Source organism: Plectropomus leopardus, chromosome 13, assembly GCF_008729295.1.
Source record: "Plectropomus leopardus isolate mb chromosome 13, YSFRI_Pleo_2.0, whole genome shotgun sequence".
NCBI lineage: Eukaryota > Metazoa > Chordata > Actinopteri > Perciformes > Serranidae > Plectropomus > Plectropomus leopardus.
Genome location: NC_056475.1, coordinates 14,643,117 through 14,704,064, shown reverse-complemented (window position 1 = coordinate 14,704,064; position 60,948 = coordinate 14,643,117). Strand labels below are relative to the sequence as shown.

The following is a 60,948-nucleotide window of genomic DNA, read 5'->3' as shown; positions in this document are numbered from 1 at the left end:
ACCTTTCCTCTGGCCAAGTGAGTTGGACTTGTGCACAAAAAAAGAGGGGGGGATAGTGAGGGCAAGAGAGACACACATAGATTTATAGAAAGAGACAACACAGACAAAAAGACACATCAGCTGTCTTTTTGATGTCAGAGGACTCTGTAAAGGACCCTGTGCAGTTTTGTGTATTTGTGTTTAGATAATGCTTCACATGTTTGGGGGAAAAAGTTACGTATATTTATATGTAAGAGTATTTAGTTGGGTTTTTGCAACAGACGACAGCAACCAACCAAATATTGCAACACCTCCCCCTGCTGGCTCCACTGCAGTGAGATGAGCAGATGAATAATGGAGGCACGCTCTCTGTCTCTCCCCCATCATATTCTTTCTGTCTCTTACTTCCTTAACATAAGCTATCTCTCTCTTCTCTTAGTCAAACATGTCTCTGTTTTTTCACTAAGGATTTGACTATTCTATCTTTCTATCCATCTATCCATCCATCTATCTATCTATCTATCTATCTATCTATCTATCCATCCATCTATCCATCTATCCATCCATCTATCTCCATGTTGTTGTTTACACAGTGGTTGGGGGTCAGAATGCGGAATGACACAATAAGGGGTGGATGAAGAGGGAAAAAAGCATTGCCTGGGGGTGGAACAAATGTCAACATTAACAAATTATATCAGCATTAGCAGTGCGTGTGCGTGCGTGCGTGCGTGCGTGCGTGTGTGTGTGTGTGTGTGTGTGTGTGTGTGTGTGTGTGTACTTGTATGTTTGTGCGTGTTAGAGTGGAACAAGTGTTCCTTAAGGATTTGGAAATGTGTGGCAGCGTTTAAGGTAATCAAAAACACAATTATATACTGGATCAAATTATAATTTATATTGGATTTATTTGTCCATGAGGTGTGTGTGTGCACATGCGTATGCATGCGTGTGTGTGTGTGCATGTGTGTGTGTGTGTGTGAAGCCTGCACATATGGCATCATGGCAGAGAAAAAAAACACATTTATTTTGAATCATACAAATGTTTCATGTATGAGAGGGAAATCTGTGAGAGAGAGCCTTAGGCGCACCCTCATGTAATATGAAATTGTTTCCCAAAAACAACAGTAGTACATCTGTATTTTATAACCGAATGACATGTTTTTCCAATCTGTCCCCCATTGTATCTTGAAATCTCTGAAGAACTTCAAACAGAGCAGTCGCTCAGGAGAGATGATAGAAGCTCAAATAAATGATGCAATGACATTGCTCCATACTGAAAACAAACAAACAAAGTCTTGGTGCTCTTTTGTAAGCTGGGTTACAGTTACGGACATGAATATTGTACATTATTGGATTCACACATTACTAAACTGATTCCTGACATTTGCATAAAAAAAAAATAATTAAAGTAATCGGTTTTACTATGGATAGAGCAGCTGTTTCCTGGTTTTAGGTGCCAGTCTCAAATTAAGTACAGTCACTGAATCCCAAATTGCTTCCAGTGGTTTGTGAGGTTTTTTCACATGCCCCCATGGAATATACAACATATTGATTTGTTGATAGGTTGGGGACCACATTAACAACAGGAAAACTATTCAAAAAATGTCCATTTAAAAACTCTCATAAAACTTGAGCAGTATAACCTTAGTGTCTTTTATCTAGTCATATGCTCCCTATTTTGCAAACACATGCATTTTCAATTTAGTAGTGGAGTCTGCTTTGAAGAGAACATAGACAAGTTTACCTTTCAGTTCATTTCCTTAAAAGTCAGGTTTTAGCAAAAATGCAAAAATACGGCTGGATATCCAAAACTTGGAGTGTATTGCACAAAGTCTGTTAAACATTGTTGGCAAATATTTTAGTATAGTGTTGCTGTTGGTCCCCAATAAATCATTAAATCAATATGTTTAACATGTTCCATAGAGAAAAGTGAAATTTTCATTATGAATTCAAGTTATCACAACATGACTGATTTACAAGTGGTCATTTTCAGGAGATAAAGTATTTCTTTAAGGTATAAGTAAAAAATATGAAATATTATTCTTGTCTAAAACGTGAGACTTGAGTGTAAATCCAGTGTCAGGTCGAGTTCAAGTTACTCAAACCCCACAGCAGTAAAGTCTTTGTAGTAAATCCACCAGTAATTTTTTTTTCATATTTAGCCTCGTCGTGTCCCCGGTTTCAAGCTGCAATTTTTACTTAGTACACAATGTATTTTGACTACACTTTGTAACAACTGCCATTCAGCCTGTTGAGACGCACTCTGGAGGAGAGCGCCATATGTTTTGATTTGCTTCGAGTCTGATCAGGATCCATTTGCCTTCCCCACCATTTGCATTTAACCTGCTAACTGCTGATGGATGCTATAGCCTCCCAAGATCCCTTGGGAGGTGATGTGAGATATGTGTCGATTCAGTGTACACAGTCTATCAAGGCTTGATTTATGGTTCAGCATAGCGCAGTATGTCCTACCATACGGAGAGCAGCAGATTGAAAACCAAACCATACATGTAAAGGTAAAAAGCCTCTGAGGAGGACCAGGTTGGTGAAAAGGTTTTGTTTTTTGTTTTGTTTTCTTTATTTGTGTGGCAGTATGTGCAAATATGACATCAGAAATGGAATTGGAGAACCATGTCCTCCTTGAATCTAGTTTTTTTTTTTTTTGAGATGATACCCCTCATAATTGCATTGCAAAAGCATGATGTATCTTAACTATGAATCCAATCAATGTTTCACCCAGTGCTTCCTCAGTCGCATGCCGTGTTATCCTGTAAGTTCTTTATTGATTCATGCTCTTGAGACTGAAACAGCAGTGGCCTCAAGAGAAAATCATATTTTGGACCCGTACAAGCCGATGCATTTATTAAGGTTACAGCCGGCACCGTGTCAGGAAGTGAGTTTTGTAGGGTGATCCCCAGTGGAAAACAGGGAAAACCTCTTTCTGAAAGTCCACAGTGCAGTTATTTGGAATAACAAAATGTGATTGGAAGTAAAAAGAAAAAAAGTGTCATGCTCTTGTGATTGAATTAGATGGAACTTGTGCCCTTTGAATTGCTATTTTCCTCCCAGAAAAGATGGTTTGAAGAGGGCACGTCATGGTAACAAGATATGATTGAATGGCAATGTGCGGCTGAGCAGAAGTGAGCTTCATAGCCTTTTGAACTGCAGAGCTTGTTAGTGATATGCATAGTAACTATTGGTTTTGACAAAGAACATCCGAAAGGCCTTGGAGAAATAAGGAAAATTGGGAGGGAAGGGAAGAGAATAAGAGAAAGGAAAAGAAAGCGGGAAGGGTAAAAGAATATTACAAGAGAAGAATGAACAGAAGTGATCCCTATTGAATCCCCAGAGGGGGAAACAGTGCTCGGGATGAACGGGGGCACAAGATTACGACGAACCATAACCAGGTGATACTTGCGCTGACCGTGGTAAACGTGGGTTTACACTTTGATTTATAGCAGGGGAAAAGAGAGAAACACAGCTCTAGGTGGGACACACACAAGCCCACGCACATTCACACATGAGCATAGTATGTACACACACACACACACACACACAGAGAAAACATTCAACAGAGAAACAAAATCACATTGGCCAAGGTGAAGCTATAAATCTATTATATTACATGGCTTACCTGTGGGCAAATGTGTGTGTGGATGGTGCTCAACAGGCCTCCTGGCTGTGACAGGTGCAGTACTGTAGCTACATCGGGTCAATACGGAACACGCCCACTGGAGCTTACATTAATACAAGACAGCTGACAGCACACACTTTCTGATAATACCCTGTAAAGAAAGCCATTTCCAAACAAAAACTAGTTCCAGATAGCCTCCAATTGAACCACACAAACACATTGTCCACATTGGATCCATGAGTATTTATGCTTTGACCTTCAAGAATTAGGCAGTGTTTACTGGCTGTGTAGCCAACTAGCTTACTGCAGCAAAAATGTATCCAGGGTCCATTGTTTGGAATAAAAGAATTCAAAACCGCATACGGGTCGAATTTGTTCCACATAAATCCAGTTGTATTACTACAATGAGTGGATTGTATGCTGCAGATATGGTCACTGAATCCTCAAGCACCATCTCACTGCTGTACAAAAAGAGAAAGTGCACTGTGGATATAAAGTTATAAACATAACTTTTAATGACTGCACCTATTTAAATGGTGCAACTTGAAAGATTCTGCATACCACAGTTATGAAATGTTATTATTTCATTATTAACGTTCCATTAGTTCATAAGAGTGAGACTAATTGTGTTTTAGTGGTGGTCCAAAAATGACAAGGTGCCTCATATGCTTCTATAATGTACAATATCTGTGACGCTATTAACTGTTGGAGTTGAAGTGGTGTATCTGTAAGCAGTCCAAAAACTAGTTAATTCCACATTAAAGCCCTCACTTGCAATTTAATGGAACTGGATGCATTTTGTGATGTAAGCCAAATAAATTACCCCTCTGTTGTCTGGTATTAAATATAACCATGGATTGCAACAAGCTTAAGACAACTCTTGATTCAGGATGCTTGGCTGTGGAGAGCACACAAATGTAATCCAATGATGGTAAAACAGCAACTTTTAATTATGTTACATAACTGCCATTATATAATGCAACCCTACAGACAAACTGAATGTGAATTCAATGAAAAAAAGCAATTTTGTAGATGACAAAGGGACTTTTGTCTTATTAAAGTCCAGCATACATGTTTAGAGTTGGTGGTGGTGGAGGAAGATGATGTAGTTTGTGATTTGAAAGAGGCATATCTGTAATTCATCTAAAACATTGAGAAAAAGTAGGATGAGAAGAGAAAGTTGAGGGATGTCTATGAGGGAAGGTAACATGAAAGGGAAAGAGAATGGTCAAAAGGGCAAAGCTTATTAGAGACCAGCACAGAGAACAACCAGCCTTCAACAATAATTACATATTTTTCAAAAAAGCTTCTTTGAGTGTTTTACTTTCATGTACCTTACAGTGGCGGCATACTTGATGCTATACAAGTGGTTCTACATTCTACTGCAACTCTTTTCTTTGTTCTCCAACCTATGGTTGTTTCTATGCTTTTCAGTAGCCTTTTCTTAACTTATTGACAGCTTTAGCTGAAGACATAATGTTTTCAGTGAGTCAGTCTCGATCTCGTGAAAGCGATATCTAAAGAACGCCTTATAGTAATTTCTTCAATTTTGCCACAAACGTCCACCTGGACCAAAAAATTAAAAGATTTGATTTTATTCGTAAAGGTCAAAAGTCAAGGTCACTTTGACCTTGTTTGTCTTATTCGTGTGAACAGGAAATCTAAAAAAAGACTTTGGGGGAATTTCTTCAGATTTGGCACAAACTTTCACTGGAACTAAACAATGAACTGATTACATTTTGGTGGCCAAAGGTCAAGATCACAGTGACCTTGCGCCTTTGTCATTCTCATCAAGGAACTCCTCAAAAATGCTTCACATTTGGTACAAACGTTCACTTGGACTCTTGGAGAATCTGGTGGTAAAAAGTCAAGGTCACTGTAACCTTTTAAAGTGTCTTTGGCTATAACTCAAGAATTGCTGCTGGTTTGAGATGTGCATGAAGCATATATGTTTTCGAATATGTAGCTTCTTTGCAGAAACGTGAAGGCTATACATGAGCTTGGACAGACATTGACGTAGCCTGTAACTGCAGCTTGACTTGTTTGCAGAGGCATACAACCACAAGGCAGTAATTCTACTTTTCACTCTACCGCCTACCCTATATTACTACATTAGCTTCCACAATCTCACTCTCATCAAAACTTATTCTATTTCTCTTTGCTCTGTAATTAATGTGTTTCTTTCCCTTTTGCCTTTCATACTGTCTGGATGACTTTTTCTCATCCTGGCCTCTGTCTTTGAGTTTTTCCCCCTCTGGACTCCTTTCTCATCCTTGTTGATCATCTCCCCCTTTCCCTTAATCTATCATCCCACATGCCCTTGTGATCCTTCGTCTCCTCCCACCCTACTACCCCCTTTCCATCCAGCTCCTTATCTCTCATTTTCTCAGTTCACCTTTCGTTACTTGTGCTCTCTGTCAGCCGTACCTCATTTTAGTCTTGGCAGAAGCCACACTTCTTCTGGAGAGCTGAGCAAGAAAACATCAACTGCTGTCAGAACTGATGAGATGGTTGAATAGGAGATCAATGGTTCAGTGGTCAGGCTGACCCCAGATGTCAACTTCAAAACAACGAGAAAGACAAGAGAGATAAAAAAAACAAAACAGAAATACAAAACTGGAAACAAGGTATACACATCATTCTAGTCCCAGAAACTAAATTTAAAAGGAGACAAAAGAAGACATTTGTACTCTAGTGACAGCTGCGGGAGGAAAGACAATATGCTGATGATATCATGATGGCCTGGAGAATGTGTCCCATTCTCATCCCTGCCATCACCCCTTCTTTCCTCCGGACTGACGAGTCTTGCCTTCGGCTGCTTCCACCATCATTAGCTGATGCCCTGCAACATTCAAACAAGACTTAACGACTAGCTCGTTTAGATAAACCTGTCACTGTGGTGGCTCTGCAAATGTCGTGTTATATGACTAACATTATCCTTGTTGCAAAAGAATAGCTCGTGGGCTAAAGTCTGCATTGCTTTGCTTCCACGAGCTGGCCTGGCCAAGTTTAGCAAGTCATTTTCTGTGTTCTCTGCAACATTATGGCTCCAAATGGTAACATCCCCCAAGAGGGACTTCTTTTTTTGCGGTATTTGCATCCAAGCACATTTGAGGTTGATACTGTCGTTATAAGGGGCTGCTTTGTGTCTTGGTAATTTGTGGAAATCTCATGCAGTGCGACAGAGCCCCCCAGGGAAACTGTGCCATCGTCCAATGAGGTTGAAAAGAACAAAGCTGCAGTTCTGGGGTTCAGTCTGGGGTTGAACATCATGGACAAAAACAAAGATGTTATAACTTTTCTTCTCACACTGTTGCTTTTTCTTGGTGTTATTTTACACCAGCCAAAAGTTTGCATTCCCAGTGGAATAAACTCAGTGACGGCAATTTGTTCTCACTGCAGCAAAGCAGATATACATACATTTGGATGCCATCTGTCCTAGTGTTTAAAAAAGTACCCTTTATAAAGAGTAATAATAATAAGAAGTTTTCAGACCATTTGTTTAAATATTCACTGCACAATATCTTTATAGGAAACAAGTAGTTTTGTGTAATGTGAAAAGAGTCACATAGTAACAAACCCAAAACAAAGTATGAACTGTGCTTGTGTTTTCACACCTTCTAGCTCATTGTTTTGATTTTACAACCTGTAACGTTATTGTTCACATCAAACCGTATTACATCCCCAGCAGCCAGATATTTACAGTGAAAAGGGTTTGATAAAACCACCAAACCCTACCTGCACATCATTAAACTGATAAAGTTAACAACTAGCTGCTAGTGGAGCATTTAGAAGCTAAAGAGTCAGATATTTTCCTCAAGAATTGGATGAGACCAAAACAGAGCTAAAAGGACAGTAAACTTTGGCCTTGTATTCATAGGACAGACAGAAACATGACTCAGAATGAATGCTGCGGGGTTTGCCACAGCAACTTTATGAGGTGATTATATGTTAATGTTGTTTTATATGGCTTGCTTGGCTGCCCCCTGCAAGTATAGAAGTTTTTTCAGCAAATTGTACTTGATGTAGAAGTATATGAAGCACAAAATACAAGGACATGAGCAAAGTACCTCAACTTACCACTCAAGAAGAGTCAATTTACTTTGTACAATAATGTCTTTAATGTTACAGCACATGGATAGACACAAAAACCAGCCAGCCTATCTCAATAAGAAAAAATTAACAAAGGTTTGTATTTTTTGTCACAATACTACCTCACATTACTGAACATTTTGCTGTTATGGACTGGGCATATAAATTTATCTTTGCTTCCATTCAGAAGGTGCTTTTAACAATGGATGGTATTCACAATGATAATGGCAGCTTTGAAGAGTCCAATCCAATAATGACTCCTTAAGCCCTGTTGAGGAAAATAAATGACTGATTTGAATTTTTATAAAACAACCACCCTGGGGTAAAAAAACAAAAATGTATTAGGGTGCCGGGAGTTTCTATTGTACATGAACAGTTTGCAGCCCACATGCAGATGGAGAATGTTGTTAAAAATAAAAACAATGCTGTCCTTGGGCACAAAACCTTTATAACAGAAGCATTTACTTTCAGTGGGTGCAGAACGTAAAGTAATTATCTTTTGCTCCAATTGTGTTTTCCTTGCTGTTTACGCATTCATTTATTCATTTCAATTGAGGGAGAAAAAGGCAACTCACAGATCCTGATACCTGGCCAAGTAATCTGTGGAGTCTCCCAAAGGATAAATGGGGAAAGAGAGACAGCAGGCAATGGAAGAGACACTGAAGCAAAGGGACAGAAAAATGAGCAAGCAGGGAGAGAACTAATAGAAATCTCAGGAGATGTGAGTCCGTGTTGTGCCAACTGCTTAAGAATTTAGAGCCAGGAGAATCAGACGTGGCAGAAGATACTTTGGGTTGTGTGAGAAAGATGGAGTGACTCCTTATTCCCTTTTCGTTGATCTGTAGCCTCTACTCCTCCTCTCTTTATTCACGAAATTCAGTCAAGGATGACAACATTTGTTGGCCAACAAAAAAACGTTTCAGTATCAAATGTTCACTGAAAGGGTGCTCTGACAGAACGTGTAGGCTGTTCCTTTGCATCAGCTTTATTCAGTCACAATAGACTCCAGTAGCCACTGAGAGTCAAAGCACAGTGGTTCTGAGTTGGATTATGTTACGTTAAGAACAGGGATCACTGGTAAGCATTCTCTGATTTGCTGTTTTGTGCAGCTATTGCTTCGTTTTGACAGAGCTGCAAGCTCTTATGTATGATGCAGGGATTGGTCGAATTTCCATTCATTCCTGCAAAAACATGATTCATGGGCAGACTGTTCAATGCGACTCTAAATGGAGTTCCCAGGGAAACAAGGAGACAAGGAGAAGGACGTCTTTTATTTAAAGAGAACAGAGGGTTTGTACTTGTGACAATAGCCAACCACACAATGCTTTTGTTAAATTCAAATGTGTGTCCTAAAACGCAGATGAAGAGAAAAATACAGTATAAGAATTTGAGGAAGAAACAATTGGAGTACAATTCATCCTGTGCCTAAGATTGAGTGGGACATGTCCCCATGCACCCCCCCCCCCCCCCCCCCTGGCCCCCTGGGGGACAAGGTGACAGACAAAGAGAGAGGGAGGGGGAGGAGAACCAGGCAGAGAGAAGGAGAAAAAGCCTCTTCTCTCTGCTCTTCTGCCAGCGAGAAGCAGCTTTATTACATAACAGTCTCAGGCCTTGGCAGCTCACATGCTTTTAAGGAAGAAGCACACGTTCCCCTGCACCTGAAATCTCATGGCAGGGTGGGAGAAGATGGGGATGAGGTGCAGTCTTGAGAGCAGAGGCGTCAAGAGAGGAAGACTGAGGAGAAAAGAAACGAGGAACAAAATACAGATGTCTTTGGAGAGATGGTTGGACTGCTGATTTTGGACGCTTGAAGGCACCAGCCAATTAGTGCAACTCAAAGTGATTACAACTATTACCCCTACTATTTTGTCACTAACAGAAATAACACTAATACTACTTATACTAATACCAGTATGATACAAACTTTAGCATATCTTTTGCTTTTATAAATGCACTGTATTGAACAGAACTATTTCGCTTTATATTGAGGAGTGCAAAGGAAATGTTTAACAACACATCTTTTCAGCAACAGTAGTTTGAAATAGCCCAACATCTAAATTCATTTGTCAAGATATCAAAAGAAAAAGGCCTTGCAACACAGTTGGAATGCAAATTATCTATTTGAACCTGTTTCAACCACTTTAAAGTCTGGGAGGAAAACTACCTGCAGAGATCAAGAGAAAGCGACTAGTTCGAGTGTACTGAGCTGTACTTTAGCACAGTGGTGCTTTGAAGTAAATGCTAAAATGCTCCAATGATGGTGCTAAAATGCTGATGTCAACCAGGTATAATATTTTTCATGTTCACCATCTTAGTTTAGCATTTGTTAACATGCTAATATTTGCTAATTGGTATTAAACAAAAAATAAAGTAAAGGATGATGGAATTTAGCTAGTTATGCAAGTGATAACTTATAACCAAAGTACTGGAGAAATTCAAGATTTGATCCCGGGGATTTAATGGAATTCATCATGTAGATATTAAAATATTTTCTAGGATGAGTGACAATTTTGACCTTCTCGTAGTGCTGGAGAAAAAGTTGGGATCAACAAAACAATTAGGATTCATCCTCTGGGAACCATGAGTGCCTATACAACATTTTATTTTAATCTTTTTGGTAGATGCATAGACTGTTTTAGATAAGTGGGCTTAGCTAGGTTGTGGCCAATTGGTTCGAGGACGGCAGCTTTGAGTTTGGCATTTTTGTTTTGGCCATCTTGGCTTTTCAGAGCCAGAAGTGACCATATTTAGGCATAAGGGGGAGCTGTGGATGAGGGAGGTGTGGGTCTGACTTAGAATCCTGAGGACGCCATCTTGGTAGCAACTTATCAAACACAATGTAGCCATGCTCTAAAGCAAACCCTGCTTTATCATCTATCTTTCTCTAAATGGCACCATATACCATATACCTCAACAGATAAAGTCATTGGAAAAATGTGTACTGAGATGACGCATCAAGAGAGAATTAAGGTCATTTTGTCATGTACTTGTATACAATCAGACTTATTTTTACAACCAGTGGAGTCGCCCCCTGCTGGCTGTTAATAGGATGGCAAGACACTTCCATATTGGCTTTTCAGACATGGAGATAACCCTTTAAATAGTTGTTAAGCTATTTTACAGGACAATTAAAAACTCTGACCTACTAGTGGTTCTAGAAAAGTTAGGGTTGACCTGAGTTAGGCGGATTTGTCCTGTAGACTGTCCAAAGTTTCATAGCAGTCCATCTAATAGTGGATGAGGTATTTCAGTCTGGACAAAAGTGGTGGACTGACAGACTAATATTTGCATCCCTAGAGCCAGAAAAAAAAATCCAACTAGAATTTGCATGCATTTGGATGAAACATTTGAAACATATGTTCAAATATACTGGAAATTTGGAATGGGCCACTTTACATTTTTCTGACTCATCAGTTACTTTGGAGTTACTCATCATTAAGAAGTGGAATATAAAGCTTCATGTCAGTCGCAAATATAAACTCTGCATCTTTCAGGGTCCTGGACCCCCTAATGCAGGGTTCGTCCTATCCCAAATGGCAGTGCTGTTTTATGTTAATACACCTAGTAACTTGTACATATCCTATATGTTAGTTTTTAACTAAGTCTGCTTATTTATCTATTTACTTTTTCATATGCCGTCATTCATTCAGTGAAACGTGCCCAGCAAGGCTCTTATTGAAATGTATACACATAACACATTAAATGCAGTGTGAGGGAACACACATTCTGAAATTGACACATCCTTAAATACAAATGCCACATGATTTTTTCTTGTGATGTAAATGATGCAAAAAACCTTTAACTTTACACTTCGACAGAGATTTATGGGTCTCACTCTTTCCCTGGTAATCCATAGCACAAGGACAGAGGTATAGTCACAACTTTCATTTGTTTTCTTTTTATTTAAAGACTAATGCAGAGAATCAGATTCTACAGGGCCATATCATAACCAAAAGAAACAAAAGAAAACATTTACAGAAGGTTCACCATTTCATCTACATCCATCAGAACCCTTTTGACAGTATCATTGAACTACCAACACATTCTGGTGTAGTGTATGTGGGTATGTGTGTTTGAGAGTGTTTTGAAAGTTTGCGTTTGTCAATATCCATATGTATACAGTCTCACTCTAATTTCTCTTACCCTAATCAACTTTTGTGCTTTAGAAAAGTAGTTGTTTTTTTTTTACATTTCAGTGAAAATCAGAACATATTTTGCTTGATAAAAATACAAGAAAAAACTCCAGTAGGTATCTAGGAATAACCAAAGACTCAATGTTGAAAAGCAAGTGCTGCTGGGAACTGCAATGGACCTTGCATCAAACATAATGAAATAAATGACTGATGTGCCTACAAATGTGATATTTACATGTATGCTCTGCATATGAGTGTGAAGGTAAAAGTTGGAAGCTCATGATTGCACTGTGCCTCATATTTCACATTCTCTCTCTGGAGCATCAAATGTAGCAAAACCACAACTGGCTCAAAAATATTTGTGAATGGTCTATAGCATTTGTTTGATCCTGCTCGGAGTACAAGATAGAGGCTTTGTGAAGGTATTCCAAACAATAAAGTTTATAAAATTCACTTTACTCTGTCAAAGTCAAAACTCTCTGGCGCTCCCTGTAATATCTTTGAGCTTTGGAAAGCAAAGGATAAACAAAACGGTCTATTTAGCAAAGTAACATTTTCACCTGCCTCCATTTTTGTAATGACAACTCAAAAAATATACAGAAATATTCTTAACAAGGTGATCTTGTTACAGTTTTGCTCCTGATTTTCCAGTTTACTTCACTTTATTGCATGTCTCTGGAGAAAAAGTGCAATCAACAATGAAAGCCATTTTCCCTTCAACCACCGACAAATCCAAAGCGCAAACAAAAGAGATAATCCAGTGTTTTCTTTGATGTCACCCTGTATAGCCATGGTTGAAAGAAAAAAAAAAGCTAGTGGGTGCGCAGCTGATATAAAAGCTAAGCTTTTTTTTATTTCTTTTTTTTTTTAATAATAGCTTGTAAATCTGAAACACAATGGTCAGGGAGAGAAGGTCAATGATGTGGTTCAAAGCTGTCCTTGCATAGCACGAAGCTGACTACATAAATGTAATGTTATTGTTCTTCTAAATGTGCAAAATGCATAACAATAGGTTGATAATACAAACAATATTCATCATCATCTTAGCTAATATCTTCATTAATAGAATCAAATACTGTATGCATTATGTATTTTACATATGTATATATATTTTTTTTCTTCATGATAATAAACATACATACAATAGTTTAGAATTCAAATATCTTTATACAACTCTTCACCCTGAACTTTGCAGTTCCTTGACCCTCTGCTTGTAGGTTAAGTGGCTGTTAACGGTAGACCGCTTGCATATGCTGCAAAGACATCCACCATTAGGGGATAGGTTCAGTATTGGTCATAATGATAATGCAAATAATAACAATAGCAACAACCACCAATCTCATTTTCGTTTCCCTCTGGCGATAGTGGGATCTCTTCACCCCAGCGCACACACACACAGAGAATTCTGCAGGGTTCTTACATGCCTTTTAGCCTGTTCAGTGCCCTGTAAAACATATTGAAAAAAAGCACACCCAGAACCCATTATGCAGTACGATGCACCCCCACTCCCTGACAAGATATGTTGAGATTTTATGAAACAAGGTTAGAGCGCGAGCCAAAGGCTTCAGAACCTAAGATGGACACACAATGCAATGCCTGTTATCTTTGACCAAGTCTAAATAATTCCTAGTTTTCGATGTATATCGATGAAACTACAAGTAGAGAGGGGTCAGTGTAAAGCTACAATGGATGTTGCCCCCAGACTGAGTGTCAGGTTCAGGTCCTAAGAAAAGCCCTTGCTAATTAATATTGCTACATTAACAAAATTTAAAATGGACTGCTCAGAAACCTCAACGTGCCACATCAGAGAAGAAGCATGTCCTTAAAATGTATGTTTTTGTAAGAGTTGAAAGAAAAAAAAGAGCAAGCAACGTTCAAGACAAAAACAAAAGAAATTCTTTTCACATTTGTGTTAGTTTCTGTTGGTTTTTCTCGGAAGAGGGATTGACATCATGCTACAAAAATATATTCATCTTCGTCACTATCGTGGAACTACAAGACAAGTCCTCTGTGCGAAACACAGCGCCGGCTAAAGCAAGATTACAGTGCCACTTCAACTCAACGTCTCCTTTCTCCCTTTGTCTCTTTCTGTCTCTGTCTCTGTCCCTGTCTCTCTCTGTTGCTCACCAACAAGCAGCAACAAATGAGTCCAAACGGGCATGTGATACTGAAGGCAGTGTAGCTGGTACTTTCTGAGTGTTATGTCTCAATTTTCAACTGAAAGGAGATGGGGACTATGGCAAAAAAGGGTCAGGGGACACAGTGGGATGGAAAATACAGATGCGCCATCAATCAACAAAGTAGTAGCCATCACAGCTTCAACTCTGGAAATGAAAAAGGCACTTCTCCTCCTTCTCAATGTGCCCCGCCCGTCTTTAAGCGATGTCAACTGCACTTTGCTAGAAATGGCGTTTTGGCAAAGGAGGCCCCACCATAAATAAAACAAACCTCCAAAAAAGTAAATAATGAGTGCTTTAATTCTAAATGTCAAATGCACTCCAGGATTCGAGATGATTTTTACATTCTTCCTCATAACTAGCCAATCTCAGTTTACACCGTTGATGTTGTAGTTGCTGTTGTTGCCATCAGTGTGTACACATACACACAGTTGAATAATATTTAACTTCAGTGTGAAAGCAGCTTTGAATGGAACGCGAACTTGGCGAGAAACAGTCACTTAAGCGTGAATTAGACCAGTATATACTCTTTTGTAGAAAGTATCGTGAACAGAAACAAAAATAAATTAAATTAAAAAAGGTTTACTTTTCCATGTATTCAATAAACATACCCTTTAGTTACACTTTGCAAAGCTTAAACATAATATTGACATCTCTAACACTTGGTAATATTTACAACGCTGTGAAAGGAAATTAATATTTTCAATGCTGAGCACAAGGATGATTGGATTTTTGTATTGTTTTTATCCCTAAATAAATGGTGTGTCCACTGAGACATGTTTTATTGCTATTGCAGAAACCCTAACATATTTTGAAGAATGACATAATTAATCTCATAAAACATCTACAGAGAATTGAAGATATTTTGACAGAGAATGAGCGTAGCATTTTTGCTGCTGATATCAAATAAACTAAGCTATCAGTCGATGTTGATTTGTCTTTTGAATAAATAAACATAAATGATAAGATGCCCTGCCCATGCATATACACAAGTGCCTTTTACCATGTGTGTGATTCCATGTTTAAATCAAATAGAAAACATTGAAAAATAAGAAAACAAACATAGAAACAAAAGCCCCTTAACAAGTTTGGGCTATGTGCAGTTGTAGAATAGCATTCTCTTGGCTATATATTTATAGTAGCATTTTCTTAGTAGCATCACCCGAGACCTGAACAACACCCTTTCAAAAGTCTGTATCATTTTCTTTCTTTTTTTTTTTTCTCTATTTTGTTTTTTCAAAATCTTCAAACTTTAGGTAAACATAGAAGCAATGCAACAACTGGGAATTCAAACCAGCATGGACACCATGTTTGTCTGAAAATAAACACCTGTTTTAGGAGGAATAAGAAAGAAAATGAAAAAAATTACAGGTATCATTTGAAAGGAATGAAACATGGATTAGTGTGGGATCATCCCCTGCAATTTGGGCTTCTTATTCAAGTAGGTCGCCCAGTAGACCAAGTTAAAGGTTCCAAAGAGCAGAGGGAAGGCTATTCTGGCAATCCTGTCTATCTTGCTCACACTGTTAAAGGTCTTCTTGGCCTCGGGAGGCTTGGGCTTTGGCTCCTCCTTGGGCTCAGTTGGGGGTGGTGGGGCGCTTTTGGCAATAGTGGCCAATCCAGGGTCCCTGGCAATATTGGGGGCGAAGGCTGTAGCAGTGGCAGCTGGGTAGGCTGTTGTGTTGTTCTTCTTAAGAAGAGACTCCTTCTTCTTCTTTTGCTGATTTTGTTTGTTGGGGAAAGTAAAAAGGATAAAATTCAGAGTCATTATACTTGCATTTAAAATATTTTTGCTCAGTGATTGATGTGAATATGTCAATCAGCAGCCGGGTGAATATTCCATTAAAATAGAGTTGAGAAATGTTAATCCTTTACTTCTGCATGTTTCCAAATAGAGGCATTAAACTCAGCAATCTAAGAATTCTTATCAGGTAATTTTTTTCAAAAGCAGCTGGAGATTGCAAAGCACGGTGCTGCTAACTGCAGCACGAAGACAAGTGGAGCAGAAAGCACGAGATGAACACTAAACTATTAATGTTCATGTCATGTTATTCAAATTGCATTATCTATGAGATGAGCTGGCAAAAACAATTAAATGTTCCCTTCCTGGCTGGGCTCCCTCAACAGTTAAGTGCTAACTGCCCTGGTTCAAAAATAAATAAATCTATATTTTTTTTATTATATTGTTGGTAACTGGTATCTGTTCTGACGACGGGTTTTTCCTTTCCAAGGTATAAGGATTTGCCTTTTATTGTCAGGAGGCATTATTTGAGTTTTGTTTTGGTAAAAACAAGAACAGCAACTGAAGAAATGGGGATAATTAATGCAGTCATACACCAAATAATTGCTTAACAAACTATGTTCTGTCAAACCGTTTGTCTATTCTATCGCTTTGTTTTCTTTTAGAATCTCAGAGTACAAGCACAAGTCCTCCAACCCATACAAACACATATGTTGTTGGGTCCTGCCCTGTAATACGATCCACAGGAGCAATTCCTAAATTACAGTGTGATTTCATCACTACTAATCATAGTTCAACACTAGAGCTGAAGCCCAGGGTGTTATTGTAATGACACCAAGTGTAGCCTTTTGAATTATATCGTTAGGGAGAAGGGGTTGGTGGTAAATCGTGAGTCATCCCACATGCCTGAGAAGGGGGTCAGCGGTTAAGTTTAGGCAACAAAGTTACTTGGTTAGGCTTAAGAAAAGACAGACTAACGAATAACTAATGACTGACGTGACAAATTACTCGCAAAACGTTTATATGGCTTGTAATGAGCTGCTTGTACAAATGACCTGTGGTGTCATTTTTGTGTGCGTGTGTGTGTGGGGGGGGGGTTGTCTCTTCAGCTTCAGTTACCTTCTCTGGCACGACACTTTTTCCATCCCAGGCGTAACCCCTCTTGGTGAAGTAGTTGACTGTGGCAAACTCAATGAGGGCCGAGAAGACAAAGGCGTAACAGACAGCGATGAACCAGTCCATAGCTGTGGCGTAGGCCACTTTAGGGAGAGAGTTCCTGGCGCTGATACTGAGTGTGGTCATGGTCAGGACAGTGGTCACTCCTGCAGGGAGACAGATAAGATGGATATGTGAAATCTGATCAAATCTCAGACAATTCAGTTGTTGATTACTCATTAATTTGTTTACAAAGAAAATATGTGGAATATTATGCAATATATCAAATTAGAAGAATGAAGCACTATAAGATAAGTAGCTAGACACAACCACCTCCATTCCTTTGATAAATTAGGTGTTTTAAGAGCACGTAGAGCAGGTGTACAAGAATCAAAAATGTGATCCAGTAAATTCTATGTATGGACTATTTACATTAAAATAAAGCAGGTACCATCATATAGGGACTTTGCAGGGCATGTTTTTTTTTTTTTTTTATCAAGTGAGCAAGCAGTTCATTCACATTAATCTATGTGAGCAGCTGATACAGCCTTGCAGCTTGTGCTTTTAATAGACTTTGAGAGGTAGAGATTTCCGCAGCTGCAGCTGGAAGATGCAGTTGGCCTCAGAGATACATACTGCTGCTGAGTAATACCAGGCAAAATAGGCTTTCTGTCTAAATTTGACCTGCACACAAATGCACAAGCAATGATGGAGCAATGAAAATGCATAAATGAATGCAGTTTAATGCATGTTTTTAAGCAAAGTGCCTCATATTATGAGTGTCTGTCAAGCCTGGAAAACCAAATCAGAAAGCTACAACACGAGCCATTAAAAGCTGAGATGAGGCGCTGTACGAGGGAGGGAGAGGAACTGGGTCAGAGCATGTCTAACGATGCGGTGCTCATCACAGAACAGGCTACTGCAGATGTTTACACACCAAATAACATCAGCCCATGCAGCAAACAATCCACCAATTCAGCCCGGGTTACCATGAAGGCAGCTGAAGAACAGCTGGCTTGCACAGGAATAATGAAATATGCAGAGAGGACCCTCCCAGTCATGTGGAGAGAGATGTTTATGTAAAAATCACACATGTGCATGACACTGCCACATACAGATGTTCATGTTTAAAAGATCCAGAGACATTCCCATCCACTTAAAGTATCTTCAAATCCTCTGTGAGCTTTATTTCAAACTTCAGAAAATGATTATCTTATCTGAGTGGTGTCGTTGGAAATCATTCCTTAATACTTAGTAAATAGTACTTTGCTGAGCATCTTTCAGTCAGTACTGCCGAGGGTCTACTTCATCCATCATCATTTTGCCAGACAATTTTTCTTTTTGTTTGGTACAATTCACACAGCAAATCTCCAACCACTTTCTACTTTTGTATTTGCTTCATGTTAACTTAAAAAATGTCGAAATAAAAATAAAAGACTACCAATAAAGCTGCTAAATACTGGTAATTGATAGTTAACTTAAAGGGACAGTTAACCCCCAAATAGGAAATACATATTTGTCCTCTTACCTGTCATGCTATTTATTTATCTAGATTGTTTTGGTGTGAGTTACCGGGTGTTGGAGACATTGACCATAGAAATGTCTATCATCTCTCCAATATAATAAAACTAGATTGTACTGGGATTAAGTTGCCAAGAAATACATTTGGAAAACTCAACAGCAATGTCTCTTTCTAGAAATAATGGCCTGGTTACTCAAGATAACCCACAGACCTTGTTGTGAGCAGTTTAATGTTGGAACAATTTTCTTTCCACTGAACTACGCCTACAAACTGTATCACTGTGCATCTACTCAAAGAGGCTTCTGTTTGTGACAGTGCCAGATGTAAACATCAATGTTGTCCTCCTCGGCTAAGCTTCAACAGGGTCATGATTTCTGGAAAGACATTGCCGTTGAGTTTTTCAAATGTATGCTTTTGGCACACATAGCACCACAAGCCAAGTGCCATTTGGATCCATTGTATGGGAGAAAAGGCAAACATCACTACGGCAGATATCTCCAATACTCAGCAACTCCCACCAAAGCAATCTAGACTAATTGACACCACAATAGGTAAAAGGAGAAATATGTATTTTTTTATTTGGGGTGAGCTGTGCCTTTAATATTAATTATCTTATATCTACCTTTATGTTAGACAGGCCCTTGTCTATAAAAGTATTATTTATAAATATTAGAAGAACATTACTCAAAATTAGTCACATCAAGCTCACAAGCTTCTTGATGTAATGTGTCAAAGAAAGGGTTGGTGAATTGTGAATGAAAAAAAATGTTTGCCACCATGTAATATCCTCTAATATTTGCTTCAACCATAGCTTTAAAAAAATGGCTTTTGAGTTCAGTCAACTCCTTTAAAAAGAAAGTTAGTGTTTGTATTGGATTAAATTATATTGTACTGTGCTCCTGTTATTGCATCCACCACCTACAAGCAAAAAAAGCAGCTGGTACTGAGTTATTACATGTGTCCTGAAATGTTTCCCTTCAGATTTCTGAATTCTTCTCCTTCTTTCTCCTCAGTTATGATGAAGTGTTAAGTGATGAATCACGGACTCCTCATCCTCCCACTCTCTTTTCACATGCTTTTGGCATTGCTGACTTGGTGCTGTGACATGAAGCATAAAGGATGATTATTGTGTTCTCATTAGTCACAGCCAAATAAATGATTGGTCATTAGCCATAACTGAACAAGACACCTCTGATAGATTTACTGGATCGGCATAGTAGGTTCACAGGGTGCGTGGTCATACATTTCTGATATTCATTGTGACTCCGAACAAAAAATAACAAATAAGTAGGTCAGGATTATTCATTCTAATGTAGTTTATTGTTGAAATTAATTTCTAAGCTTTTCATTGCGTGCTCTTTTATAAAATTTCCCAGATAGATTTTTTTTATTCAGTGAGATTAAAAAAGGATATATAAGAATAATCAAGAGTAACACTTGCCTTATCACACATGATGTAATTGCACTTTGCATGAGCACTGCTGAGGTGTAAAATATAAGAATCACTTTTTCACTACAGTATTTTTACAGTTATGTTATGTCACAAAATTCAGACATTACCATGTTCTGCACTGCCCCGTCTGCTAAGCAGGGCATTGAAAGGTTTGTTGATAGATTGTTGTGGGAATACATGGCAGCAGGAGATATGAAAATATTAAAATAATGCCTAGTCAACTTCATACCAGAATTTCAGTAAACATCCATCTCAACCCAGAATTATTTTAAGTCTCAGTTAATTTGTATTATCTAAAAAACACTTATAGGAAATGATACCTATTTTTTTAGACACGTTACAAAACATTTATATTAAACTTAGCTGCAAGTGTTCACTGATTAAATTTGTTTTCCATCAAAGAAAAAAAAAATAAAAGAAAAAAAAGAAAATGTCAGGGCAAATAGAAGCATTTGATTAAGGTTAGAAGAAAAACTGTGGTGTTGTTTATAATAAATCAAAAGTGAATAAAGAATGGAACCTATTGGCTATCATCTGACAACAACAAAGCCTCTGGAGGGGATATTATATATATCTGATATATATTTCTGATCTTGTGTAGCCAGCAGATATTGGATCCAAGATGTCCTTTTCCATGCATCTGTCATTTTGGCTAATCTCTATAAGCAGATATCTGCATATGAGTACAGATATATTTACAAAAGATAGCATTTCAGATAATGCATTCAATTTACACCAGAAAACTTCCAACAACAAAGTCTTATCCTGTTGCCTTTATCTTCTGCATACATATGCTGCCAGTGTACCTAAATTGTGGCTCCGTATTCATTGCTTGCAGATGTAACTTGTGCAATCAGTGCATACAATGCATCACACAAAGCTGCAACTTGACTGGAAGCAACCAGATTGGTGTCACACTTTAAATCATTTTAGGTATGAGAACAGTGTCTTGAGATTTGCGGTGGAGTATAACTCTAGCACCAAGGTGTCACTGCCTATGAGGTGGGTGCCAGAACATTCTCCACTGGAGAACAGCCAGTGCAAAGTGATTTTGCCAGCAATCATGTGTGCTTATGGCCTCAGCAGGTGCTGGAGCATAAAAGCACAGCACCTCACATCCATCGCTTCTGTAGAGAGCTGCGAAAGGTGTTATGGGAAACTATAAGATAACCCAGATACATGTGTGGGAGGGGGAATAAGACCTATAAGCATATTTAGAGATGGGTACAGTTGTAGGAAGGACGGAAAGGCAGGTAAGGGAAGGCGAATGGTAGGATGGGTGGCAACAGAGCGGTGTCAATCTGTCAGGTATTTTGCTTGCCAGAAATTCAGTTAATTCTGTGGGGGAGGAGGAATGCAGCACCACTGGGTATTACACAAGTCCTCACAAAAGCACCCCAATGCTTGGAATCATATATACTTTACTGTGTTTGACAAGCTCTGTTGTCATGGAAACAAGTCTTCCAACTCCTCCAACGTCTTGATACCACAAGAGAAAACGAAAAAAGAAAAACACTTGATGTTAAAATTTGGAAAGATGCATAAATTTAACTAAATGTTGGCTTGCTCTGCTGCTTGCACACATGGTTATGTTCTAGGGTTATATGTGTGTATTTATGATAGTCTGCATGTTTCTAGGTTAATGTCTATAGCCACTGTTACACTGCCTGTTCAAGGCGGGGATATCATGCCATTATGGTGCCTCGCCATATCTGTATTTGCGGTATGACTGCAGAATGGGGGAACAGAGCGGTCTCACCTTTAAGCTGCTATGGGAGGTAGTAATAGTGCCAAAATGGTGTCTGTATAAACAGGACAGCCAGCAGGTCGGGATCATGGGCAGGATGTGTGTGACGTTATGATGACGTATTTTGTGTGCGATCCACCGCCAGAGATTTAAATAGCAGCTGTTAGCAGTTAGTGGCTAACTCAAAGAGGAAGAACAGTGCCTGTAAAAGTCCGTAAACTGGGAGAACAATGCCATTCAGGAGCTCCTTACTCTCTGAGCAGGGGACGAGATCAGCTGACATATAACAGAGAAGATAAATGATTGTTATTGACATGTTTATGCAATTGTTATTGTTTGTAAAACTGTGCCAGCGCGTATGTGTATGTCACAGGAGAGGCCGACGCTGTTGTGTTAAACATCATGCATCGTTATGCATCTTTTGTCTCAATGATGCCGGAACAAATTAAATTAAGAAACTGGAGTGGGATGATGCCACCATCATTTGGTCTGTGTAAAAATACCTAAAGAAGGGACTTAGTATCAACCTTATAGTATGCTCTCTAAAAAGGCCTCAAGTCTGTGTGATGGTCAAGTGTGTGTTTCCAACCTCCAGGAAGAACAGTTCCCCTTTGTGTCTGTTTAGTGTTGGTCCTACTTAGGAATAATTTAGAACACTAGTAAGCTGATTCATTAGAACATGACTCCAGAGCTGGTTTTAAATGACTCCATTTGACATGTTGTAACTAATAGACTTGAGGCTTTGAAGGCTGTTAATGAACAAAGTCACTGATCTGGAAAGTTCTAACTGGATTAATAGTGGTGTAACTCAATTCTTGAGAGTCCCTTCCACTCAATTTAGCTCAGTGTGCACAAGCACTGACACTTGATTTATATGATATATATCTTCTAACAAGGTTTCTGCCGCTGTTTGCAAACTCACTTTCAAATACACACACACATACACACCACATATACAGGGTGATGGGGGAAAAAATGTCAAGATATAGAGAAAGATGGTGTGAGAAAGCAAATTTGGAGAAACTAAATTAGAGATTTAAGGTGATGAATGACAAGGTGAGGCAAGACTATTTCAAGGTGGGAAGGCTATCACTGCTGCCTCAGGCAAGGAAAAGTTTGATATGACTACACACAGGCAAACAGTCCAAATGTGCATTTTTGGAGAATGTGGGGCAGATAATGTCCACCTGGTTAATAGGTTTCTGACTCAGCGAGGTAAAGCTTATAGGGTTTTGATTTAATGTCTATCAGGGTAATCAGTTTGATAGACATTTAGTGCTCGACTGCCTGTAAGAAGCTGCAGATTAAAAAAAATAAATTGTTCCAGGCATGGCTAAAAATAAGCGAATAGGCTTTTTGAGCTCAACTTTGTTTGTCCCTTAAGGTCAAACTTTTTTTCTGCATAAGGTGCAAAGTCATTGTTTATAATTATTATTGATTTTCCTGACAATTTATTGTCTGCTTGGTTGGCTCCAACTTGAGCACTTGATTGACAAGCCCTGAATGACAGGCTTCAGCTAATCTGACCAATCTCAAGCCAGTGAGTAAAATGTACTGCTCAGCCATTGGATTGCAGCCAAACCACAGATCTCAAATCTCTGTGGGGGAAAGCTAGCCTTGAGGAAAATGGCTGTGCTTCTCTCTCTCTCTCTCTTTCTCTCTCCCTCTCTTTCTACTCGTATGCTCCCTGGTTCCAGGCAGAATTTGCCTCTGACAACATTTTGACTGAGTAGGCAACCAATCAAACGTGACAATCAAAATGTGGGACGAGGTCAAAAGTACATAGTGAAGTGGGATGCCAGTTCACTCAAAGAATACATAGTCCTTTATGAGTGACTTAAACCCCGTGCACAGGCCGGGTGCTAAAGAGGTCTTGCAATAAAGTTGCTGTAATGAACTGTTTTACAAAGCATTCATTGGCACGCTAAACTACACTTGAACAAGGACAGTGTGGATAACATTTGTTTTATGTTTAAGCCTTTAGGTAAGCTTTTACAAGACTCTTAGACGACTCTTGTATGGATATACTTTGGTTTCTTTTTTTTTTTTACAGTTAATAGTACTTATTATCTGTAGTACATAGACTTATACCGTTGATGTACAGGTAACCTTTTCAAGTTCTACAATAATCCTTTTTTAATGCGTAATTTATCTGTATGTGTTTCAAGTTTAGGGGAGACTCATGGGTATCCATAGAACCCACTTTCATTCACATATCTTAAAATGAGAGTTCAAGGGACCCCTTTGAATATACTCATGCCATTTTTTAAAAAAAATGTATCCTAATGTTGGAGCATTCTTGAGCCCTCTTCCTAAAAAAAATGCCAACATGGTTCATGCGCAGCACAGCCTTTTGAAGACAGTAGTATTGGCTTGCAGTTATTTTTGCCAGGGAGGGCCAGTTGTATCGGGGGGCCATGGACCCCCCTTGAGGGCGCCACAGGACTTTAAAATCACAGACAAACACTTTGTTGCGGTAAGAAATAACATATTAAGGAGGTATTGAAACACTAAATGTCAGTGTGTACCACCTTGAGCTTTAACTCAGCCTTGACTTTTTCAATACTTAGTATTTAATAAATTATTAACCTTTCTTTTCTCTATCCTAAAAATTATGATTTTTGTTGTTGTTGGTGGTGTTGCTCTCAGTCAATATTGTCTGAAAAACTAATGAAATAAGTCTGGATTTTGACAAAAACACAACAAAAAACCCGGTGCAAAGGATGTAGGGTTGCCTGCATGTATATCACAGGTCATTTTAGTCTCATTTGAGTTATAGGGACACTTATAAGAAGGATTTTATACTAATAGATCAGTGAGAATACTATTGTTGTATAATTTGTAAAAATTGTTGATGAATGAACATGATTATTGTGTAAGGAGTTGTCAAACAACTTGCTGTATTCCCTCAACCAGTCTCAAGAGTGATGCTGTCTTTGTTGGATGTCTATCAACATCTCCACTGTGCAGCGGCTACTAACTTATTCATGCCTTATCAATAACTGAAGCCTCAGGGGGGCCTGACTCAGAAACACATTCCATTCAGCATCACAACGTCACCTCTGATTTACATAAATGAAGAAATAAATTGACATGTTGATTGGCGGGTGAGTTAAATGACTGTGCCAACACCACAGCTGTGAAAACTGTGCGACACACACACACACGCACGCGCGCGCACACACACACTAAAATATATGTTGTCAGCTAGTAATCATGAATATATGAGCACCCACCGGCACGCAACCAGCAAATGCATATATAGCAAACAAACACATACGTCGACAAATACGCACTCTCACTTGTGTACATATGCAACCAAACTCTAATACACACACACCCACACACACACAAGGTGTTATTCCTTAATGAGCAGATACATTAAACAGCATCATCGGAGAACCAGTAAATACCGAGCCAATCGCTTACTGAGGAGAGAAGGAAGCAAGATAATCTTCTGAGCACTGCTGTCCCTGACAGCTTAGAGACAGAGAGTGAGAGAGAGATGGAGAGAAGAAGTGACATAGAGCACCATATCAGCACCATCAGTGGCTGTTTCCTTTTTGGTTTTCATTTGGACTGCAAATAAATACATTGCCAACAGTTTTCCACTACACCAAACTGGCTATAAACTAATCAGCCTCTTAATCGGCACAATGATAAATAAGATAACTCTACCCACTGCTGTGTTTTTAAATTGCCTATTCATCTACAGAGAAAGCTTTCGGAGAAAAAAAAAAGATTGAGTGCAGAGGCTGTGCTTCATAGTCACAATGTAATTTAAACAGTGTTTTCAATGCCGCGTTTGCTCATGTTAATGGGCTTTCTGTGTCAGATTTGGACATCTGTGTTGGAAACACAAATCTGATCACATCTGTAGTAATAAGAGAACACATAATATTACAGTAGTTGTTTGTTTATTCTTAGTAACAGTGCAACATTTGATTCGTGGCAATTCTGTTCGCCAATGAAAACAAAGAGAAGTCAAGCTGTGAATAGTCTGAGGGAGGAATGACTAAAGTACATTTATGCAATTTGTGCAATTTAGTAATTTGTCCTGCAGTAAATATGATATTAAAAACAACATATTTTCTTTAAGGGTTTTTATGGTTTGTTTTTGTATTTGTAGTTCTCTCTTTAGACTTGGAATATGTAGCATTACTTTGTTTGTGTATCATGCATCTGTTTAAATAATGGCTTTTGTCATGCATACATAGTTAGATAAATGTTACTTACAGTTATTTGACTAGCCATAATGCTTGCGTAATATTTTACACAGGTGTGCAGTAGTTTGTGGGGGTACAACTGGAGAACAGTGCGAATTGTAAACTCATGATTAAGTATGAGGGAAGAAAAGTGTTTTCTTTTGTCTGCATCAATTATGGATTGAAAAACTTATTTTTCCTTTGAAAATCTAATTAATGACCACTGTGGGCATAAATGGTGCTTGTCCCTACTTCTCACAGTGAATCCCCTCCATAAGGATTCTCATTAATTTTCTCATTTATTAGAGAATTGTGACACCTACATTTTGAAATAATGGCAGGACATTAAGTGTGGACTCTCATTTGTTGTATGAGGAGCATTCTGCTGAATATTCATTCATTCATGCATGCATTTGGCGTTAATGAAATTCTAAAGTGCTGGTCTGATTATCATTTTGGATGCATGGATTATTAAACTAATTTTATTTTCTTCATGCATAAGAGGTTAAAATTAAGTGACATATTTATTACAGCGAGATTTCATTAATCATTGGAATATCTGCCCCCCTTTACACACTTTAATCCTAAAATGAATCCTTATTCAGATTTCATTTGCGAAGGAGTTACTCAAGCTGCTTATCAATGGTCAAGTGTTGGTCACAACTTGTTCTTGTTCTCTGGTGATGGTCCATGATGCTAATTCATGGACTGATCACAAGAGTGTTTGATTAAAGAGACTGTGATTGGATGTATGTTCGTATGGATCCTTGCGAAAACTTCAATGGTGCCTTAATGTAACACAAATGAAGGTGAATGTGTGAAGAAAATAGCGTAGCACTTGTGCCATGTTGTATATGTGCATTTAATATCTCCCTGTGTATTTGATCTTGTCCTTCTGTCGCCTCTACGTTAGAGCCTGTGTCAACATAGCATTTTTTTTTCTCAGCGCCAGCATTTCTTGCCAATTGTTCCCAATGAGTAGAGAGTATATGCTGTCGCTTGCGACCGCCTAGAGAAAAGCGCCGCACCCAGCGTCTTTTTTTTTTTTTTTAGAGCACTCCGCCTTTTTTGTGTGGCTGCTCCGAGTGCTTTCAGCTGAAAATCTCTGAACTTTTCAGAAAGGCGCTGTTGATGTCACTACTGCTCCTTTAGTTAGGCTACTGTCACAACAAAGACAGAGAAGCCCATTTGTGGGAGCAGATCAGTCGGCGGACACTAAATACTGCTGGCGACTGTTGAGCTTTCATCACTGTATCGTTGTAAGCTTGTTGTTAACTGTGTACTAACATTCTGCATCTCATTAGCTACCACGCTAACATTAATACCAAGATATTATTGTGATCAAAACAAAATCCACGCACAGTGTGTCATTGTTAAAAAGCACTGTTAGGATGAAGCACTCCCCAGTGATCTGTCGCTGTGATTTTGCCAAAGAAAAACACTTTGTGGACACAGGCATGTGACTGCATTGTGCTGTGTTGGAAATGTTATAGCTCAGACGTGTTAAAATCATCATGATTTTTGAGTAGGAGTCACTTGGGTTCTTATTCAAACTATAAAATTGGAATCACATGAGAGACTTCAAATTAATACATGAAATGTGTTTTTGTGTTTATCAATGGCCTTAAACTGTTCCTGTCAAGCTGCCTGTCTCAAAAAACAACAACTCCCGACATCTGTCTGCATCACATCATACTTACAGAATGTTCTCAGCACCATTTACAAACCCAGCTCTTAAAATAATCGGCATATACAGTTGCAGCTACACAAAGGGAACCAGAGCCGCTTCCACGGAAAACGTGGCAAGTAGTGAGATTTTAAACCTCTGTCTAACATGATTAACACGATTCCTGAGTTCACTCTGAGTATTTCCAGGTAGCTAGTTATTTAGGTTGCATTTGGCATATGATTCACCCCGTTGAAGACATATTGTATATTAGAGCTTCTCTATGAAGACAGCTCAGTGTACTCTTTCATCCTAATAGCAATAGACATATGTACAATAGTTTGATATACCACATAAATCCTTGACTTAGACAATAGCCAAAGGATTAAGATGGCAATGAAAGATCCTGATTGTCGGTTACATCTTTTTAATGATTCATTTACAGCGATATTGACATTGTAACCTCTGTGAAGAACAGCCTCATTCATCTGCTGTCTCAGATGATGCATATTAATCACATGAATGACCTACCTAGTATACTTGGATGCTGCGCTGCTCTGCGCCTTCATGAAAGAGTGTACATGTGTTTATACAACTGTGTGTGTGCGCACACGCCGCATTCATGTAATCTCACAAAGCAGAACCAGCAATGATAGCATGAGGGACACACACATGCCCTAGATAGTTGTTCGAATCTAATCTAGGCCATCCTCATTTCCCCTCGACACGTGACAAGCACCGCAGGTAGCTAGCTGTGACACATGGAGACATAATTCACACAAACAGACACCAAAACATTGCAGGAAGAGTAAAAAAAACCTGCTGTAGACTGTGGAGCTGCAAAATCTGGTGCCTGTATAATGTTTCTGTGAAAGCTCTTAAAGTAGTAGGCCAGGGAAGACACTGACATCCATGAGAGGAAGAGAGAGAGAGGGAGGGAGAAAGAGATAGGAGAAGAAGAAGAAAGAGTGGAGGGTGAGGTAACTCAAGGACATTCTGCCTGCTGCTGTGCTTTGCTGCTACAGAGCATGCTGCAGACTAGCAAGAGCTTTCCTTTTGGGCGGTATTATGTAAGACCTTAGTGTGACAGACAGACAGATACACACCGGATACACACACAAACACACACATACACAGACACACACAAACACTCCACTACACACATGCCCAGACACATGCACACAACACACATAGGCCAATCAGTGCACACAAACGCTGGCAAACACTTACATCACACACAGGCCGGCACAAACACACACACACATTTGTGGGGAAGCATTCAGAGCACGTAAATCTAAATTCACAGAGAGCCTTGTGCTTGAAATTCTACTGCAGCCAGCCACAACTGATTAAAGCTCTTGTTCACCTCATTGGTGCAGAGACAGAATAGAGCAGAATAGAGCAGACACATTGCACAATGGCGTTCGGAATGAATATGCAGTTTTTAAATCAGTTTTTATACATTTGATTCCATGCAAAGCTTTGATACCTGAACAAATCGGCTTTTTTTTTCTTTCAAAAACATGGGAAAGGGGTGATAAGCAACTTGACAAGACTTGAAAATGCCCACAAGGAGGGGCTAAAAAATATATTGTTTTGTTTCTTTTTTCTGTAACATCATTTTAATCTTATAATTAAGATTATAGTGGATTTTCAGATCATTTCCTCGTCACCTTTTACAAAATTTTAGCACAGTTTGTGGGACATTTCTTACCAAATTGCTCTTTATGTTTTCTCCTGAGGTTTTGTAAGAAATCACACATTTCCTCCGATTTTAGAGGCTTCAATGCTAGTGAAAGGCATCCGAATGCAGCCTAAGAAGAGTGATACCAAACCAGGTGTTATAGGGCTAAAAGAGTAGTTTGACATTTTTGCAAATATATTTATTAGCTTTCTTGCGGAGAATTTGATGCAAAGATTTATACCACTCTGTAATAACTGTGAGGTTGCCTGGCAACCAGCAGAGACACCAGTAAGACACTGTGCCCGGCCGCTGTTTAAATTGTTACAGCATGTTGTCCTTATTTCATACCTTTTTGTGTACAGATTAACCAACCAGAGACAACAGGTAAATCAGTGAGCTTTTGAGATGTTTTTTGACTTTGGACAGAACCAGACTTTATACTGTGCTAAGCTAATCACTGTCTCGTCCCAGTTCTCATCTACTTTTCATCAAAGAAAGCAAATCCACCTCATGAAATGTTGAACTCCTCCTTTAAATGAATGTTTTTTTTTTGTGTCTGATTATTCAGACAGTCATTAAACTCAACATACTGTGGTACCGTGAGTCAATTGATTGAGGACCCCATCCTTTTTTTTTTCTTTTTGTTTGAAAGCAGCCTCCCTCCCACTGAGGTCTCGTCTGGTATTGCAAATTAAGACGTGTTATTCACACTGTAGTAAATACTGACAGCAAAGACTTTTTTTCTTTTTTTTTCACATCTTGGCGCAAAGAAATAAAGCTGCACTCCAGGGTCATTGACAGCTGTGTGTGGAAAAGCTGTATGTCTCACAGTTGCTTCTATTGAGTTCAAAGCAAAGTGTATTTCATTTTAAAACACTCAATGGAAACGTGTTAGAGTCTTTTATCTTGGATCAAAAATCCAAATACACAGGTCATATTTTTTCATAGAAGGGCAGCAAATTATTCTGTAGTACGTTATGTATTTTTAACTGAAACGGATTTCAAATGGTCATGTATAAAATATGTATTAGTGCATTGGGCTGATATAATTAATTGCCGCAAAGTGTTATATAACCTCATTATGGATACTAGAGGTAATTACAAAATAATAGGTTATACATATTTTCTTTTAAATCACAGTGCAATGTTTTTAGGCAATTTAAAACTTTAAAAAATAGAATTACCTAAACCAGCATTCTGTTATCATCATTGATTCTTAAAAAACAGCAATAACCATATTACAACATAATTATGACATTAAGAGGCTGTTACCCCCTATGGGTCCTCAGAGATATTTCAGGGGGCTGCCAAAGTATTGTTCAATTTAATTTAAATTTAAAAAAAAAAAGTCTGAAAATACACATTAATATGAATCCAACAATATTGGCAAATATAAATTTGCCTATTTGTAAAATAAATAGATAAATTCTTAATAATAATAATAATAATTGTCCCATTTTTTCATGGTTGGCTAATTATTAAATCTTTTTGCAGTCATGTTAGCTATCCAACGCTTAATCACTGTGTGGCAATTTTCCATAACAGCAAGGTAAAGTAGCTAGCTAACACTTATATACTATCAAAAAATTTTGGCCAATTAGCTGCATTATTATATTTCAAGTTTACGGACATACTTTTGAGCCACAGTGGATTATTTTGTAAATTTCCATACAAGTGACTTACAAACCGTCCACCTCGGAAACAAACATAATGCATAACCATATGAATCTGACAATAATAAATAGTTTAGTGTTATATGCACCATAAAATAAAATGTTTGTACATGGCACTTAAGGCTGCCCTACACCTTGTTGTAGGACCAGTTTAATATTCAACTCAGTTTTATACAATATATGTAGTAGAAGGTCCCTGTTCTGTCCCTCTTTCACCTGAAAAATGTGTAAGACCAATATAGAGGAGATTTCTTTTTCTTTTTATCATTGTTTTGTTAAGTAGCCCAGGCACTATATTTTTGAGAGAGTGCCTGATGTCACACCATCATGTCGTCGTATTCAATTTCCAAGAACAGATTTAAAAAACCTTCTGGTGATGGGCTCATCTCTCAACTCAGAGATATTTAGAAGAGAGGAGAGCAGACAACTCACCAAAGACAGTCCTGGCAGGGACGGACTCTCTGTTGAGCCAGAAAGACACTTGGGAGAGGATGACTGTCATGATGCAGGGTAGATATGTCTGGATCACAAAGTAACCAATTTTCCTCTTCAGGTGGAAATGGGTTGTCATCACAACATACTCTCCTGTGGTGAGCAGACAAAAGACGTGAAGTCAGAACGAATGTGCCGATAAACTTTACACTCCAAACTATATATTTAGGACATCTATTGTGGCTGTCCCGACAGACTTAGTGCTTTTTTTCCCTAAATGGTTTGCTGTGTTTGGGCCTTCAGTTTTATTGTGGTTGAGATTTATCGGCATAGTTATGGGTGTCATTTGTCAACAAAATCAATACCCAGGCATGATCCATTTCATCAGTGCAGTTAGAGCCAGTCGCAGAGAGAATATGACAGTCGCAGGAACAACACTGGGGTTTAATCTGGTTCTAACAGTATGTTTAGGCTTTGCAGAGACATAAATAACTGGAACAAACAATAAAAAATAGCATGGATTTATACATCAGCATAGCTTATTCAATCAAGCTTGGTATATGCAGTCACTTTGGAGCTTGGTGCTAATAAAGCAAAGCGTGGATGGCAGGGTAGGGCTGTCTTAAGCTTTACTTTCCGCCTGCAGCAAGCATCACTGCAAGCAGGTCACCCATTTTATGCTGTCACTAATTTTTGCCAGTATCAATGGAGGAAAGGGGAGGTGGAAAAAAGACGTAATGGCCAGTTGGGAAATTATAAATCTAGGGCATGGCCTGTCATTTGTAAAGCGACAAACTGATGCCACTGAAGATGCAGATGTACTGATGCAGCCATGTCCAAATTTGCAGGTTCAGACCGGTGGTTTGTTCAGTGATAAATGATGAACAATGTCGTTTTTAGTGAGTAATAAATAGGACCATGTAACTGTGTATGTACTCAATTTTAAAGCGATGGTTCAGTTTTTTATTAAGTGGGGTTATATGGGGTATTTATTCATAAACAGTATAACACAAGTGTCACCAACTGGTGGACCTCGGCCCAGGACCGGACCAAAACGCTGTCCTATCTGGACCCCTGGCCATGTTTAAATAAAATGAGAATAATCTTCAGTTAATACAGTAAACATTTACCCTCTCAAACGAGACAATCAAATCTATTGTTGACGTTCGCTACACAGAACCGCAGAAGAGTAATCTAGGCCTTAAGTTCACTGGACTAACTATTTGTTTTTGATGCAAGTGCCATAATGTGTCTGTATGTTAAAATTGTTGAAAATTGACAATGAATATTGTTGAAATGATTTGAAATTTTACATTGTTGATTTTATTTTATTGACATTATGAGGTTCGGACCTTTGCTAGGAGGATATTTTAGTAAGTGGACCTCTCAGAATTTTAGTTGAATACCCCTGGTATATCACATAGAGTAAATGTCAGTCAGCATACCCTGGGTTTGGAGAAGCAGGCTGGAGTCTGACATGGAAGTTTATTAATCTAAAGCTGCAGTGGGGTCAGCAACAAAATGTATTTTAGCGACCTAAAAAATCAATGTCCGTTTCAGTGAACGCTATATTAAGAATATTTTCACTGCTTTACCTTGTTGTCAGACAGTGATTTCCAATGGAAAATAAAACTGTTAGATTGCTCTCTTCAAAGCCAGACTCTGAGAAAAGCAGTGGTTTGACATTGCTGAACACAGGAGCTGCTGGTATACCGCTGCCTGGATCAGTTGTTTGGTTTGTGTTATTGTGTGACCTCTGTGTTCAATACAATTGGTTCAGATTCACCACATTCACACAATAATACAAAATAAATGACTGTTTGAAGTGGTGTTCATTGAGCGAAAATAACTGTTTTGGGTTTGGTTTTCTTTAATGGACTCAGGTGGCTTTGATGAGAGTACATCTGGAAAATTACAGCCGTTAAAGGCTTCCCCATCATAACAGGCTGTCTGACAAAAAATTAAAGTAGTTTAATAATATTGTTTCTTTTAGGTGGAACTTTTTTTTTAGATAGTTTAAATATGTTTGTTGCCGACCCCTCCACAGCAATCAATTGCTGAGTTTACATGTGGGACTCTAGGTATCATGATGACTATGGATCAATACCGATATAACTAACTTAAAACACACACACACACACACATACATATATATATATATATATATTATATATATATATATATATATATTAAATATATATATATATAATACCTTCGTCAGTAGATTGTGTGGACATTAAACTAGATTAAAATTTCTCTCAACACATTTATTATTTTCACACTAACCTCATAATTAAAAGCACATTGCAAACCTACCTGTGCTGGACTGGACCACACCAGAATCCACACTCTGCCCCATCAGATCATACTGGTTTAATCTGGACCCATCCTCTGCCACCACCACAGACTGGGCAGCCCCTCTGGTCCACACATACACCACCTCTGCTCGGGTGTAGGCATCTGACAAGGATGAACGGAGTGAAAAGTTATAAATTATTTTGCTGCCGGGTGTTTTTTTTTGGTCACGTGTTGCCTCACAGGTTGTATTTTTGGAGCTTCTAGGGATGCCAGTTGAAAAAAAAAAAAAACCTGAGAGTGAGATGAGGTCTTCCACTCAAATCCTCTAGTTGTTTTACCTCTTCTTATTTGGTCTTTTCTCTCATCTTGTCTAGTCCGCTCTCATCTCAATTCTGCCTGTCTTGTCTCATTTGGTATTTAAGCACATTATTTTCTTCCCCCTCGTTAGAACGTCTGCTAACCTCATCTCCACTGTTTTATCTAATCTTTTTATTATTTAAGCTCATCCTGTCTTACATTTTGTTTTTTTCCTCCTCCTCAAACATTTTAGCATTTTCTCATGTGATGTGATGTGATGTCGTGTCACATCATGTCATGTCATCCCTCTACTTATAAGAAAACAAACAAACAACATCCCAACAGGACAACATGACCTTAAAACAGCCAAGTCAGTCTTTTCTTCCCTCCGGCCACCCAACCTGTCAAAGCTGCAGTGTGGCTCGACCACTGCAGAGGAAAGGATGGCTCGACTGCAGACTGCAGCATGAGGAAGAGAGCTCATCACTGAAATATTTAGGGAGTGAGTTCAATTTAAAGGGGGGGTTGAGGCTCGGTCCTCTCACTCACGCTGTGCAGCTGTCTGAAGAATGGCACAGAGACACTGTGACGTTCCCCATCTCTTTCACTTTTGCTGTATTTTTGCTTGCCCCCCCTCCCACCTCCGTCCCCTGTATGTTTTTCTCCCTGCTAGTTCTTCTCTCATTCTCTATTCTTGTCTTCAACCTCCATCATTCTATCTCTTGTTACGTCTTCTCAAGGATGATGCAGGGTAGGGGTAGCTGTCAGCGGTGAGCAGCTGTTGTGATGCTCTGGAAATGTTACAAAGAGTGCTGCCTTGGACAAACGCAGGTCTGTGCGCTGCACGCCTGCCAGGGTCTTGCAGGGTCTTGCAGGGTTGAATGGGGGGACCAGAGGTGCCTTGGCGGACAGTTCCTCTGGGAGAACAGCTGTTACCACACTGTAATCCCTTATCAGGGACCGGTGCCGGGGTCGCGCTTCCAGTTAGATGAGGTAGTGACGGTGAGCCAGAGGCATGTGTGCTGTGTGCATGTATAGCTGCATTTCCATCAAAGGCTTTCCGTATAATACCTTTGGAACCAAAAATAACATCTACACAGAGGTACATAGACCCTAGATCTGTTCAGCGTTTCCACCACAGACAGTAGTCTTACATGTGGGCAGGGTTTTCGTCTCTCGCTGCTCCGTCCAGCAGCTCCTGCTATGTTTCCTTGTTTACCGCTGATACAAAATAAAGTCTGTACCCTGTTTTATCGTCCACAGAATGGGGTTGCAGGCTGAAATGAGAGTCTCTCAATGTGATATTTCAAAATAACAGGTTTGAGCATTGACTCCTTGTCAGGCAAGAGTAGGTGCTGCCTGAGCACACTAAACGCAGCTCTGATATGTTTTTACATTTTTTAAACGCTTGCAGATCCACTCATTATTAAAGGCGTATGTCATCTAAGAGAAGCAATAAAAACAGATGGAGTGTTGTCATATTGAAATTTAAGGTGTGTTGATGGATTCACATCATATCTAATGCATTGAGTGACATTACAAGTAAGCATTCCACCTTAAAAGTTGCTAGAAATTGGCTCAATGATTTTATTTTTTTCTCAGCCTTCAGCTGCTGCCAGAGCCTGCAAAACATAATTTCACTTTATAGTTGTAGTTTACTAATGTGTGAAAAACTTGCCCTGTTTAGAACAGCGGTTAAACCAGCCACAGCTCAGCCCTGAGCACAAAGTGTTGATTCTCTCCTGACCAAGAACAGACTGCAGTGTTTCTAGCTCCACCTTTTAGTATTGGATCTGTGTGCTAGGTACCCCAGGCAGAGGGGTGATGAAAAATGAGGATGGTTTTAAAGGTACTAAAGATACTATCCACAACTTTTCACAATGAAAACATAAAAAAATGCGTACTGTACTGAACTGAACCAAGCTGCTGGTGGAAACACATCATATGTTGTGTGTGAGTGCAGAGGTCACTTACAGCTGCCAAACTTCAGAGGACAAGCATGGGCGTCCATAGGGAAGTCTTCCAGGTGCATGGGACATTCTGCTCTTACTGTAAGCCTAGAGAGATTCATTCAACCATGGAGAGTGAATTAGAAAAGGGAAGTAAGGAAAAGCAAAGCCAGGAAGAAAAAAAGCATGGTGACAGTGCTGGTGGAGGCATAAAGAATGATAATTTGGTACAATGAGGCACCAGGAACATGTGGTATACTGTTTTTTTTCCTCAGTCTCTCAGCACCAAACACTGTCAAACTGCAGCTACTTTTCCCCAAACCAACAGAAACGCTCCAGTTCCCTGAGCTGTGGGTTTCTATTTCCTGACAGCTTGGTGAAAAACAGCACGTCAGGCCACCCGTGACACACTAATCTCCCATCCATCCCTCATCTCGCTCATCTGTGACAGCAATATGGGCTCCGCCTCTACCCCCTCCCCCTGCTAGTAAACATGCTAAAACAAATGTTTTACTATCCGCGCCTTAGACATTTCACATTAGCCTCACTCTGCAGTGTGTGCGTGTGCATCAAGGTTTGAACTGCCTTCAAGGCTTTTATTTACCCGCATGCTGCTGATGGCTGCTGAGGTGCTTGGACTGGTTTTAAACTCAGCTCAGCTGGTCATACACCTTATCTTCCTGCTCGCAACTGCCATGTACCATCCCCAAAGTGATAAATCATGACAGAATAAAACTGTCTCATTTTTCCTGGTGAACACTACCATTGAAATATGACAAATTGTAATGAAAATGTATGTGGTACACACACAGAACTTATAAATGAGTGACCAACAGCTCTTAAAAAACAGTAAATAAATAAATATGTAGAAGTATAAATAGTAGTGTAGTGAATCATATTCAAGAAAAAAAAATAACACTCTAAAGTGCAGTTTTGTGTGTATTCACTGTGAAACAGGTTAGAGGCAGTGCACCTCAGAAAGGTTACTGTAAAAATGTTTCATTTATTAGCTTCAAATATAAAGCTTTTCTTCCTGTAGAGTTCTCCAGGAACCAGTCCTAAAACCCGGAAATGAGTTTGCATTTTAGCATTCCTGATTTCCTTGCCACAAAGTCAGTGTGTTTTTTAAATGAGTTTTTGATTAGATGCCCGAAATAAGGTCTGTGGTTAACACACACTTAAGAGATTTTCACATTTCATTTTACAAACATCATTGTGCCAAGCACAGCTTTACAGCCGTGTTGTGGAGGGAATGTTAAGTCATATGACCGTAGTACAGTTTGCTTATGGACTAACGCTAGCTTTTTGCTTCTGGCAATTGCATTTAGGCTTCAAAAATCATAAATATGGTGCTCTTTTTGTTCATCCTGATGAACAAAATGTGAAGGGATTATAAATGTTTGTTTGCCACAGAGGATATTTTCTGCAATAATCCAAAGAAAAATCCTAAAAGCTTTTTGAAGAGGGAACCAGGGCGACACTAACTTTAACATTGGCCCCAAAGAGAAACGTCATCCCTGGAGCACTCTATTGGCATCAAATGCCATAACTAAAAAACAAGACCAAATCCACCACCAAATTTATCTCACAAGCAATTATTTTCTGTGTAGCTAAAGTTCAACGCCACTGATCTCCATTGTCCCAAAAACTATTAAAAACACATCAATAAGTCACACCATTGAACTGGGTGACATGTTCCTTCACCATGAATACGGACACTTCTGCATACACCATTGTGGTGCCATAAATACTTACTACTACTCCAAAAGTGTATAAATCCACAGCTGAAAGTCGTCCACAGCTAAAATCAATATTTACTTCACTTTGAGAGATGTTATAGTTTCAATGTCAGCTAAAAAAGCATTTGAGTCTCTGTCTCGTCCTGAATTTCTTTGTTGCAGTGATGTAAACGAAGTCAGCCTACCTCATGGTGTACAGCAGCGTGCCTTCCTCTGTAATCCGCAGCAGCTTGTTTGGCATGGTCATGTTGTGAGCCACCGACTTCTTGCCATTGTGGAAGAAGGTGTCGGGGGTCCAAATCTTGCTGGCCATCAGGTTGTTGAGACGCAGCACGGCCATGGGGCCTTTGAACTTTAACCTTTCATCCTTCCAGCTCTGTCTGAAGAAGACATCGATGGTGTACTCCTACAGGTGGAAGGTGATAGGGAGAGCGAAATACAAGTCAAAGACAGAACACCACCCTGTAGCTGTTTTCCTTACATCTTCATCTGCTACTGCTGGCTTGGGGAAGATGCTGAGTAATCCAACCTTTTTCCTTTTCTCACTTTTTTCCTTTTTCTATTCTGTATGTCACTTTGACTTTCTTATGGTAGTCTTGGCCTAGTTTCCCTGCTGGTAACTGTCTCTTTTTATTAAAGGCTTTGGCAAATGTAGAGAGGATCTAGTGGACAGAGGTGCATGGTTTTCTGGCTGGTGTCTTTTCTAAAAGAATGCCTCTATTGTTAAATATAGTAAATGTTCTCTATTTCAAATATTTGTGGTTGCCTTTTGCACTGTCTGTCACTTCATTTTTTACATAATTATGGTCCGGTCAGTTTAATGCACTACATGCAAATAGGGCATCATTTGGCATTTGGTCATTTGGTATTGCATTGTTATGTGAGTGCCAAAAATGATCATTGTTAGCATTTTACTTTGGGGAAACTTCTTTGCTCAGTAATCTAAATTACACTGGACACAAAAAGGAAGCACTGGACACAAAATTAGGAGGACATTTCATTTTGAAAGCAGCTAATGACTATAGCTGAGAGCAGATTCTAATGGTTCCACATGACTGCCCGGCAGAGTAAAGGGAGCCTGTAAAAATTACAGCGCAGCCTGTTTTTTTGCGCCCCCCCCCCCCATTTTCCACTTGGCCCACGTAAGATAATTAGTATGAGCTGAAACAGAGCTTCAAGGTAATAGAGGGGGAAAGGGAGAGGCTGGAGATGGAGAAAATGTTCTTCAGCTCTTCCTTCTGGCTTTAACACAGCAGCAAAATAGCCCTGGCCCGCATGTCAGCCAGTGCAATTAACTGAGATTATGTCAAATAGAGTACAACACTTCACGTGCAGATAACAGGAGTCTTTTTTTTCAAGTGGTAAAGGAGAGGCAGTGAGACATTTGGATGAGATTAATTGGTTTCCGGTGCACAGAGCAAAGATCAGATGCTCATGTTTGAACAGCCTACGGCTTCTTTTTTTTTTAGGTAGCATATTGAAGACTAAAGAAACCATGAATATGATGAGTCATATTTTAATGCTGCAGTTTTATTTGATATTGGAATGTAGGGTTTTTTTCTTTTTAATTCTATTGCCGCCTACCATCAAGTAATCTCATCATACTAAAGTGTTGCAATGTGCAAACAGCGTGACCTTCCGAAAGTATAGCTACACTTGCTGCAATTTCACTACATTTCAGGAGTGACAGAGAGATCACCATCTGAATCTGGTACTTCTACAACGCTATGGTGTAGTTGTTACAACATCAGTCAAGAACTGTTTGTCTTTAGTTATTTATTAATACACTTAACAGTTGGTAATTTATGAGAATAACTTTGTCATGTTTGCTGAAACAGTCAATATATTCAGAAAGAGGTACATGAGACAGAGAGTCTGTGAAAAAACATGTCCCTCCTCCTCTTTCATTACTTTTAATGGCACTTAAATCTATCACAGCGCACCAAAATCAACCAATCTAAGCAGCATTGATCAAATATTAATCAGGATTCTATAACTGTGTTGGCTATTTCTTGCCCCAAATGTTTTGAAAAACACATTTTAGTGAACTGTTAAGCTGTAGAATAAGAGAGTTTGTGACCCGGCCACCATGTTGGAGACAGTCGAGCTGAGAGCTTAGCTCCACCAACCAGCCAGACCTACTTTCACATTTTATGGCTAAACAGTGAACTAAAATGTGTTTCTGAAAACATTTTAGGTGAGAAAAAGACAATGCAGAGAATATTGATTCGTATTTTTGAGTTCTGACTAGTTTGACAGTTTAAACACAGTTCACAAACAGTGGTTTACATGACTGACAGCTGCGTTAGAAACTCCTCGGCTCTGACGTGTTCTTTTCGTTCACTTTCAGTAAGGCCATTAGAAACACTACAAGGCAGAGAAATATGAGATTTTTTCAAGTTTCTGTCTCATGTGAATGTAAAGATAAATATGACAAAAGTTGGGGTTTTTTTTAAAATAAAAATTACCAACTACAGCTTTGACCAGTTGTTTTTTGCTACACGCAGGCTCTTAAAGCTCAATATCCACATTACTTAGCTCCAGATTTTTTTAGTAAAGACAGATCAGCACAGGCATGGTTCTGAAATATTAATACTCCATCTACAAGCTCAAAAAACTGAATATTTGAGGCTATTTTTAATATTCCAAAACAAACCAACAGAGTTTGGGGTCAGGGTTCACAGCATATTTCGACATGCACATAAAAGTCACATGCAGTTATATTTACGAGTAGGTGGGTGGCATTTGTGTGGAGTATTATTACAAACCGTGCTCCAGAAAATACATTTCACATGTGTGACAGTTTTATTAACACATCAGGAGTTAATGAAATGAATCATCAAATTCATAATCATTTTGTAGCGTTAGAGACCATTGTGCCCAGAGAGGTTAGAAGACAGCGGTTAGGGTGGAGGGGAAAGGGATAGGGGAAAACTAGTGACATTTACAGAGGCAAAAAGAGTCTTACCATGTCATGGTCCGAAACTGGCCCAATACTAGTCACGAAAATGTCAGTCTTGACTTCAGTTACACGCTCTGTTGAAGCAGGAAATTGCCAGAGTGAGTGACTATCAGTGGCATTCATTAGCCCCTAACTACCTGTTAATACAAGACCACCTGGCTATAGCCTCTGATCCATTCAATCTATTCAGCATTATTTTTAACACTTAGACACATTCACATGAACACAAATTGGAGAGAAAAAAACACGACCATAAAAATACCCATTTTGGATGTCGATAACCATTTCTGCTGGTATTGGTTTCAGTGTCAGCTCCATTACCCGGACAGTGGTTCAATCTCTTAATAAATTTGCGCATTGCTGTGTTACTGAAAATATGCCACTCTGGTCCCATAATACTGAGAGCCAAAATGGGTCCACTAGGGATTCAGTTGGAGGGGGTGGCAAAGGCTGTGTGTGTGTGTGTGTGTGTGTGTGTGTGTGTGTGTGGGTGTGGGTGTGTGTTCCTTGTGATTCTGAAACTGAAATATGACAGCATGATTTATGAATGATACCCATCATAATCCATAATTTCTTCCCCTCGGCTGCTGAACTTCTAGCAGGCCTGGTTTTATTCGCCTGTCTGTTTGATGCCTGCTGCATCACACTGTGCGATCCTCGGTGTCCTTCACACACCAATTCTCACATTATCGCTCTTCCACTTTTCTCTTTTTACTCTCCGTTTCTTCCTCTTTCTCCAGTTCTCTCATTTTCCATTTCTGGATTTGTCTCCCTGCCATTTTGTTTCTCTCTCTAACAATGGACAGTGGACAATAGAGTGAAGAGCAGCCCACACAATGAAATGTCATTCAGTGTGTTATATTAGAACTGCTGGATTTATGACAATTCACTGTTTCACAAAAGCGGCAGGTGAAGAGTGAGTCTCCACTTCATTTTTTTAATTATCACACAAAATCTGACACTGAAAGCAAACCCACCTCCATACAGTTTAGTCATATGGATATTACTATGTGTTGTCATGGCCAATGTAAGCTATTTGTAGGAGTCCTTTGGATGATATTTGCATATTTGGAAGAAGAAAAAAAACATTCAAACAGTCACCATGAGGGACAAAAGACATTCAATGGCTTGGGTTTACTGACCTCCCAGTCCTGGCCTGAGGCGATTGTCATAGCCATCCAGAAGGCTGTCTAAGATCTTGGTGAACACTGTAGTGTTATCTTTCTGTTCATCTGTCATGCCATTCTGCCCAGAGCTGGCAAAACAAAGAAGAAGATTTAAAGTCGTCACAGCTAGAGTCCAAAACCACAGTCTAAACTGCCAAAAGAGTAAGAACAAACTCTGCATATGAATCATATATCAAAGACATAAAAGAGAGGATATCTGCTCTGTAGTTAGCAAAACAGCTCTGTTGAAAAGCACGCACAGCACAGAATGCACCGTGAATCACATTGTGAAGAAAATGGACGAGAAAACTCTGTCAAATCCTGCATGACACTGACGCATTTCACTGCCAATTCACAGTTCACAGTGTGTGACCATGAAGCTTTAGATCGTATTGATAGTAGATGAAAGAGCAAGTGATTGTTCAGAGGTGGACTGGAAGGGAAAATATTCCACAGAGGCAAATTATACTGTATTATCCCTTTGGAAAGTGTTGCAAGTGTTAAAGTTATTTGCATCGAAATGTGAAACTGGTCATACGGAGCACACATGTGCGTGCGCACTCACACCCACACGTACTGTAGGCCCAATCTCACAGAGAAAAAGAGAATAGAGAAATCATGATACATTATTTATACCTTAATATGGTCTTTTAGACCACAAAGGCCTTGCTGAATGTGCTCTTTGAACAACATGAAACAAAATGCTTAGAGCAATGCCAAAAACAGTCACAATCAGTAATTGTAAGAGCAGAGTTTGCAGCATCTTCACGCATGAATATTTTAGCACACTCATAATCAGTAATACAGCCCTTAATTGCATTGTATAAAAGCAGGATGTTTAGGGATGTGTGCATGTGTGTGTTTGCATACCTGAATCAATGCATGCATGCACTCGAGGCTCAGGGTCTGTGCACATATGCAAGCTTGTGTACACATTCATGCATATGTTTGCATGTGCGTTAGTGCTGATAATAATCAGATGAAGCGCTCTCACAATGTATTGTGCACCTCTAAGCAATCATCCTCTCCCTCTTTTTATGCCAACAGCGTTTGGTTTGATTGCATGCTAAATAAACAGCAAGTGTTTGGAAACAAGCTCTGCAAGCTGAACGGCTCCAAGGAGAGAGAGGTCATCAAGATTATTTAGCAGGGACCTGCGACAAGAGGGAAGGAAAAGTAGGAGGGATGGCTGTAGGGAGAGTGGCGTCTGGAGATGTGAGGAAAGCTCCAAAGACAAAGAAGAGAGAAGAAAAAAAAGAGACAGAGATAACGAAGGATGAGGAGGGGGGAGATAAAAGGCAGAAGAGCGAGGTTGGGAAAAGGTGAGGAAATTGTTAAGTGAAACCGGGGAGGGGCGTTTCAAAGAGACACAGCTCACGTTCAAAGCTGAGGGATTGAGGCAGATCCTCCAGCTTTAAACGTGAGCTGATAAACATTTTGCTTTCTAAATAAGGATGCGGCATTCGCGTCACACATGGATTTGTATAAAAGGGTTAATGCGCATCTCTCTGCCACCAATTTCCCTTAATTCGCAAGCGTCCTTCTATCTGCCCAAAAAAAAAAAAGGAACTCTCTAAAAACCAAAGCCAGCATTAAAACTGTCGAAACTGTGATGAGCAATTTTGTTTTGCGTCAGTCTTGAAGGTAACAGCTTTGAAATACTCAAATTCAAAACAATAATTAATCTGTTTTGTTCAGGTCTGGGAAGCCAATTATGCATAAATACAGGAAGCATTCATTGGACGTCAACTGAGGCTAAAATATAAAAAACAACCTCCTCTTTCCTCCCTGATTAATATTCCTGCTTTTTACATTTATTTAGGCACTTCCAATTTGCCAAATCAGAGCGAGACACTGAAACAATTTTTGGAATACCCTGAGGGTTACAGCCTTCTTGTTTTACTCTCCACCAACAGAGAAATAAAGCCAGGATGTCCCTTAGTGCTTTTAAGTTCTACAATAATGAAAATCAGCTTAATAGACGGAAAACATGGAAAATTTCTAGCCATACAAGTCAATAATAATCAGTAGAAGAAATGGTGAAAATTACACTTCTCTTTTCCTAAATAAAAGCAGGAATTATTTAAAGAGCGTTCTTTTTGACCTTGCATTTCTTTAGTGACTGTGTGCTGTATTTTTTTCAATACCGCAATGAGTCAAAGTCATCATCTCAGCCAATAGACACCAAACATTTTTACTTAACTGAAATGGATTGAATTATATGGCAGATATCTTTTTTTGAAGAGGCATTTTTTACAGTGCATACGGGGAGACATGGGTGGTGGCGGTGGGGTGGTTAGTGTTATATGTCAAGGGAAAGAAAAGAAAAGGGAGAGGAAAAGGTGCTGTGGAAGAATACACATGTTTATCAGCCAGGGGCCACTTCCTCATAAAACATTGTACACCATCCCCATCTACAGGTCATCTGAACAGCAACAGTGCCGTTCACACTCACTCTGCCAATGTCTCTCTTTCACTCTCTCTCCCCTTCTCCATTTTACTGTACGTCTCTCTCTCACTCGCTCGCTCCCTTTTCTCTCCCGTCACTCGGATATCTAATTATAAGGCAATTTCTTTCGTTGGCAACATACTGTAGCAGAGTGCTAGGTCTTCCTGATTACCGTGTCTCGTTGAAATCCCCCAAGGTGTGTATGTGCGAGTGAGGGACTGGATTATACAGTAAATCTTTGGGTGATAATTGCCTTGCAGTTTGCGGTGACAGTTCCTCAGTAAAGTAATCAGTACTTTTATATTTTCTCTAATGTGCTCAACATACAGCACATCAAACCCACTAAATCAAAACCTGGTTGGTACAGCTTGAATTTTAGCTACAGTCGTGATTAATCAGTTAGATCAAATCAGTGTGCAATCATGACGTATTGCAGTGCGTCGTGCAAATGGGACACATTCAATTTGTGTTCTGAATGTGCTGAGGCATGCAAGCTGAAACATGCACTATACATTGTATACATGTGAGTTTTCCCGTGTTGTCTTTGAGAGCGAAGCAAGCTGGACCATCTCAAGACATCACCATTCAAGTCAACTGCCTGTGACAGTTCTGCTGAATTATTCAACCGTGCAGAAACGCCTGATCTCTTGAGTCTCTCTAGGATTCTACAGAAGAGCCACATTGGGACAAGAGCTTGAATGATCTTGAGCAATTGCAGCTAGCTAATGAATTGTACTTTTGGCGTTTAATTTGTAACCATCAAGTGCTTTGGTTGTCTGTTGTATTTAGGGTCCAGTGACAAAGTTATCCATATTTATCCATGCAGTGGAATCAGATTATATTTTGAGGTGTGCCACACACAGATGGCTGCCCAGCATTTAAACCATGTGGGAATTGATGCAGTTGCAGACACATGACAGTGGATCAAATTGCTGTCATCCCTTATCCAATCACTCTCTCTCTTTCTCCGTCTGTTTGCCTGCTTCTGGTTATAGGTGACATCCGACACCTCAGTGTTGACATTGAGAAGTGTGTCTGTACATCGACCCTACTATCCCCGCAGTCACTGTCACAAACACGTGTGCAAATCTGTGCCAAATATCACAGTGCAATCTACTGTACACAGTCCATATCTGAAAACTCAGAATGTCAATGTTGTCCCACAAGGCTAGTGAACCAAAACAAGTGTGATAATGTAGATAGAGGCTCTTTTGGCTCCTCTTTCTCTCTGTTGCACTTGGTATTGCCTCTATGCAATTTGGAGGTATCCTGTGGGGATGCCCCAGTTACAACCACTGTGAATATGCTCTTAAAGGGTGTTACCCAATAAAACAAGCAATAGGCAGGAGGACAGAATCTAAGCTCAGCAGGTGTACCACTGTTTGCCCCCCTTGCTGGCTGACTGCCCGACCGATTTAGTGACGTATTTATTGACCAGTTGACCACTCGGCAAGCACTGAGACGAGCATTAAAAAGGTAATTGTCCTCTTCGACAAAGCTACATTCAATATTTTGCCCAATGCAGTGTGCTCTTCAGTTTGTCCTCCAAATGTCAGTTTGTGTAATTGCATTATTGCAGTAATATCTTGATCACATAGGCAATATTTAGACTTAAAATAATAAGTGTTTGTCTCAAACTCCTCGTAAGGCTTTAAAAGTAAGTCATATGAACAGTGTCCACATTTTTGGCTTTCACATATTTAGAATTATCCAGTGATCCAGTGTAATGTTGATGCATTTGGCAGTTAAAGTTTGTTCTTACCTTTTCCCACCCAGTACGCTGCTGGCGGCAAGCAAGCAAGCCCACAGACACAGAAAGGCCGTCCTGCTCCGTCCACACATAGTTGCAATATGAGCTTTCACTGCTGGAGGTCAAAGAGAGAGAGAATGAACATCATTACCAAGTCATATGAGCCAATGGTCCGCCATTAACCCCAACATGTCATCACACCTGGAGTCAACAAGCATGTAGATGTGCTAAAGCAACAACAGCCAATTCTGAGGTTGCAAGAGAGACCTTGTTCCTTTAGAGATATTTAGTCCTGCTTCTCAAAATCTCTCACAGAATCACTGACAGCACATGAATCAAACCAAATGGCCCTGCCACATGCATTGGGCCATCACATGCCACTTGACACATGCACCCCTCAAAGATTTTACATCATTTTAAATTATGTGTCACATTGACAGAGACATATTCTACACTCTGGCTACGTGGAAGACCGACTTTAAATAGCTGCTCAGCATCTCCATGACCAGAAAGGGGGCCCAGTGGAATTACGACTTTCATAACTGATACACACGCATACGATATGGCTGCATCTGTAGCGCATAATAATTAAGACGAAATAACAAGGCAACGCATCATCGAGCGCATAACACCCCGTGTGAGCTTGTAGCACCTGTACACAGCCTCCTCTAATACCCTGCAATGTGAAAGGCGCAATACCGCAATATCAAATCCCCCTAAAAATAAGAGCATTTGCTTCCTCCTCAATCATTAAGCTATGATGTCAGCCGGGTCATAAAGTATGTAAGCAATTAGCCTGCGCTACTGTGCATGCAAAACACAATGCTCACAATCACGGTCCATTTTTGAAGGTATAATCGATGTGTGCACGAGAGGACCAATTATACTTACTTACAGAAAGGCGCTAAACCAGTATTTCACACACGACCACCAAATCCTGCCTGTGAAACACAGCCCACATAGAAGACAATGCCCCTGCTACTTGCTTGTGATGTTCCAAGGTGCTCTGTGAGCGGATGGGAGTCGGGGAGGGGGGGACGCACAATGCTGTGCTAAAATGAAATAAAAATAAAATAAATCCGTTGGTTGACAAGGCTTTGACAAAGCGGGGATGATGCAGATTAACGACTGGAGGAGAAAATCCCGCACAAGCACACTTTCTAAGTTATTCAGAGGGAAATGTCACCCTCTCCCCTCCAATGCATGAATATATCTGAGCTGGGGAGAAATTTAGCATGCAACTGGCATCCCTGCAAGGTTGGTCTAAATACATGCATGGCGATCCAATTCGTGCGTGGCGGAGTAATTAAGCAAATGTGCGTTGATGCTGTTTTATTCGGAGCGCTGTCCGCGGTGCTGAAACCAGGCTGCCTCCCGTTAAAAGCCTCAAACGACTCTCGTTTGCCATAAAATACCCCATAAACGGTGCCAATTTCGACGGCAAACTCCCCCCGTTCTCCCAAATAAAACTCGATTCTAGCGGCGTCCAGCAACACAAACCATCCCTCTCTAAAGCCGAGCGTTACTCCCCTCTCCCCCTTCTTCAGCCTGATAAAAGGCGAGAAAAATGGAGAAAATCACTTACAGCAGACGAGTCGGGGTATATTCGGTGTCCGCTGGCTATATCCTCAAACTTTTGAGAATATCTTTTCTAGCCGGACTGAATGAGAAAAATCCTCTGTGATCTCAGATCTGACGAATTTTAGCTTGAGGCTGGAGAAGCGGCTGCTGACGATATGCGCAGGTCTCTCTCACTGTTCATTGGTGGTGCTGTAGTGAGTTGAACTCTCTCAGTCTGTCAGCAACAAAAAAAAAAAAAAAAAAAAAAAAATCTTCCACTAAACTAACAAATCTGCTCTGTGCACCGAGGTCTGTATCCAAAATCAACGTTTTAGTTCATCAGTCGTAAATAAAGTGCATGGCAAACAGACTGTGCCCAAGCGCAGACCATTTAATTTTAGAATAGGCTGTACCAACCTAATATAAAGACTAGCCCGCCCATTTTATATGCAGCACAATTTAACTTCCACCGCTGTCGCCCTAATCTCTTTTCAGTGGCTGCTAAATAAAAATCCTCTTACATTTTCAACTGGGATCCCTTGTTTTTTCCCCATCGCGCTTTCTCTGTCTCGCTCCCTGACTCCTACGTGATGATTTCCAAGGAGATAAAATTGACATGCATTAAAAAAAAGACCGTCTCGCGACCAAGACAGCTAGGGCATCTTATGGACAAGAGTCATAAAACGGACAGTTGAGTACTTACGATGAAGCAACAACAAAAAAAGAAAGAGCGAGAACGACACACGAATGGATTACACGGCTCGGATACGCGCGCACACAAGCAAGGGGAAAGACACCTCCAAAAAATGTTAAGAAAATCGTGTTCCCTCACCAGCTTGCACTGATGAGACGAGCCTCTCTGCAATAAAATCCTCCTCGAATCACTCGCCGTCTCCTAAAAGCCTGCGTTTCGCATCGAGACAACAGCACTGTGTCTCTGTTTACAGCCAAATATTCTGCTGCTACAGCCGCGCCACTCCAGACTGAGCTCAGAACGGCGAGGAGCGCTGAGCTGCGTGCATCTGCAAGGGAGGAAAAAAAATTGGGCTGATGATACCCAGCGTATATTTTTGTAGTCATCTGCGTATTTCAAGTTAAACTACAAATCAGAAGACATTTTCATCACCAAGGACTACATCAGGAGGCATAAAAGGGAAACAAGGACATCCTTATGGGCAGTTTATATCATATCAGTGTAATTCACGGTTGCATAAGCCTCCTTATAAATCCCAGCTGTTGATTTTGGAATGCTTTTGACAGAGGAGCAACTCATTTTTTCGCCTTTAGTTTTGACTGGGGGTTTATTTTCATCAGAGCAGGCAGAGTGAGCTGGCAGTGTAGTCACGTCAGTCTGGTCTGCAGTGCAACGTTTCCTCTGAGTGTGCGTGTTTGTGTGAGTGTGTGTGTGTGTTGCCTCCTCACGCGTGGTTAAAGTAGTGCATGTGCGTGATTAGTTATGAGGGACGTCATGGGTTTATATGTGCCTCTGTATTCTGTGTTCAGTGGGGTATCTGTCTATTTATCTATCTATCTATTTATCTATCTATCTATCTATCTATCTATCTATCTATCTATTTATAATAAAAGTATTCGACGGTTTAGGATGTAACATGAACACCATCTTCAAACCTTCAAAATAAAACAAAACTGAATAATGACAAAAATACCAAGAAAGAATTCCAAATATTTCACATGGACTTTATCCTCTTCTCCTCTTCCGTCGCGCTGCTCATCTTTGCGTCCCCATAACTTGATGCTGCAGGTGCACGCGCATATTTTAATAATGACAACAAGCAATAAAAAAAACCTCCACAACCCCACCGAGCTCCTCCCGTAGAATTAATGCTATTGTAATGCAAGTGGAGTATCATATCAAGCTGCTTTCCTTCTCTCAAAGCCAGACGCCACCGCTGCATGTGACTCGATTTGCCTGTGCGCGCGCGTGCACGTGCGAGCATGCATAACCAACACGTGCCCGCGTGCGCGTTGTGTTGGCGCGCACGCCCGAGACGGATAGTGGAGAGGAGGGGAGGAAAAAAAGTCCGACTCTCGTTTCTCCAACCCGCCTCCTCACGTTTTAATAACCTCCCGTTCTGTGCAAAGAGGAGAATTTCTTCGTGGGCAACTAAAGACAGCTTCTCCAAAACACTGCCAGTGATCAATTAAGACGAATATCCACAGACGCCGCTCAAACAAATAAGGACAAGCAAAGACGACTTGCCTACTCACAGCTCCATCTCTGGGCAGGTGATGCGAACGGATAGTGAAGTGAGGTGTGCGTGCGTGTGTGTGCATGTGTGTTTGTGTGCGTGTCAGTCTGTGTGTCTGTGCGCGCGCGGGACTAAACGGAGAGAGATGGATGACGGTAATTTAGGTGAGAGATGTGCAGGTTATGGAGAAATAATCACTCGCTGTGAACAGAGCTTTGGAATTTTAAAAGAAGGGATATTGACGGACTACGCCCCCCCTCCCTTCCGTTTTTGTAGTTTGTGCATCCATCATGGGGCCATATGTGACTATAATTTGTTTCGTTTTACACAAACATAAAGTAACAACTGTGGTGAATTGATATTAAGAGGCAATGTGTGAAAGAGTCTGTCACCTGAAGTCACCTTTTTGTGTTCACTCTTAAAGTTCCTCCAGGGTCACTGATAAATAAAGCCATAAAAAAATCTTTCCTGTCCATTAGAATGGCATATTTACATTTTTTTCACTAAAAAATCCCTTTATGCCTTAGAAGGGCTTAGATTTAACTCTACACGTGCTTCGTTTAGAATGCGCTGATATATGAATGTGCAAATTAGCCGTGCCCCTCGTTGCCTGCATGTACTTGCTAAACTTCAGTTTGACTGTTATCAAATGGCGAAAAATGTGTTGCTAATGTTAGGGGCACCTTGTTCCTGATCGCCAGCTCTATCACACTCAAGTAAAAGTGAAACAAAATAGTGAAACACCTCATTTTGCTGCAGCATTAGGGAATGGTTCCTCGGGTTTGTGATGTAACAAACCCTGGAAGTCAGACTCTGTTTTTGAGACTGTCATTGGCACTATGGCCATAGGTTTAATTTTAAGATGAAGGTGTTCTTTTTAACAGGGTTGCCACAGTCATGAAATTCCTGAAGTTATGAAATATAAAAACTGTTTTCCAGGCCTGGATATGGTTTGAAATTAAAAGAATGTTTTGGAAAAGTTGTGAATAGAAATAGTTTGGGCCATTGTTTAATTTATGTCAATAAAATTCCTAAACAGGCGTAGTCTTATTGTTTTGCAAAGTACGTGTACGTGCCGGTCTGTTGTAAAGGCAAATGTAGCTTGTTCGCAGCAGGAATGTCTAACTTGTGAGTAAAGATAGCGAGCGCTAGCAATTTGTTTATTCCCAAATGCCTGGAAATGCTTTTGTACAGGCAGACACATTTTAAACTACTTAAAATCATGAAATCAGGTTAAGATATTTTGGAAAAGTTATGGAAAAGTTTTGAATAGTCATGGGTAAAGATGTGTGCGAACTCTGTTCACTTAAAAAAACAACTATAGAATCAATCAAGTACTTGTCATCTTTGGCATAGAGCACTTAAATTAGCTGGAATTTAACTACAGGAAACATGAAATGTCACTGTTAAAACAAGACAAGAAGTTACTCTCTTCTGTTACTTCCATATTGTTAGCTGTAGGGACAAATGCACGTGTTCTAAATATTGATGGAAAATGTCCCCTGCATCCCCCCTGATATTTACAAGTACGATTGGTATGTTCTAAGGCAAAAATGCCATAGTAACCAACTATAGTACCATAGTATCGACTGCTTATTTCACTCATGTCCTGTAGCATATTAAAAGAAAAAACGTCAAGGTTAAAAACTTGATCAGGGCTTCTTTAATGTTTGTGTTGCTGTGTTTTTGTATTATGCCCATATGTTTGTGTTTTTTATTTTTTTATTTTTTGCTCAAGTGCACAGTCAGTCTTGAACATGTCAGTGTGTTTAAATTCCACCATTTGACCTTTAAGAGTTGAGTCATTCACATTGTAGTTTATCATTGTGTTTTCATGTGTGTACACATGGAAATGCACAATCATTTGCTCCTTGGGGTGTCCTAGGGAGCCTTTGTCCAGCACTTAAAGGACCCCTTTTTCTTTTAGAATCAACAGTCCTGGGGCTTTGAGTGCTCATGACCCTGGAGGTTTTGCTGACCTGTTTTTAGTTTAGTGAATACCTGCTCTTTCATGACTCTGACACAATCTCTACACCCCCAGATTGTTTTGAGTCCTGGTCCACAAGCACACAGACAAAAGCAGATGAGGTCTCGGTTGCGGTTCATTTATGGGTAGTAAAGAACACTTTAAAAAAGATAAAAGTGAACAGGTTCGGAGAGGGTTTTACCAGCTTTATATGTTTTTAGAAAGGACCAGAGCGCTCTTTGCAGGGGATGAATGTCATAATTCGCCGTGTGATGTCACTCTTTTGGAGATTCCTGAGGCTCATGGATAGCCCTGTGTTGTAGCTTCAGTCAGGTCGGGCTGCTCCTCAGTGAAGAGGTCGCTCAAAACCAGTCTTTGTCCAGTAGGCAACAGCAGGCAGGACTCCCATCTGGCTTCCCACTGAGGCTGTAGAAGGAGGGAGAGAGATAAACCCAAGTGCAGTACTTCAGTTCAATTACTGCAGTAAAGCCTGATTTGTGCTTGCCTTTTTTGGCCCCCCCCCCGGATTTGTGCATTTCACTGTGCCAAAGGGTTGAAAACTCTGCTACTGCTATGGCTCTTGAACCTGGACTATGTGTCTGCTGTTGAACAGTCTCATTTCCCACCTGCTGAGCTCCTGGTTTCATCTGTTATCTCTAATCCCCCTGATCTGGATGGAGCAAACTAAATGAGACTTTCCACAGGTGTGGATGAATCAGTGGAAATATTTTCAGTGAGGTGCTATCCACATGTGGCACCAGGAGGAGGAGAAACACTCACAGCAAACGAGAATGAGGGAGTCTTGGCACCAGAGTGGACCAGAATGCACTGTCAGAATTTGAATCAGCCAAATTGCTGGGTATCTGCCATTCTTGTGGTTTTACTGGTGGACACACTGTGGCTGTAGCCTGTAGTTGCCTTTCTGCAGAGCATTAAGGGTGGCTCGCCTCAATCAGCCATCCTGAGGAATAAATCAGGCTGTTGTGAAAGACAAAAGAGTGCTTCCCTTCTGTGAGCTGCTCTCTGCAATCAGCCATAAGCCGAAACCTCCTCTGACTCACTCTTCCAGGCCAAGTCCAGCGTGGCACACTCACAAATGCACACTCATACCCACTCATATATGTTTGCTCATGCTTACACATATACATGCTCATAGCCTACCTTTATGGATGTTCATATGCATTCAGTGTGAAACAGATACTGCATCTACACACCTATGGTAAAGATTACTCAGTGGTTTGATCTGTTGTCTTAAAATGTTATTTATCCTCTAAAACAAATAATGATAGGTGTATTTCTTGTTCAAACGCAAAAGTTTATGTCCAAGGGGAAATGACTGGCGTGGTTATTCGTTTAAAAAAAATGTTGGCATTAAAATCTTGCTATCATTTTAGAATAAAACTTGGTTTTAACAAACATGTTAAAGGAATTGAAGAACATTAGACTTCAGCTTAGCCTATTTTAGACAAATGTGGAATTGTGTTTGTTTCAATGCTGCCAACATACAGCATTTATGAATCACTTGATCTGTTCCCACATGTTGCATTGTGCAGCAACCTACCAGCAGGCTGGAGAAACCAGTCATTACTGGTGTAAACAAACATTTAGTAGCACTGGGAAGTACAAATAGGTGTTGTTTACTCAGTCAATTTAGTGGTGTTAGTTCCTACACCTTTGTTTAAAAGTTCTGTGGTGGGCATTGCAGCCTGTAATTTTAAAAACCTCATATAAAAAGTCACCACTGCAGTAGTGTACTGCACTTTAGAAACAATCTTTTGGGCTTTGGCAATTACAGATTTCATCCAAATGTAAGTCTGGTATATGGGATTTTGAATAACCCTTTCTCTCCTCTGTTATGTGACTTTGTCTCCTTGGTCTGAGAACATCATTACATTTTGTAGAAAGTCTTCCATAAAAGATTAAACTGTACCCTTTAGCCATACAACATTTGGGAAATCAGTTTTTTCTGTGTAAGCCAAAGCCCAGTGGAACTCTCTGAGAGAAGATGAACTCCATCTGTGGGTTTTAATCACATCACAAACAACATTTTTTTGAATACTATACTTAATGAATGACTAAACAAAATAAATAACATTATTAGACACAAATCAACACAGTCAAATATTGCACATATATTTACATAAATTATGTGCATGGATAGATTACTGAATGGGCCTACCAGACACAGACACTCAAAACACACCAGGAAGACTCAAAAAGACCACAAACAGATGCAAAGAACTGCAAAAATACACAAAAAATGCATAATAACTACAAAGAGATGCAAATCACCACAAAGTCTGTGTGTCTTGCTTGTAGGAGAGGTGCTGGGACCTTTTTAATATCTTTGCCCATGGGCCAATTGTCCTATAATCTGCCCATGAGTATGTGATCCACATATACAGATATATCGTGGCTATCTGTACTTCACGAACATAAATAAAAGAGTGTATCCTGAAATTTAATGGGTAGTATTTTCTTGTCACTGTGGGGTGTGGTTGATAAGCATCCGACAGTTTCTCTTGAATAGATTTTAAAATAACACCAACATGGAAAGACAATTAAAACACAAACACATTAACATTTGACTCTCCAGTTCTAGTGCTGCGTTTGCAACATCCACCAGTTCTACTCACAACTCAACATGAATAAGCAACTAAAAGTTACATGACAACAATAATAGTTATTGTGGTGTGTAAGCAACAACGAAATAACTATTTGACTTCTAAATGTAAAATATAATGGTGCAACTGTCCAGAATAATATTCCAACTGAAATTAATTTACCAGTGTGTATTGTACTGCTCCATTACAAAACATGAATAAATAAGATAAACCCAAGGATGTAATCTGCACAGTAACCACAGCGCTCCTATACAGCACATGTTTGCAAAAGCACATCCAAACAAATCCTGTGTGTGTGCACTTTAACAGAAAATCATTCATATGAATGCATTAAGAGGTTGTGCACAAATATCCATTTAAATCCCACATATGTACAGAGTGGTAAAGACTTGAGAATTAGCTGCAAGCCTTCACACACAAAAAAATCGTCTACTTGCACACATACACACACACACACACACACACGTGCACAACACAATGCAGGGCAAAATAAGGAGGTAAATCCAAAGCTAAGGCTAGGAACAGTGTGCATATCTCTGCAGGCAACTGCAAACCCCAACCAGTTGATCTTCTCACACTCAAATATTCATGACTGCCAATGGAACGCCATAATTTATAAACACCATGTGAATGAATATCTAAAGGGGTATGCCACTCGTCTTTGTGTTTAGAATACATATATGTGCTAACCTGAGATAAAGAATTCAGAGGCCTCTGCTGCATCTGTGTACCACGCACATACAGTATACCATTGATATTCTGTGCATCAAGACACCCAATGGACTACTCTGTCATATTTTTATGTATGTGAACTGCGTGGGTGGGTGCATGCACATATATGCTGTACATGCACATGTGTGGTAATGACTTGCAATAACCTTTTACTTGTCAGTATGGTTTCACATACTGTAGGATCTCTCTTTAGAATTATTTTATTAACTATGTACACCTCAGCCTTCCAAATCTTGCGAATAATCTGCTTTTCATATTAATGTTGTATGTACTGAGATTGAGATATTCATCATCTTCTGATCTTCACAGTGACACAGTCAGTACTTTTCCAGCAATATTAAATGTTGCACTGCTTTTTCATGTTATACATTAAAGTAGTGTCCCTCTCACTGTTAGTAAATTGTACCACAGCGTCCTATGATGCTGTTGATATGTGCAGCTACAGATAATCTCAGTGGATTCAGCCATAACTCCGTTAATGAGCTCCCATGCCAATATGAACATGAGTATATGAGCTACTAGTAGATGTACTGCATATTAAGGTTGGAAATGTAAAAAAGTATCTGTCTGGAGCTGTACTTTGTTGAAGCTCACCAATATACTGCTCTACACCCAAGGGCGGGGGGACCTGGTTGGCCACCCCTGGTGCCTTACCTTCTGAAATGATGAGTAGTTGGTTAGTTAAGCCCCTTTCCCACGACACAAAAAAACTAAAACATCTGGCTTTTCTATTTAATGGAAAAGATTCCACTCAGCGTTCACACGTGCGTCAAATCACTTTGCAGTAGTCACTGGTATTAATCAGCTCCTGCTACCACTGACAGTGATGGAAATACAAAACTCACGTAAACATGCTTATTTTAGCCCCACCCGTGAGATGTAATGACATGCCTACACAAATACTGACTATCTTCACCCAAGCAGCGCTCAGACATCATTAATGGGGCAACTGGGGGTCTCTAACATGTCTGTGTCCAGGGGCAACTGTCTAATTATCTGTCCATGGCTTAGGGCAATTTTGAGTTGAAAATAGGAGGAATTTATTGATGTTTTTCTTATTAGAATTTTTACCTTTGTTTATTTGGCATCAATTCATTGCATTGAATAAATACAGAAATATATAGCTTATTATTGTCATAACTAGGGCTTTAAATTTCAGTGTCATTTTACTCATTTTCAAACTGTGCCCCAGTCTGGCCCTCACACTAAAGTCTCCAAACCTACAGTGTTGTACTTTTTTTTTTTTTTTTTTTTTCATTTAATTCATGTACACAAAGAGTTGAACTACACTGTATACTGAAATGGATTTATACATCTTGTGGATATGTTGGGGTTTTCCCCCTTTTACTTTAATACAGCTTCTTGCAGTCAGCCTCTAGTGGCCGTGAGAAGGAGTGCTTCTGTGGACACTTCTGCAGTGCTCCAGCTTTCAGCCATGGTTGTTGCTGCGCATAGTGAGGAACTGACGTTCTCTTTATACTTGTAAGTGTCACTCAAATATGTCTGCTGTAGAAAATCATTTGAATTCCACTGAGTGAGTTTTTGCTCTTCCTGCTGGCCTTGATCTCTCTCTTCATTTCTCCACCTTATCCTTTTGGTTTACGTCTATACTGGCTCTGTCACCACTTCCTTCCCCCTCTCAAAAACATTGACGTCTGCTCGTGCATACACTCTAAACATATACACCCAAACAGCGCCATGGATGCGAGCGAGCAGGGCCACTGAGTGGAGGCAGACCGCACAGCAGCAGCAGCGCTCTTACTCGTCAGTTTACATAACACTGATTATAACCCTGAGATTTAGCCAACCAACGCGCAACAGTTTAGTTTGGCCTGGGCATTAAAATCTCACTGACCATCTGTTCCACTGCTTAGTTTCTTTCCTTCAAATACTTTTCCTGGGCACTACCTAGTGAAACTGTACTCCACTGCCACTTAAGCATCAGGGAGCAATGATGTGACTTTAGAAAGAAAAAGTAGTTAATATATTAGGGTCTTGACTTTTTTTATTCGTATGTTAGAGCACTTACAGTTTGTATATTACGTGTAGCAACACATTAAGTAAACACTTTCATTCTTTTGCACTTTGCAAGTTATCAATAGTGAGACGAAGTACTTTATTAATCTGTCATTGTATTTCTCTGTCAAACAATGCAACGTGCAAATCCATTGTTCCTGGAGATTGACGCAACTTCATTTTAGATAAAAACCAACGTGGTTGAAAAGAAATTTGCAAACCAGATTTCCCGTGAGCTATCTTTCTGACAGTGAATGTTTTCAATCATTGTAATGTCAAAGTTAATTCGCAGGACATATATTCAATATATCAGCAGCTCTATGAACCGAGCAGACAAATGGAGCTTGCTCCTCTTAATACGATGAGAATACATTTACCAGGATTGTATTCACAAATGCTTTGACTACCAATAAAATGTCCCCACCCTGAGGAAACTGATCACAGACTGATTACTTATTTACAACATATATAGAATATATAAAATGAACAATCTTTATTTTAGTGTTCTTATATTGTCTTTATGTTTTATCAACCACGTCTCCTTGAAATTATGTTTGTGTGTTACTGAACTGCTTTCTTGATGATGTTGTTGTGACAACATAATCACTGCCTGGATTATGTTCAGAGACAATGTTTCTTTCAGGTAACAAAACACTGCATTTTATCTTACAGAATGAAACAATAGTTAACAAAGATGTTTGAATGTATCCTGCTAATATCTGATATTAATTTCATAACTTTAAAAGTGCAACAGGTTTTATTGAGTAATGTATTAGTGTGACAGCTACATATTCATATCATTTAGCAGGACATGTTTATTAGATTCTGACAGGTTATTACCCTGCAAAAGTTTCCTTGCAGCACACGTTGTTATCAGTGAATGTTATTCCAGCCAGCTCTGGGATACAATCAAACAGAACTGCACATACTATTCTAGCATCAGCCTATGAGGTGTTCATTTCTGTACTGTTTTACTTTATTCTGCTAATGTTAGCTGACCTTTCAGAGAGTCTGTGTCCTTCAGAGGTCTGTAAGACACTGTGGACTGGGATGCACTCAAGAGTAAAGCCATCTGCACTCAGTATTTTCTTTTTTATGTCTCTCTGTGACATAAGTCGACCGTTACATCAGTGTTTATGAAATCGAACTGTTGCAAGTGTCACGACAGTAAGGTTAGCGCTTCTGCTGCAAACAAGCGGCAACCTCCGGGGATGAAAAATGAAGCCAATGTGGAAGTGCCAAAAACTGCAGTTCCTGGAATGGTTGGCTCCAACAGTGAGTCAGTCCCCATAGACCCAATGTTATGGCCGGGTACAAAAAAATGTTTTGGTCTTTATAGCTAATTTCAACATTCAAAACAACTGTACAGGGGAGTTTTTTTATACATCTCACCTGTTTAAATTTTATTAAGGCTTTAAGTTATGCATACTTAAAGGCATGGCTGCTTTGAGTGACATGCTGCCTGCATGGCATTACCAAAGCCAATGAGACAGATCTACCCCTCACTCTTCCACAGTGCCACTGTTTCATGGAAATATGGTCACTTTAAGCTCCAAAAGAAATCAAACATGGCAACGGCAAAAATGCCGAACTTGAGGCTCCACAATGGGAGTCCACAAACCACATCCTGTTTCCATTAGTTCTATACAGTCAATGGCTGTAACCTCCTTGGCTTTTGCTTCTCTGAGGACTGATCTGTGATCATGTCATAGGTCAGTAGTGTTATGGTAATTGACATCACGTGTTAGTCAAGGAGCCATCTACATCTGTAATTATGAGTGAATCAACCTCCTCTGCGATGGACACCGCTTCCATAGTGTCCTCCCTTTGTCTGATATTTCCTCTGAGTGCAGTTTACAAGTTAGCGCACTGACATTAATGGGTCATAAACTCGCTTTCCTCTCCAGATGCGATGCAGAAATTGCAGTGTAGCACCATTAATGTAACTATGGCAATTATATGGAATGGCAGTTCCTCTCAAACATCCCACTGATCCCAAAATAAAGACAGAGCACGAGAGAGAGACGGACAGAGACAGATAGAGAGACAGAGAGAGAGAGATGTTCTTTGATTGTTAGCACAAGGTAATGAAACACTGAGAAGGTGACATTATCAACATGTGGGCTGAGAGATTCAGTGAGACTGTTGCTGCCTCTATTTCTGGAGGTGTAGGAGTATTTGTGTTTGTGTGTGTGTGTGTGTGTGTGTGTGTGTGTGCATGCATTTATCTGTGCCTGGGAGATTGAGAGAGAAACGGATGGTGTCACAGTGTGTGTGTGTGTACACGTGTGTGTGCGTTTGTGTGAGTGTGAAAGAAAAAGAGTGACAAAATAAAAAGACAAAGATAGAGAGAGGGACTGGAGGAAAAATAAAGATTTTTCACACATCTCCTACCTCATTAGAGCCTATCATTCAGTCATTCAGTGAAACTGTGAATTTGTATGGAGGTGCTATTCTGGGTTGCAGCCACACACAAAAAAGTTGCTCCTCAATTCCCACCATGCAGCCAAGACTGAGGATATTTCTTTTTGACTGGTATCATTATGATTAATGCCCTAAGAGCTGTTCTAAGCACACCTCAACGTGTCAAATGGTAAGATACGTTGAACAATGGCCTGCAGTTCACACTCCTATATCAAATGAAGAATGCACACAGTGCAAAAACATCAATTTCCACAATTAATGTATCTACCTCTCTGTGAAGTTCATAGTACTTTGCTGAATTGCTTTGAAACACGCACAGCTTCCCTTCCTCAAGGGAAGCTAACCTCAAGCTTTGAAGCTAACCTTTCCATTAGGTCTATGTGAAAAGGAAAAAAAAACTTGATTACATCGATTAACTCATGAGAGAAATATTTTGATATATTCAATTGTATATATTAAAAAAAACACTCTTACCAAACTAGATCTGAAAAACATTTGACAGATTAGGTAAGTAATACAGGTAACCAAAGAAATAAGAGACAGAAGAAGCCAAAGAAGCAGAGCAAGAGAGTCATGCAGATAAAGAAGGTTTTAAACAATGACATCATATCCACAAACACAACTTCAGATATCTCATTTCCAGGCCTCTCTTTTGCCGTACTTCAGATATCATCACTTCCATCTTTTTTTGCTGGCATGAGCAAATCAAACAAACGCAGACCTACAATTACTCCGCCTTGATCAGAGTCTAGCAGGAACAGAAGTGAAAAAAAGGTGATGGCTATTTTTGTTTTCGCTCTTTTTGCCCTAATTCAGCTTAAGCTGCTGCCACTCAGAATGTGTTACAGGGAGTGAGAGAGAAATGAAACGGAGAGTGAAAAAGAGAGAGTCATATTTGGAATACCAGCAAAAGAAGTGTCTGCTTGTGTGTCTGCCTCTCAGCCTGTTACTGTCTAATACGGCTGCTGGCCTTTAGCAGCCCTACTTACATGTTGTTAAAGAGAAAGAGAGGGTAAACAGAGTAAAGTGGAGGGAGAAAAATGTAACCACAATATCATTATACTCACTTGCACCAACATATACCAATCGATTATAATAGACACACATGTTTTCACGAATATAGCAGTTCTTGTTAGTCTCATTAGACAAATAAATGTCTTTTTGTAGTTGTATGGGTCTCTAGGAGAAAATCTCGTCGTCGTTTTTAGTTGTTTTGAGTCTCCTTGTAGTCATTTAGTGTCTCCTTTTGGTTATTTTATGGCTTTTCATAGTCATTTGGGACTCTGAGGTAAATGTGTGTCCTATTGAGGTAATTTTGTGTTGTTTTGGGGTAATTTGATGTCTTTTTGTGTCACTTAGTTGTGATTTTGTGTCTTCTCGTGGTTGCGTTGTGTCTCTTTGCAGATCCCTTGCATCTCTTTTTGGTCATTTTAAATCTCTTCCTGGTGTGTGTTATTTTTAGTGACATTTTGCAAGTGAAGACCAGGGGGCACTTAGGGCCCCTGGACCTTTGCCT

The 60,948-nt window shown here is 39.7% G+C and overlaps 1 protein-coding gene across 3 annotated transcripts; it reads right to left on the bottom strand.

Annotated features, from left to right (window-relative positions):
- Nucleotides 1-13,018: 13,018 nt before the first annotated feature.
- gabra1 (gamma-aminobutyric acid type A receptor subunit alpha1) lies at nt 13,019-48,464 on the bottom strand. Of its 3 annotated transcripts, none has more exons than XM_042499192.1 (10): nt 48,293-48,464; nt 45,913-46,015; nt 41,678-41,790; nt 40,542-40,609; nt 37,759-37,979; nt 35,860-35,942; nt 33,607-33,750; nt 31,291-31,443; nt 16,873-17,075; nt 13,019-15,732 (listed from the first exon to the last, which is right to left on the bottom strand). In XM_042499192.1, exons 2-10 carry the CDS (start codon nt 45,990-45,992, stop codon nt 15,412-15,414), a joined length of 1,386 nt encoding a protein of 461 aa, XP_042355126.1. In that variant the 5' UTR covers nt 45,993-46,015; nt 48,293-48,464; the 3' UTR covers nt 13,019-15,411. The 3 variants fall into 3 exon arrangements, with proteins under 3 accessions (XP_042355126.1, XP_042355127.1, XP_042355128.1); XM_042499193.1 differs by lacking the exon at nt 48,293-48,464 and adding an exon at nt 47,486-48,278; XM_042499194.1 differs by lacking the exon at nt 48,293-48,464 and adding an exon at nt 47,486-48,278 and having other exon boundaries at nt 45,913-46,012.
- Nucleotides 48,465-60,948: the final 12,484 nt, after the last annotated feature.

Excerpts from the sequence above, each read along its gene's own strand:
- gabra1 (XM_042499192.1), bottom strand. The coding sequence starts at position 45,992 with ATGTGTGGACGGAGCAGGACGGCCTTTCTGTGTCTGTGGGCTTGCTTG. Across the intron at positions 37,980-40,541 it reads CAGTTTCGGACCATGACATG|GAGTACACCATCGATGTCTT; the intron begins GTAAGACTCTTT and ends TTCCACCTGTAG. Across the intron at positions 17,076-31,290 it reads CCCTGCCAGGACTGTCTTTG|GAGTGACCACTGTCCTGACC; the intron begins GTGAGTTGTCTG and ends GTCTCCCTGCAG.